The following is a 72,089-nucleotide window of genomic DNA, read 5'->3' on the forward strand; positions in this document are numbered from 1 at the left end:
TGTTAAAACATCTTTTTTTCAGATTGCATTCGTCGTCCATTTTGTCCGCGTGAATCACGTAGGCATTGATAATATCAACGTCTGGAAAGGCGAGTAAAAACATATATCACGTATTAAGCTTTATCTAAATAAAATTTTAATGACATGCTAGATTGTATTATATTAAAATAAACTGCGTTCCATTTTTCGGGGTTTGAGGCTATCATCAAATATACTGAACAACTAAAAGACAACTGAAAAAGTGACAATTCTAATGTCATCTTACATTCGTGTACATTGTAAGTTAAAACTTTCAATTAAATAATTAAAATTAAATTGAAAGACATTTGAAAATTGCAATTTTATCTCTTTTCATTCTTTTTCTCTTACTGGGCTCATCCAATGGGTTATGGTGTTGTCAGTAACAAAATTGACCAGGTATCGTCTAATTATTAAGGTGTGATTTATTGATATGGACTAAAAGTTAGACAAACTATTTGATGGAGTTCTAAACATGAACGTCTTTATAAATATTGATATTGATCTTTTAAGTAAACTATATTGACTGCTTGAACATTTCGTGGTAAAACATTAAAACTACGACCAACATTTACTTACAGTATTTAATGAAAAAACATCATTCATCATTTGAATGCTGATAGAAGATCAGCTACCAAAGACAGGTTAGTTGCGTTAGGAATTTTCATGAGAGTATTACAATAAATAGGTTGTAGTCCAAAAAACCTAAACATAATAGAAACGTCTGTTGCTTACTTCTATCAAAATAATTTGTTGTGTTTCTTGAAAAAATATATTTTGTCATCAAACACTGACACAGTAGATTGTGCCATCAAACAATGTCATAGTAGATGGCGCCATCAATCACTGGCATAGTAGATTTTGCCACCAAGCATTGACAAAAAAGAATGAACTATCAATTACTGACAAAGTAGAATTTTCCATCAGATACTGACAAAGTAGAATTTGCCATCAAATACTGACATAGTAGATTGTGCCATCAAACATTGACATAGTAGAAATATGCCATCAAACACTGACATAGTAGATTGTGCCATCAAACATTGACATAATAGATTGTCCCATTAATTACTGACATACAAGATTGTGTTATCAATCACTTACTAGTAGATCATGCAATCGAACACTGACATAGTTGATTGTGCCATCAAACACTGACATAGTAAAATGTGCCATCGAACATTGACTAGTAGATTGTGCGATTAATCACTGACATAGTAGACTGTGCTATCAATCACTGACATAGTGGATTGTTCCAACAAACACTGATATATTAGATCGTGCCAACAAGCACTGACATAGTAGATTGTAACATCAAACACTGAGATAGTAAATTGTGCAAGCAAACACTGACATAGTAGATTGTTCCATACATCACTGACAGCATAAATTGTGCCATCAAACACTGACTAGTAGATTGTGCCATCAATCACTGACACAGTAGATTGTGCCATCAATCACTGACATATTAGATTGTGCCATCTAACACCACCAGACACTGACAATGTAGACAACACCATCAATCACTGATTGTAGTTTGCGCAATCAAAGACTGACATTGTGAATGTGCCATCAATCACTGATATAATAGACAGTGCCATCAAAGACTGACATTGTAGATGTGCCACCAATCACTGACATAGTATGTTGTGCCTTCAAACATTGACATAGTAAATTGCCCCATATATCACTGACATTGTAGATGGGCCATCAATCACTGACATAGTAGACTGTGTCATCAAAGACTGATATTGTAGATATGCAACCAATCACTGACATAGTAGGTTGTGCCATTAAACATTGACATAGTAGATTGCTCCATATATCACTGACAGCGTAAATCGTGCCATCAATCACCGACACAGTAGATTGTGCACACACCAACAGACACTGACATTGTAGACTAAACCATCAATTACTGACTAGTTGATTATGCCAACAAAGACTGACATTGTAGATGTGTCATCAGTCACTGACATGGTAAATTGTGAAATCAATCACTGACATAGCATATTGTGCAATCAAACAATGACATAGTAGACTGTGCTATAATACAATGACAAAGTAGATTCATCAACCACGGCTTAGTAGATTATGCCATCAATCACTGACATAGTAGATTGTGCTTTCAAACACTGACATAATAGAATGTGCCATCAGACTCTAACATAATATAAAGTGCTTTAAAAGAATGACATAGTAGAATGTGCCAGCGAACACTGACATAGTAGAATGTGCTATAAACAATGACATAGTAGATCGGGCCATCAAAAACTGACTATACGATTGTGACATCAATCCATGACATTATACTGTTTACCCAGAAAATTTTATGTCATCCGAGGCGTTTGCCGAGGTGAACATTAACGCTTCGAGGGTTAACATTATATGCTACCACCCTCCATGGCATCTGATATTTATTTTATTATACCTAAAAACTACAATTGTCTGTAAATATACATGGAGTAAACAAGAACATAATTATCAACTATGATAATGAAGTGATTATTTTTTCCGGCGATATTATTAAGTCATATGATAAATCGTTTCGGTTTATAGAAATTTCTATTTTCTTTTGCATCTTCCTACATGGATTTTCAATTTTAGAAATTCACTGGTACATTCATAAAGAAATTCAATAACAAGTAACTTCATTCATCTTTTCCATGTGTTGGTAAGTTCACAATCAGTTTGTTTACAAGTATGTCTTCGGTTCAAAATTTTATTTTCTCCAAAAAGTCGACTCGATCTATTTGAATTTCCAAGTTTCTATTTTTATACCCACGCGACGGTAATATCACCTGGTGAAAATCGTCATGTCAGGGTAATAGTACGGATTGGCTAATGCCGTGTTTATGAGAATTAAACATGGGCAGGCCACGTGAGGTATAAAAAAGCAGAATGTGCCATCAAACACTGACATACAAGAATTTGCCATCAAACACTGAACATGTGTTATAAAACAACGACATAGTAGTAGAGCCATCAAGCACTAACAAATAGTTGGTGCCACTAAACATTGACATATCAGATTGTGCCATCAATCATTGAAATAGTAGATTGTGCCATCAAACATTTACATAGTAAATTGTGCCATCAAACATTGAAATTGTAGATTGTGCCATCAAACATTTACATAGTAGATTGTGCCATCAAACATTGAAATATTAGATTGTGCCACCAAACATTGACATAGAAGATTGTGACATCAATCACTGATAGAGTAAAATGTGCCATCAAACATTGAGATGGACGATTGTGCCATCAAACACTGACATAGTAGATTGTAACACTGACATAGAAGATTGTGACATCAATCATTAAAATAGTAAATTGTGCCATCAAACATTTACATAGTAGATTGTCCATCAAACATTGAAATAGTAGATTGTGCCACCAAACACTGACATAGTAGATTGTGCCATCAAACATTGACATAGTATATTGTGGCACAAAATATTGACATAGCAGATTGTGACATCAATCACTGATAGAGTAAGATGTGTCATCAAACATTGACAGAGTAGATTGTGATATCAAACATTGACAGAGTAGATTGTGACATCAATCACTGAAATAGTAGACTGTACCATCAAACATGTACATAGTAGATATTGCCATCAAACACTGATATAGCAGATTGTGTCATTTATTACCGATATAGTAGATTGTGCCATTAGTCACTGATACATTTGATTATGCCATTAAACACTGATACAGTATATATTGCCATCAATCACTGATAAAGTAGATTGTGCCATCAATCACTGACATAGCAGATTGTGCCACCAATGACTGACATAGTAGAATGTGCCATCAAACACTGATATACTATATTATGCCACCAAATACAGATATAGTAGGTTGTGCCATCAATCCGTGATATAGTAGATTGTGCCATGAATCACTGATAAAGTAGATTGTGCCATTAATCCTTGATATAGTAGATTGTCGCATCAATCCCTGATATAGTAGATTGTGCAATGAATCACTGATATAGTAGATTGTGCCATTAATCCGTGATATAGTAGATTGTGGCATCAGACATTAACAAAGTGGGTTGTGCCATCTATCACTGACAAAGTAGATTGTGCCATCAAAAATTGTCATTGCAGATTGTGCCATAAAACATTGAATAGTGGATTTTGCCATAAATCACTGATAAAGTAGATTGTGCCATTAGTCATTGACATTGTAGATTGTACCATCACACACAAAAAAAGTAGATTGTGCCATCAAACATTGAAAAAGTAGAGGGTTCCATCAATCACTGATAAAGTAGATTGTGCAATTAGTCACTGATAAAGTAGATTGTGCTATAAAACACTAATATAGTAGATTTTGCCATATAACACTTATATAGTAGATTGTGCCATCAATCACATATATAATAGATTGTGCCATCAATAACTGATATAGGAGATTGTGCGATAAATCACTGATATAGAAGTGGGTTCCATCAGTCACTGATGAAGTAGATTGTGCAATTAGTCACTGATGAAGTAGATTGGGCCATAAAACACTAATATAGTAGATTTTGCCATATAACACTGATGTAATAGATTGTGCCATTAATAACTGATATAGGAGATTGTGCGATCAATCACTGATAAAGTATACTGTGCAATCAAACACTGATATTGTAGAATGATCTATCAATAAATTACATTGTAGATTGTGCAATCAATCCCTCATAAAGTTGATTGTGCAATCAATCCGTAATATAGTAGATTGTGCAATCAATCCCTGATAAAGTTGATTGTACAATCAATCCGTGATATAGTAGATTGTGGAATAAATCCCCTATAAAGTAGATTATGCAATCAATCACTGATATAGTAGATAGTGCCATCAATCCGTGATATAGTAGAGTGTGCCATCAATCCTGATATAGTAGATTTTGCCGTTAATCACTGATATAGTAGATTGTGCCATCAATCCGTAATATAGTAGATTAACATGGCATCAAACATTAACATAGTAGGTTGTGACGTCAATCACTGATATATTAGATTGCGCTATCAAACAATGATATAGTTGATTGTTCCATCAATCACTGACATAGCATTTTATTCTATCAAACAATTACATAATAGATTGTGCTATAAAACCATGACCTAGTATATAGTGCCATAAAACAATGACATAGTTGATTGTTCCATCAATCACTGACATAACATATTGTTCCATCAAACACTGACATTGATTGTGCTATAAAACCATGACATAGTTGATTGTGCCATCACAGTTGAATGTATAATAAATTAATGACGTAGAAGATTGTGTAATAAAAGAAATACTTGATAGATTGTGTAATAAAACAACAACACAGTAGAATGTGTAATTCAACAATGGCATAGTAGATTGTTTAAAAACAATGACATAGAATAATGTATAATGAAACACTAATTGAGTAGATTGTGCTATAAAACACAGACATAGTAGATCATGTAAAAAAACAATGACATAGTAAAATGTGTAATGAAACAATGACATAGTAGATTGTGTGTCTATTTGGCTTATCCTTGCAAGTTGTAATATCCACACATCGATATAAAACAGACTTACTTATTTTAATCTCATTTAGCCTTAATATTTTTAGATATTACTCGAGAACAAAATAAATATTGTTTAGGCATCATACAATGGCTTCATGCCTTTTTAGACACTGTTGTTTGTGTAATTATCATTTTACTCGACAACTCTGTGATATTTTATTTCAGCATGTCCAGAACTTAATATTGACAATGGACATATCACATACAATGAAAATACCGCGAACATATCATGTTATGAAGGGTATGAAAATACGGGGCAAACCTTCGCAACCTGCAATAATGGGATTTGGAATGTCAGTATCAAAATCTGTAGTAAATTTGATCTATTATAAACTTTTCTCATTTAATTTTAGTGAAACAAAAAGCGATAACGTGTAAGAATTATAAACAATGTATTTATAACCAAACAGAATGTCAAGCAGCAAATAATGGTCCAAATCACATACTTCATGTACACTCGTATTGTTAACATGTTTATGCATTAGAGTAGCACTAGCCATGCAAGTTTCTTGAGCAATGCTTTCGTATCGAAACAAAGCAATTTCTTGTTAGTGGTCCGTTGTTTTTGACAACCAGGATATATATGCAAAATATATATGCATTTTTCTTTTTTAAGATGATTTATTTTAAGTTTTTATTATTATTAGATTATTATTTTACATGCTCATTTACACAATTTGAGAGTATGGTTATGACAATGTGTGATAAATGTTTTATAGGGGATATTTATGTGTTGAAAAACTTCAAATACATGCTTTACCAAGTTTGTTTAACCAAAACATACGGTAGCATAGATGAAACATGTGGCCACGACATACAAATGCGTTCGCATGACTTAGTGTGTCGTGGCAACGACTTACTTACTCGTTCCGAAAACTTAGAATGTCGTGGCCACGGCAAGTTTAAATATTGTTATTTGTGACCATGTCATTCTGAGAAAACATATCACATAACACCTCTATTATCACTATAAACACGTGTGTAATTTCGGTAACATACTTTTATTTGAAATATTTGCACTATTCTCTATATCTATCTAGTGAACATTGTGCATTTAGGTTGTCGCGTGCTGTACTCCAAGAAAAGTTAAGATGATTAACATATTTTTGATAATGTACGCCCTATATTTATGCAACGAAAATGTAAAGTTCTGTTATTTCTCAGATGCCCGATTGATTTCAGTTTGATATAGATCAATGTCCCTACCTGTGTCAGTAAAACTTATGATCATAGGGGAAGATCCAGAATCTGACATTAGAGGGGCGTACGAGGAGCATACCGTACTCCTACATGGAAATAGTAACAATTTGTGGTCCGAAATGATGAATTTGGAGCGTATGAAGTACAATGCGATATACTTTTGTTTTAGTAGCTTCAGTTTACCGATTGTTTCACATTTTTCCGTGAGGATTGAAACAGTATATATTATTCATTTTATCAAACGCCTGGAAGAGTCGATACACAAGCAATGACACCTACCCGCATTCCTTGAAAATCATTTTTGAACCGTTTGTACAAGTAACCGAAACATTAAAGCGAAATACTGATTGTGATCCATCAATTCTATAGATTCATTTCACCCAATCATATGAGCTACAGTAGTATTGTAAATAACGTTTAATGATCTAACCCCATGACTTCAAGAACTCACCCGATTCGAACATTGTTTTGAAGATCGATAGAAATTAGGGTGCAATATGACGAAAAATGTTTCATGGAAAACTTACGTCAACTTGACCTCCAATGAGTTTCCGTCCATTGCCACGTTCAGCTGCAATCCAGGTTATAAATTGCATGGAGACAATTCAACACAATGCCAAAGTAACGGTACTTGGTCCTACACTTTGAAATCATGTCAACTTGAGGACTGTGGGAACATCACCTCACCAATTAACGGTAACGTCAATTTGACCTCCACAAAGTTCTAGTCCGTGGCCACGTTTACCTGCAATCTAGGTTATGATTTGCATGGAGAAAATTCAACGCAATGTCAGAGTAATGGCACGTGGTCCAATACCCTAACTTCTTGTCAACCTAAGGGCTGTGGAAATATTTCGGCACCAATTAACGGTCACGTGAACTTGACCTCTACAAAGTTTCAGTCCGTCGCTACCTTTAGTTGCGATTCCGGATATCAACTATTTGGTGAGAACCGGACAACGTGCATGCATAATGGAATTCGGAAAACTGTCACTGTTGTGTGCAAACAAAGACCTGGTAAGTTATAACTTGCGGCTTGCTTTTTTATATAGTATTTAATCAGGATATCCATTTTCCTAACTCAAGAGTAACAATATCTTACAGTAAAGATTAAAAAATCCTATTCGTCTACATGTCTAAATTTAAGATCAAATCGATGTTATTCTATGGTATACTAAGAAATATATAGATTTTGGACAATGGGCGGCCAGAGACCGGATTTACTGAAATAACTGGAAATATTTCATCTTGTGTAAGTTTCCAAAAGTTTTATTAAACATTGGAGCCATTTCAATTTTTGGTTTTCATATAAACACAATTCGGATGTTCTGATTATGGAACGGCAAAAAGTTGCCACTTATATATACTTTTACGGCAGTCGTTGATATTGAAATTAAGCTGAATATAAAATCTTATATTCTGATTGAAATTCTTTTGGTTGGTAAAAGTGGCATTTATTAATATGATCCTGCATATGTACCGTTTTAGAGTTCTGATGCACTTACCTTTATTTATTTAAGGTTTGTTCTTTTCGGTCAATAACAAATTAAGCAATCATTTCACAATAAAATCCATGCATGTTTGAACGTGTATCTTTACCATTGTCAGTTAATTAAAATTGTGAATTGCTGAAAAAATCCCAAAAAGGTCAAAGACATAGTAAGGTTATTATTCAGATGTAAATATCAATATTTCCCATAATTTCAGTCTTTGATCCGTGTGAAAATTCGTGTATTAAAATATCGATCTCATTTCCGCATTTATTAGTTTTACACATTTCATGGCGTAGAATTGTTTATATTTTATTCCAGTACTCAAAACTATTCGTGTTTACTTGTTTGCAAGTCTAGGCCGTTTGTTTACTTATTCCGTTCTTATTGGATGAGTGAGAACATTGGTGCCATTTGTACATTTGTACTATTGCTACATATAGAAACAGTTATATCATGTATGTGCCTTTACGATTAAATTTGCTGTTCAAAAGTGTATTGCTACTTCATATCACGTATGTCTTCTTATGTAGAAATTATGAAAACGTCAGTGACCATAGTAGCGTAAATGAAATGTACTCCTGCTTATCTTCATGTCATATAGCCTGTAACATTTGTTGACACGTGACCTAAAAGTAAGCATTTGTCTTCCGATTTACACAATATGTCACTCCTAACAACCATTTTCTTATTATGAATTATAGGATATTAAGAATATTTTTACTGAAGTCGCATGAAACTCGCCATTTACAAATGCTTGAGAGTACGAACCGAAATGCAAAGAGGCTAATCAAATGAGCATATTTACCAAACACTGCCTACAAACATATAACATTTAAGTCTTTCAATGGTAACTCTATTCATTGCCTGCGTTTGATTCGACTTTAAAATATATTAGAAGCAAAATGTTTCAAACGTTTTAATTAAGATGTTTTCAAATTTAACTTTATTTCATGCAAAACCTTTCCATAATACACAACTTTTTATGCATTTCGTTTACAATATGTTTGATACTGCTAGAACATAAATCTCTTGTTTTGGTTACGAAAAACCATTACTCTTTTCAAATTTGGACAGACTGCTTGTTGTATCTATACACTTTTACATGTTTTAAATTAATGATTTTGTATTCTTTTAGACAATGTCAATTTGAACGTTGCTATCGACGCGATAGATGGAACGTGTTGATTAATATGTCGGCCCTGAAAATATTTTACCCAACAGTTAAACCAACTGATATTTTCTTCGGTGATTCGTCATGTGAAGGAGAAAGTGTCGACAACAAGTTGTGGTTTAGACAGGGTTTCAATGACTGTAGTACGGTGGAAAAGGTGAGGCATTTACAATTTATAACTGCTACACGTGTTACACATGGACAGATGTATAAAATTAGACATAAAATGTGTTTGGTTTTGTATTTGTTGTATTTGATGGTGTTTGTATGTTAGGCCGTGAACCGTTTGCCACTAACCAAAGTCGTCCTCAACTCTTTGGCTACTGGGTTTGCCGATGTAGTTTCATATGTATTTTTGTTTGAGTTTGAAACGTGGAAGACTTCTAAGAGGCACCAAACTAATTTTACTATTGCTCGTTAATTATCACTATTAAATGCATTTATTTTGCTCGGTGGATCGAACATGCCATTTTACTTTTTTCAATTTCGGAATACTTCTTTAAATACATTGAGTCGTCTGCATTACAACGAGTACGCGAAATATCAAACATTGATGAAAATATGTCCGCGGGATCTTAAAATGTGTGTCAAGATGCGTAAAACTGTACAATTTTATGCTTTTAGAATGCAATCTGAGTCCAGGTTAAGTTGGAGTTCCTTACACAGACTTTCAGGTTGAGCTATTTGTGCGCGTATTTATGCATTTAAGACTAATCGAAAGTGTTTTCATCAAACACGGTTTTTCTTAAAGAAACTTTGAACTATCTGCATCTCTCCATATAAAAATATTCAAGACCACATGTTAGAAACTAATGGAAGATAACTTAAGGTAAAAATGAAACAAGTGTCCTGAACAACTAACTCTATATGTGTAAAACGTTGTTATGTTAGGGTTGCCGCCATGAAACGGTTAGCGAAGAATGTGGTTTAACTGGGGGGGATAGCTAGTGTTTAGTACCCTACCTCACACTTTTCACAGCATTCAGCAATTGTATGCTCCTTAATTTCAGACGGAACCTAATAATATAGTGTACACAAACGACTTGATTTATGCCATATTTGATACAAACAATCCGTTTGTAATAAGACAACACGTGTTTACCATAAATGTTGAGTGCGATGTACAGCGGACGGAAGCAGCCTCATCGCATGTACATCATGAAACAATTCACCAGCATGTCAACTTCACCATACACAACAATATCAGCATGGCGTTTTACAAAGATGTAAACTTCAGGGAGATTATTTCTGGTAACCCACTACATGCCCATGTTGGAGACCAGGTCTATGCTAAGGTGTACACCACTGTACCGGATTGGAACATTAAACTGCGTTTGCACACTTGCTACTTAAACCTCCACAGACCTCAGATTCGTCTATGAACTTCTTCCTCATAAAGGATTGGTGAGTAACTATGTCCTATGAACCAATGGCACGCCTAAATGATCGAAACATTAGTACTTAAACTTTACTTCACAAAATTTTATCCTTTAGCTTATCGTGATTCTGTTCTAAAATATCTCACGTTATTATTCATTCTTCATTAAAAAAATAATTCGCTATGTCTTTGCCAAATTCAAAAACGTTGACTTGTTAAATTAGTTATTAAATTTTTGACGTCGTAGCAAACTATTTGGTGATTTTATAAATTGATTTTCTGTTACAGATACTGCCAGAATATTTTCTAAAGTAATTGACATTTTGGTATTTTGATCATTGTTTTAACAATAAAAGGCTGTTCCATATACAATGGGGTTATATGCAAATGTTTTGGAGATTAAACATATATACATTCGTAGAATGCTTTCAAACTTTGTGACTGAAAGCTATACTGTATGTTTGGTAAATATTTAAGATAATAAACCAATATGCATCAAACTCTCTGAAAATCAAGATTTTATTACTGAAGTGAGAAGTAGAGTTTGATATGATCTTTTTTCGTAACCTTTTGTTTTTCAACGTTTCAGTTTAGAAGTGATGAAATTTGGCACACTTATTAAAAAAAACTGTCAATTTCTGTGATATGTAAAACTATAACTATTACCTCTATCAAATGTTTAATTTGACAGTGTCGACGTATTTTTAATGACCCTCGTATGTGTCTTTAATTACAGATGTGAGACGGACACCAACACACACACAACATCTCCCAATCAGCCCAAGAAACGACATTCGTATTCCAGGACTTTGAATATTCAACTAACCGCGAGGGACTTGACATTCTTTGCAATGCTACATTTTGCGAAACTACTGACTATTCGCCCAAGTGTACTCAAAGATGTCATTCCAACCCAATTGTTATTGGGTGATCTTTTAGAGATGACCTTTTCCACTGAACATTATGAAAAGAAACACAACTGCTGTATCTATATAAAAATAAAAATTGTTTCATCAAGTTTAATATTGTGAACATTAGACTTTTCAAATATATTGAAAGTAATAGGATGTAAAAATAACATGTGATTGTACATGCATGCCTTAGTACGCTATGTGTACTGTTAAAAATAAATGTTATTCCGACACTGTATTTCAGTCTTTATTCACTATATGTTTTTCTGTGCTTAAAGGTCGCAGTTTGGTGGAGAACATATGACATCATAGCATGAAGTAAACATGTCAATTATTTTGTTTAAAAGACGGTGTAACATTTCGTAACACAATGTGAACCAATACAAAAAGCCCTTAAAACTAAGATTGGTGAGAAAATGGTTTAAATAACGGTGTAACATTTCAAAACACAATGTAAACCAATAAAAAAAACCTTAAAATTAAGATTGGGGAGAAAAGTGCCAGTGTTTGCTCATCTTCAGTAGAAATTGAGCGCGAATAGAATTAGCAATAGAAATTATATTGTATATTAACTACTTTAATTGATGACTGATGTTTGTCACGCCGCTAGGTTTTGTGCAATAATATCTTTGTCGACGAGAATACCTAACACACTTATCGTGGTTCTTACTGTCAATGAGCGGGACGAGCCGCGTTGCGATATCCCTTAAATCTTGACATCCTGATGTTTGTAAAGGGTATACAAATTAATCACTGACCAACACGCCACCGGAATGAAAATAAAGTATTCAGCTACTACTATCGTTTAGTGTTCAAGTGTCTTAAACGTTCATACTTAAAGCTGCACTCTCACAATTTGAACGTTTTTATTTGTTTATTTGTAGTATTGGAACAAGCTAATTTTAGCGAACATGCATGTAAATCAGTCATAAAAGACAGTTGACAAAATATTAGATCGCGAGTGTTATATTTCAGTTCAAAAATTGATGTTTTAAGCAATTTTCTAAAACCGTTAGTAAACCCTTCAGCCATAAAACATTAATTTTCAAACAAAAATATGAAAATCTGCGATCTGATCTTTTGTCAGCAATCTTTTAGTACTGGTTTGCAAAAATATTGCTCATTCCAAGACAAAAAATAAAAAAATGTTGTACAAACGGTAAATCTGTGAGAGTGCTGCTTTAAAATTTGTGTCATATTTACACTCAAGTCTATAATTCACTTAGTTTATACATCCAGTTAGCTGCAGTTTTAAAATATAAACTATTTATTATATGTTTCGGCGTGTTCAACAATTCAATTAGATAACTATCGACAACATCCTGATCAAAACAATGTTATGCTGTTTTGCATTGTTAATTTAATTCATCTTCCAGGTCAGTTCCAGTCTCTTTTCAAATAACTTTGATATTAAAACATACTTATCAAGTTAGAGATCAATTTAAAGTTTAATTAAGAGTACTGAAGAAAAGTCAAATTTAAGGTGTTTTTTTTCATAATGCATAATGATTTGGGAAGGCCAAATGATTCAGCTTTTTAGATTTTATTATCATTTATAGAGTATGTTCATCGTCATGCAATTGCAATGCATAATGCTGGTGTGTTTGGTGTGGTACAGAAATGAACAAAGCATTTTTAATAAGAGCTGTCTCGGATATCGAATTGCATTCAAACACAAATATTCTTGTCCAATATAAAACGTATGTTTATGGTCTGCTAATAAGAGACAGGGTACAAAATTGGTCCTTGAAATAAAAGCTCTGGTTATTGTAAAGCCGATCGAACCGCTTCCTATCAAAACAGTCAAAATAATACCATTCTATTTAAGGTCACAATATAATAAAGTCACTTACTATCAATTGTGTTTGCCTATTACTATCATTCTCATTTATCCAAGGTTTGACAACGATAACTCGTAACTTTATTATGCGCATAGTGTTATCGTTCTGTGTCTATAAGTATGTGTCTTGAACCATAAATATAGTATATTTAGGAGCCTAAGTGAGTTAGTTATGCTATGCTGAAAATTCCGTCGCATTCATTTAAGGGCTTGCTGAGATATTCGACATGTTGAACATTTTCTTCGTCTACAGTTTGATGTTCATGAAATTATTACAATTTTGCACTGATCACAATGTAAGGATTACTAACAACCCCTCGTGTCCCAGCAGTTCTGCCAGGGTCTAGACACCCAACTCATGGGCTTACCAAAAGAGGACTATGTGCACGACATATTGAAGCTCTGTTACCATGATTACTATCGAATGACGAATATAGGTGCCATTTATCGGAAAGGTCAATTAAGGACTGTCCGTAAACGCTTTCAAGCTTCAAGATAATTTAAATGTACCTCAGATTGTTACACGATCAGTGCTTTTATAGTTGGCGAACTGTCTAGGGATACACAGGAAGTAATTGTCACATAGCAACAAATGGAACTATCGCTATCAAACGGAAATGGCCAATTAATCAAAAGACCTTACGTGGCATCTATGTTTGCCAACTCACAGCTGGTGGTATTGAATACATCGAGACCATAAGGGTCGTGCAAAACTAGATCACTAGCCTATTAACAAACTAATGAATAGAATATTGAGGTGCATATCAGCAAGGTTCGAAAATTCTACAACTACATCCGATATCAAGAAACTACAGAATGTGAAACAACACATAGTGTATCGATAGATACAATAAAATAGATACTGCTTGAAAAAGAACAGGCACAAATGAATACGAATAATTAGTCCACAATGAGGCGAAACTATGCCAAATAGTAAAGCAAACACTTGAAAAGACGAAAGTTAGTGTTATGGTACCCGATCCAGGTAATAACAAAGGGCAAAGAACAACGCCGTTGCCACAACGAAAAACTGCCCATGTATCAAGCCACCCAAGATGAGGTGCTTACTAACTTTAAAGGCCCGGAAACAAGCCTCCAAAAACGGAGATAAACACCCAAATGTTTTAGCTGCGAAGCACGTCTACGTGCGATTTACCGCTTACCGAACCTGCAACTAATGTACACGGGACAACGCAACAGATCGTTTTGTATCGGCAAGGAAAAGAAAAATAATGTATCTTTCTATGTCCGAAAAAAATGACAGGGACATAACGGAATCCGATATGTTTACCCAATTTAAAGACACTGATGTTTATGTATCATACATACGTCTGTTTTGCGCGAAACGAGGGTCTGTGCAAAAACTCTACATCTCCTATAAGTTGGAACCCATTATTGATGAAAATCACGTTTGGCCTGATTGCATAGCTTATTTGAGATGGGTTTCAAAAGAAGAGCATGCGGACAGGATAAGGAATACTAGATTAAAAAGGACCACAGTATCAAAGAAATGAAGCATTTAAGAGATATAACGATACGAGTGCTATTTCCGACGATTACAGCCCGGCCAGGCGAAAACGGTATTGTCGATTCTTACACTAATCATAGCGTAAGAAACTGAGACGCGTGCTATTTACGCCATATGCAATATAGTTACGGGCACGTACGACAGTATAGGACCGATCATTGACTACCTTGACATGGCGGATACATACGGAACCTTCTACTAGGAACGGACAACATAGATGATAAGAGAGCTTAGTTGGAACTGTCATGGAATCATGCTATCGTCATCGTCATATCCACTGTATTAAGTATTAGATAGCGGATGAGTGGATAACCGCGTTTATTAGTGAACGAACAATGTTACCAAGACCAAGCGGCTTCTGTAAAATAATTTACCCTAGATACGACTGTATTGTTAATGTGGAAGCCAGTGTCGCCAGTATGGTCAAAACGTTGTGGTATAGCTGGCACGGCAAGTTTGTATAAGAAATCACTTGTTTCTTGTATTTCTGTAATTTATACATTTCAAAATCTGGTGTCATGAGATAGAATGTATAGATAAAGAGACGCTATTCATATTCTGTATCAATATGCCTGCAAATATTGATAAATTGTAATACAATCGGATAACATTCATATGGATACGAAAGAAATGCATTAGTGCCTTAGTAACATATCAATAAATGACGGGGACCCAGCCATCCTGAATGACTTAATAAGAAATACATTGAGAAATGCAGAATGGCAGTAACCGCACAGCAACCTGTAAATAAATGAGCTTTAACCTACTGGAACCGTGATATTAAAGAAGCCAATACAGACGCCAGAGTGTTCAGGGACGCACATGGCGACACAACTATACATCCTTCCGCAACTACAAGTCAACAAAACGAGACTCCCGAGTAACACAGAGAAACAAAGAGAGAAAGTGAAAATAAGGTGATTGATGCTCAAAACACATCGGCAGAGTTAGACTATAAATTATTCCAGAAACTGTTATGTAGTAAACATGGAAAAGTGCCAAAATATTCAAAGAACATATTTTTATCACATAGACTGATGAAAAGGTTATTCACGATTTTTTGAAACTATTTTGTGACTAAGGCACATGACGGACATTTGAAAAGTGTTAATAAGAAATTGGAAGAGCTAAAATCTTATTTAAGCAAATGTGATCTAAATACGGAGTGTCCGTCAGTGGATTTCACCGAGGAATATGTACAGAAATCGACTGTTTCAATATTATGCAAGAAGCGAAATGTACGGCCAGAACGTATTTTATACGATGATAATTTTCTCAAGCAGTCCAGTTAAGCAAACCATTTAGGAATTAGGCAGGATTCGAATTAATGATGTAAAGTGCGTATTGAGGAACGCTGCCAAAAGGCCAAAAACACCCTCTTTGCTATATCTGCACAAGGCTTACTACCTTATGGTTTGAATCCAATTGTGTCTTTAAATTTGAACAGGCCCATAGCCTTGTATGGCATCGAACGATGGAATAATATTATTAACTATAATAGTTTACTATCTGTAAGCTTCAGCATTTTATTGTAAAAAAGATGTTCATTAAAAAAGAATTTCATATGAGGACAAGATCTGATATGTGTGAATCCACGCGAGGCGTGTTCAACCTGTTCTCAAATGTTATTATTAGAAAAATATTTTTTACCTTTCAAAATAGACGATTCGTCGGCAGCTCGACTTATTTGGCGTTTGGCGTATGATTATTGGCGAGAACGCACGGGGCGTTCGTGAAGGGTATTTCAGGTAGTGGGCGGCGCAATGTCGTCACTCGAGGCTTTTTTATTGGCAGCGCAAACATGTTAATTAAATATGTTTGGTCGAGATCAACCATCCGTTTAAACTGTATGATATTATAATTGACAACGATGTGTTCGTTACATACAGAAGGCTGTTTTATTCAGGATTTACAGATTGTGTTTTAGTAGACTGTTAATTTCTTGTTATTTGTTATATCTAGTTTCGTTTCAGATGATTTGTGATACCGCGTTTGTTTGTGGCGCTGCTTTCTTAACCGTATATGTTGTTTAAAGTAATGTTTTTGGGGAACAGTTTCCTGACATTTTCATATTTGACAAAGCGGCACCAATGTGATGCGACTCACATCTGACACAGTTCAACTAGAATACTTCTTTTCAATTGATCTGTATAATTTCTGCCAATAACAAGCGATGTTCCTAATATGTGTTGTTGTTTTTGCAATGTAAATAAGCCTGTGGTGTCGGATAATTTTGTTAAAATATAGAAATACAAGTCCAGTCTGTGGTGTCCGGTATTATTGTTGAAATGCACAGTTGTAAAGAAGTCAAGCTTATGTTGTCTGGGAAAAATGGACTACTTTGATTAGGAAAATCTGTTTAACTCGCGTTACAAGTGAGTTAAATTAAGATTGATATATAAACTGCTATCTCCAGACATTAATCATACAGGCTGAAATCTGTTCATAAAACGTTACATCCAATTCACCTAGGACAAAAATGGTTTTACGTTAAGGTTTATACAAGACATCTGCGAAATATTATTCACATTTCGAGTACAATCTTTCATAAAAGATGTGCTAATAGATAAAAAAAACTACCATATAAGCATCTGTGGAAAGGTCTTGTAAACGTATTGTTAACACGAGAAAGTCCTACCTGGTGTATAGGAGAACACTAACGGATGATGGCTTTCGTTTCTTTCGAAAGCTGCATCCGAAAAAGCACCTGCCGTCATTTATAAAGTGTTCGATTATGATAGGGATAAGAGCATCGAGTTTTGCGTCGCAAAACCATGGAGTAGGTTTTATAAATAAATGCAGCTTACCAGTGCACAATCTGTTCTCTAACTTGAGTGCATGGTGACTTATTCCATATCATCTGTCAACGCCTTTTCAACAACAGATAAACTTTTACCAGATACCAGGATACCAGAATCATCAGCATATAAAAGCAATTTATTTTTGACCACAGCTGACATATCATTTACATAAATTAAGAAGAGAAGGGGTCCAAGGATTGAGCCCTGAGGAACCCCACATGTTATTTTGGAATTGGAAGAATAAGTACCAGAGACATCTACAAGCTGCTGTCTATCTGATAAATATGATTTGAACCAATTTAGGACGTCAATACTAAGACCTGATCCTTGCAGTTTCATTAAAAGAATGGAATGGTCGACTGTGTCAAACGCTTTCTGCAAATCGAGCAGCACCTTACCATTAACATTACCTTTATCGTTTTCATACCTGATAAAGTATGTAAGGTGAACTAGACAAGTATCAGTAGAGAAGCCACTCCTGAAACCTGATTGTAATTTATACAACAGATCTTTATCCTTAAAATAAGCTTCAACCTGGTCATAAACCACCTTTTCAAGGATTTTAGATACAACATTTAAAATGGACACAGGCCGGTAATTACCAACAGACAATTTGTCGTTCTTTTTATAGAGGGGAACAACTCTTGCAGATTTAAGATCATCAGGGACTTGACCTTGGATAAGGGATAAGTTTATGATATGAGCTAATGGACCAGCAATAACTGGGGATCCATCTCTGATAAAACGAGAAGGTATACCATCTAAACCAGTAGCTTTTTTGACACCTTATGAAGTTAAGTATTTAAGAACTTTACTTTCAGAAACAATGGAAAAAGAAAAACTGTTTGCAAAAACACCCTTATTTGCATAATAAGTATTAACAAAATTCTTACTAAATTTATGCACACTTTCTGGCAACTTTTCAACAAGTTTACATGCGAATTACTATGAAAATAATCGGGGGTTTAATCTCAATTAGACGTAGAATCGCAAATTCCCATTTATTTAACAACACTTACAGACTCACTTCCTTATTTTACTGTAAAACAAAAAAGGCAAAGTTAAAGTTGTCCAAGCAGACGGCATCGAGTTGTTTGCTTTTTATCATCACAGTTAATGCTGAATATGGAATTCGTATATTAATATGACAATTTTCTTACCGACCGAAATACCAGAAGCCGCAATTACAGATCATTGCTCAGTACTTTTCCATTTTATGGTATTGCTTCCATGGGGATTCTATCAGGCAAACAACGTGTGAGTGGCGACAGACAGATAAGTCGTTGCTGGAAAGAAACTTAACGCTTCCATCCTTATAGTCATCGAAGCTTTGCAATCTGTAAAAGAGACTCGCTCATGGTTCGTAAAATGCACTTTTTATTACGAAACAAAGTGTGGCAATTCATAAGGAGTGTTAAAATTAAGACACCTACTGCTAGAACCCTCCAGCAAATGTTAATATTTTCTTAAATATCGTCTTTGAAGACCACATTTTTATAGCGTTACTAACGTATTTCAGCGTTGTTTAATGATTGGTTGATTGACATTATCACGTGATGCTTTCTATGTTTTGTAAACTGTCAAAATATCTATCTCTGATTTATAAAACCTTGATGCCTAGTGGTAAAGGCATCGATTAACCATTTTTATTGACTATACCGGCGTGGTTTCGCATCCAACTAAAGCCAAAATATCATTTAATAAATTAATTGTATTTTCCTAGAATTTCGATATCATAGAGTTAAATAATGATAATATATGTGTTTTCAGATGCAGTACCGGGATTCCTTTTTTTGGTCCAAAAACATAAGCGTGTCTCTATAAGATCAGTATTAAGTAGTGTGCAGAATCCAACACAACACGTGCCTATTTAAATGTAGGTGCTAATTTCAACCTAGCCAGTGCCCATTTCAAGGTAGGTGCCAACTATTTTTAATAGGATGTTATGAAAGCACATATCCGGTTTGAAGATACATTGGTGATAGTTATGGTTTCTCAAATCAATTGATACATAATTTAAACAGTACGGACTTGATGACATGTTTACCGACCGAGTTGCAGGCTGCAATCACTTAAGACCAGTTGCCGCTACTCATATAGTGGTATGGTTGAATTCAACTGATGTTATAGCCAGTCTCACACGTGTCTTGACGTCAGATGAACAGTTTGTTTTAGTAAGGTCACATTGCCAATACCAGGAGCTTCTCTGCAATATTTATACTAGATCACAAATACCCGCGATTTCTATAAATCTGAAAGAAGTAGACGAATACTTATTACAAATGTAGTAATTATTATTTTAACATAAAGTTTTATTGTTTCACTACGTTCACTACGGAATTTATTCAAATCTTTAAAATTATGAATGTACTTCTGTTTGCGAATGTTACAGTGCTTAGTGCCAAAGCTGATACCATATTAGCGGTCGGTTTGACCACGATATATGTTGACAAATCCTAAAACTTTGAGAATATGCAATTTAGACATCGACACCAATCATACACCAACATAATCCAATAAAAAAAGCATGCCACATTAAAACAATAGCTAATAAATGAAGTTAAATAGCATCTTGAAAAAAAACACACACAAAAAAACATCGACTAAAATACTAGTACAGTGTAGCTCAAAATAATTTACGAGCAGGGAAGATTCGCCAGATTTATTGTCAGATTTCTAGTTTATATCGATAAAGCTTGTGATTCTAAATGTAACATAATTGAACTGTGTATATGCATGTACTGGAACACTCTGGAACACCAATATGCAGTTACAACCCTTACAATAATATTTTCTTCAAATTCTGTTATTAAAACAATTACTCTCAGTTTTGTTAGTCTCTACAACACAACGGTAACTTTGTATTTCATTTCTCAAAACCGTTTTAAAAGGCACCGGTAAGCATCTCCTTTCCTACGGACTGAATTGCACGACGTTTGACTCTTTATTTGGCTTTGTCCACTGATTAAATACCCGGGGATCGCACTTTGTAGAAGCAACAGATTGAAATCTTTTTCCGTTCGAGATGACCAGCCACAGGATTACATAAGGCGCTGTTTCACAATCTGTGGACAAGAAGTAACGATATATTTACAGTCATTCATTTGCTCGAGGATGCATTTTGACGGAAAACGGTTATTGGTTAATTCCATAGAAAGCATGTATGAAAAGGACTTAATGATATTCTTACCGACCGCGCTGCAGGTTGCCATCAAGGAGGACTAGTTTTTCATACAATGTATGGTGTTGCTACCACTAATGATCATGTGCGTACCCGTGACCATGGCTTATATGAAGGGTTCCTCTGTAATCTGTGTACGGGATCACGAATACCAAGTTTTATCATTCTGAAACAAGTCTTTGGACATATATTTATTCAGTAATTTTTATTTTAAATCAAAATTAAACATGCAATTTCACTTTTAAGTTTACCATGATAAAAATGTTAATCATAATAACTATAAAAGTAATCGTATACTAATATACTGTCTGCTAAATATACCCTGTTCCTTCTACTGTCAGCGATGTCCGCTTAAAACTGCGCTTCTGCTGGCGAGTGTTGAATACTTCATATTAAAACTCCTGCATTGTGTAAACGCGACTTGAGAAGATGTGCAAAGAAAAGACAACTTCGTCTTCACCTACTCATACTACTGCACATACGGACGGTATTTGTTCATTGTAAGTTGATCAACACCATATAATGAACAAACGCAAGATAGAAACAAGTTTAACCAAAGTATAAATTAAGTTTAAATATGGTGTTCAAGAGTGTATACTCTAACGGATTTCTTTTTTTCAAACCAAAGATATACTTGGAATTCAAAATAAATAAAGAATACCTTTAAGGTTTGCTACAATTGATACATAAGACGCTTCAATATCGATTAATAAATACATTATGACCTACCGACAGGCTTGCATGTTGCCTGTGTGCGGGACCAGTTTCCGCTACTCATGCACTGTATTGTCCTGTTTCCTATGATGTTATATCCGGGGTCACAAGTGTAGGAGGCGACAGAATGATAGGTTGTTGTCTGCACGGTCACGTTGCCGTGGTCAATTGTCGATGGAACGTTGCAATCTGTTCATAGTGAATTAGATTGTAGTAAATGTTGCCAATACAAAATGAAATTTACTATTAAAGGTATTCAAACAATATGAATGCGCAAAATAACAGAAGCAGTCTATGCGTTGTGACGTTAAAAAGAATATTTGTTGATTCAGTGAAAAATTGCATTTCGTTTCTCGAGTGTGATAAAAACAAACTGTAGAAGTAAAATAGAATACGATCTTACACTGAAATCAACATTTCTTCTTCATTGGTATTTCAATCTTTATCTTATCATATAAGGTTTTCTGAATATTTGTTTATATTTTGGTTGATCAAAGGAAGTAACTACGACTTCAATAGTTGTTTTTAAAGTTGTTAAGGAACATCCACGCAAAGCTGTAAAAGCACCTAAATAGGTTCGAATGGAAAGGTTTCTTTTACCGAGTAGATTACACGACGCCTGTATAGAAGACCAAGTTCCGTTTTGCAAACATTGTGTGGTGTCTTTTCCAACGATATTATAACCGGGATCGCAGGTATATGTGGCAACAGATAGGTACGTTGAAGCATTCGAATCGACGTGTCCATGTAGGATAATTGGCGGAGCTTTACAATCTGTTTCGAGAATAGGGTTTACCAAAATACTGTTCAATTTTGGTTAAAGAAATTGAAATGACATTATAGCTTATAATGAGATTATAACATAACAACTGATTAATTGATTGTTAAACATTGCTTCCTCACCACCAGGATAACACGACGCATTCACCGTAGACCATTTTCCGTTTCTCATACAATGTATGGTGTTGTTTCCATTTAGGTTATATCCGGATTCACAAGTGTATGTGGCAACAGACATGTAGGTTGTAGCAGACATTGATACATTGGCATGGGTAACTGGATCTGGAGTTCCGCAATCTATTCAAACACACTTAAGCTTTATAAACATTTCAATATGTAACAGTATTCAAAATTTTACTGACGTATATGATGCATGTTTAAACATAGTCAACATACCGACCGGATTACACGATGCCTGCACTGGCGACCAGTTCCCATTACTCAAACATTCAATGGTTTTATTTCCATGTATCTTATATCCCGAATTGCAACTGTATGACGCCACATATTGAAACGATGGGCGTTGCAAGCGTAGCAAACGAGCACTTTTTAATCATTAAAATATTACTTGAGGTTATTTAACTGTCCTAGAAAATAACCCCATTAGATGCACACAAAGAGCGCGTATGGATTGAGTTGCAGTATGCGGAACTTTAAAGACCCGCGGAATTAAAAATTCGTAATGATTATGCCCTGTACTAAATGATTACTTATCTGCAAATTGATTGACTGAAATGGAGGTTGTTTTCTAAGGAAAAGTAGTTACTCAAGAGCTCACGTGATAATGAGTGAGGTTTGGTGCTGTTTTGAAATCTGTGAATACGGCATTAAATATAAATAATGCTTTAATCACATGCAGTGAATTCATTACCACCAAACGTCACCTGACATTTTACGCACCAACTGGTATGCAAGTTGCATGTACTGAAGACCATTTCCCGCTACTCAAACATTGGATTGTGTTATTTCCACTGATATTATATCCTTGATCACAGGTGTAATTTGTTGCAGAAGGAAATGTCGTCGCCTGAGAATGCATGTGCCCATGAGCAATAGAGGGTGCTGCATGGCAATCTGTAAATACATAATTAAAAATTCTGAATGCTGAAGAATTCCATTCAATGAATACGTACGGAGTAATATGTGGATACTTGGCTTACCGACCGGACGGCACGTTGCAAGTACTCGAGACCAGTTCCCGCTACTCAAGCATTGTATAGTATTGTTTTCATGGATATTATATCCAGAATCACAGGTGTATGTAGAAAAAGACAGGAATGTAGTACTCTGAGACATGACGGTTCCGTGTGCCAATGCAGGCGGTGCTCTGCAATCTAAAAATACATGAAAATTAAATTTCTTAAACTTCTACATTGGCCTGCTCAGTTATATCAATGATGTGTTAAAAACGTTAGATAAATATAAAACCATGAAATCAACCTCACCCACTGGACTGCAGCGGGTATGTCCTTGAGACCATTGTCCATTACTCAAACACTGTATGGTATTATTTCCACTCAGGTTATACCCAGGGCTACACGTATATGTTGCTACAGATTGATATGTCGTTGATGTTGAGGTCTTAATACCATGAGTAATTGCAGGCACAGTTCCACAATCTATAATGATATAACATAATGTATAACCACTTAAACGTTACACAACTTCGTCTTCACCTACTCATGCTACTGCACATACGGACGGTATTTGTTCATTGTAAGTTGATCAACACCTTAAAATGAACACACACAAGATAGAAACAAGTTTAACCAAAGTATAAATTAAGTTTAAATATGGTGTTCAAGAGTGTATACTCTAACGGATTTCTTTTTTTCAAACCAAAGATATACTTGGAATTCAAAATAAATAAAGAATACCTTTAAGGTTTGCTACAATTGATACATAAGACGCTTCAATATCGATTAATAAATACATTATGACCTACCGACAGGCTTGCATGTTGCCTGTGTGCGGGACCAGTTTCCGCTACTCATGCACTGTATTGTCCTGTTTCCTATGATGTTATATCCGGGGTCACAAGTGTAGGAGGCGACAGAATGATAGGTTGTTGTCTGCACGGTCACGTTGCCGTGGTCAATTGTCGATGGAACGTTGCAATCTGTTCATAGTGAATTAGATTGTAGTAAATGTTGCCAATACAAAATGAAATTTACTATTAAAGGTATTCAAACAATATGAATGCGCAAAATAACAGAAGCAGTCTATGCGTTGTGACGTTAAAAAGAATATTTGTTGATTCAGTGAAAGATTGCATTTCGTTTCTCGAGTGTGATAAAAACAAATTGTAGATGTAAAATAGAATACGATCTTACACTGAAATCAACATTTCTTCTTCATTGGTATTTCAATCTTTATCTTATCATATAAGGTTTTCTGAATATTTGGTTATATTTTGGTTGATCAAAGGAAGTAACTACGACTTCAATAGTTGTTTTTAAAGTTGTAAAGGAACATCCACGCAAAGCTGTAAAAGCACCTAAATAGGTTCGAATGGAAAGGTTTCTTTTACCGAGTAGATTACACGACGCCTGTATAGAAGACCAAGTTCCGTTTTGCAAACATTGTGTGGTGTCTTTTCCAACGATATTATAACCGGGATCGCAGGTATATGTGGCAACAGATAGGTACGTTGAAGCATTCGAATCGACGTGTCCATGTAGGATAATTGGCGGAGCTTTACAATCTGTTTCGAGAATAGGGTTTACCAAAATACTGTTCAATTTTGGTTAAAGAAATTGAAATGACATTATAGCTTATAATGAGATTATAACATAACAACTGATTAATTGATTGTTAAACATTGCTTCCTCACCACCAGGATGACACGACGCATTGACCGTAGACCATTTTCCGTTTCTCTTACAATGTATGGTGTTGTTTCCATATAGGTTATATCCGGATTCACAAGTGTATGTGGCAACAGACATGTAGGTTGTAGCAGACATTGATACATTGGCATGGGTAACTGGATCTGGAGTTCCGCAATCTATTCAAACACACTTAAGCTTTATAAACATTTCAATTTGTAACAGTATTCAAAATTTTACTGACGTATATGATGCATGTTTAAACATAGTCAACATACCGACCGGATTACACGATGCCTGCACTGGCGACCAGTTCCCATTACTCAAACAATCAATGGTTTTATTTCCATGTATCTTATATCCCGAATTGCAACTGTATGACGCCACATATTGAAACGATGGGCGTTGCAAGCGTAGCAAACGAGCACTTTTTAATCATTAAAATATTACTTGAGGTTATTTAACTGTCCTAGAAAATAACCCCATTAGATGCACACAAAGAGCGCGTATGGATTGAGTTGCAGTATGCGGAACTTTAAAGACCCGCGGAATTAAAATTCGTAATGATTATGCCCTGTACTAAATGATTACTTATCTGCAAATTGATTGTCTGAAAATGGAGGTTGTTTTCTAAGGAAAAGAAGTTACTCAAGAGCTCACGTGTCAATGAGTGAGGTTTGGTGCTGTTTTGAAATCTGTGAATACGGCATTAAATATAAATAATGCTTTAATCACATGCAGTGAATTCATTACCACCAAACGTCACCTGACATTTTACGCACCAACTGGTATGCAAGTTGCATGTACTGAAGACCATTTCCCGCTACTCAAACATTGGATTGTGTTATTTCCCCTGATATTATATCCTTGATCACAGGTGTAATTTGTTGCAGAAGGAAATGTCGTCGCCTGAGAATGCATGTGCCCATGAGCAATAGAGGGTGCTGCATGGCAATCTGTAAATACATAATTAAAAATTCTGAATGCTGAAGAATTCCATTCAATGAATACGTACGGAGTAATACAATTGATTATTTTAAATTTAAACGAGCCTTTGTGAATTTATATCAACTTTAACAAAACGGATTTAAAATACATGTACTTCGAGTAAAAAGATTTCGAATGTCACGTACTCTAATTTTAAGTACTAATTTGATGATTAAAAGCGTTTAATACATACGACGTCGCTATATAAGTCGTACAGTTTACACTGCTATTTATAGTGCTACGTCGAATGTAAAAACGATAGATTAATATGATAAAATATAAATATACATATATATCAAACTTAAGAATAACATTTTACATTTATGCAATAAAACACTAACAACATAATATTTTAATCGGTAATTAAGAAGAGAATTACCGACTGCTGTACACGACCCATGTACTGGAGACCATATCCCGCTATTCAAGCACTGTATTGTACTATTTCCGATAAGACTATACCCTTGATCACATTTATATGCTGTTGAAGAAGGAAACGTTGTTGCATTAGAGGTCACGTGACCATGACTGATATTCGGCGCTGCATGGCAATCTGTTAATAAAAATCAAATCAATACATACTCAGCATATTACACGAAGCAAAACATATCGCTTTTTAAATTAATAAAACGAGCATGCGTGAAGAATACATCAGAATAAGTTAGCGGAGTAAATGAATTACTAATTCAATGATATCGAATGTAACATTCTAATCTTATCAACACCACTAATTTGAGGATTTATAGCAGTAATTATATAATACCTCGCGGTTTAAGTAAATTAATTACAAATTTCGAGGCTTTTTCATTAAAACGTTACATCAAAAAGTTATAACATCATTAATAAATTGAATTATAAGCACTTTAGAATAACTTTATTTTATGACTGCAATCTTTGTTTTATGCAAATATATAACTGTAACGCCAATTAAAAATGTTTATTACCGACTGGTTTACACAATGCTTGAACTGTTGACCATGTCCCACTACTCATGCACTGTATTGTGCTATTTCCACTGAGGCTATACCCAGAATCACAAGTGTACGTTGTTGAAAAAGGGAACGTAGTTGCATTAGAGATCACGTGTCCATGAGTGAGAGCCGGCGCTTCGTGGCAGTCTGTAAATATCGAAGAGGATAAGATAATACTCAGTATATGGAACAATCGGACGCAGCAAAACTTGATACAAGCGTGTAACTAGGGTGTTACCCCGTTTTTGCTATCTTTTATTCAAGGGCTTTTTAGTTATCCGAGTTGCAATATTGTGGTACGTAGTACTTATCAACATTCAATTGGGTTGTACGCATCCCTTTAACCTACATTTTATACTTAATGTCGTTTTACGATGTATGTATTATAGTCCATTTCCCGCTGATGTTCATTTTATCGTATAGCATACTTTAGATGTTTGTCAAATGATTTAATGACTATTGATGATATGTGTTCAAGCATGTGTTAAATATAATATTGGCTAATTAAACTGAATTATTATGGCTAAACTGAGCTTCTGTCGGCAAGCAACTGTGACTGTTTTGTGCGTGTTTCATTCAATTGGTAACCAAAATCAGACGTGTTTGCCCAACTGACCGATATGTTGTTGCATAATAGATCATTCGTCCATTATAAATTATGATTGGAGAGCTTTTGCAATCTATCGGAATATATTTAAGGCAAATCTACGGAGCTCTTCTACAATCTGTCGGAATATACGTGAAGCATAAACATCTTTATAATATGCACATTTAATCACGACACGATTTGTAAGGTATGTTTATACCGACGGGGCTGCACGAGGTTTGTCCTTGAGACCAATGCCCACTGCTCAAACAATGTATGGTTTGGTTTCCCGTCAGATTATATCCAGAGTTACAGGTGTAGGTTGCCACAGATAGATATGTTGTTGATGTTGAGGTTCCTTGACCATTAGTAACGACAGGCACTGTCTTGCAATCTATAATGATATAACGTAAGGTATGAACTCCTATTCGCTACACAAAGATACGGTATACATACTTTTATATCGTTCATGTTTAGACCACATGTGTTATTGTACGATTACTTCTGCCATCCGTAGAAATTAAACGTCAATAAGAGCCATGTCGAAATACATCAGTTGTCTTTAATAGGGGATTTGCGTTAGAGATCGCTTGTCCATTATTAATGGTCGGAGATCTCCTACAATCTGTGGGAAAAGACGTAAATCATAAACATCCTTATAATATACAAACATAAATCACGCCAATGAATATAAATGTTTTGTAAGCTGTAAACATACCGACTGGGTCGCAAGTTATACGTCGTTGAGACCATTGTCCACTGCTCAAACACTTTATGGTGTTGTTTCCCGTCAGTTTATATCCAGAGGTACAAGTGTAGGTGGCTACGGATTGATAAGTTGTCTGTGTTGAAGTCCCACGACCATGAGCAATGGCAGGCACAGTCCTGCAATCTTTAACGATATCAAAATTAAAGGTAACAAACAGATATATACAGATTTAAGAATATAACAGAACAGGGAAATCTAAACTAAAAAAATAACAGTGAACCTGTGTATAGTCAGTGTTAAACCTGTGACCTGCAAACTGATTACATACTAATAAGGAAGTTGTTTCCCTTAAGACAATTTTGCATTTATCAAACACAATACGAAATTAATTTCCGTTATTTGTGCACTGTATGGTATTTAATTGTGTCAGGGTTTTGCGCTTATTGTACACATTACAGTATATGCTCGTTTTGCGCTTATTGTACACATTACGTTATATGCTCATTGCACATTGTACGGTAATTAATCGTGTCAGGGTTTCCGTTGATTGCACACTGTACGGCAATCGAGCGTGTCAGGATTTCCGTTAATTGCACACTGTACGGCATTTGAGCGTGTCAGGGTTTCCGTTTATTGCACACTGTACGATATTTGAGAGTGTCAGGATTTCCGTTAATTGCACACTGTACGGCATTTGAGCGTGTCAGGATTTCCGTTAATTGCACATTGTACGGTATTTGAGTGTGTCAGGATTTCCGTTAATTGCACACTGTACGGCATTTGAGCGTGTCAGGGTTTCCGTTAATTGCGCACTGTACGATATTTGAGCGTGTCAGGATTTCCGTTTATTGCACATTGTATGGTATTTGTGCATGGCAGGGTTTCCTTTAATTGCAAAGGAAATTAAAAGACAGTTAATTTTAGATTTACAAAAATGGCTAATTTGTATGCAAGCGTAACTTCATTTAAGACATGACCTCTTTGAAATTGTACCGAAGCCCTGAGTGCGATGACTTTTATTGAGAGTGTGTCTTTAAGCGGGATCCTAGCTGTATTTCGGATACTGGGCTTTTCCATAAGATTCTTTTGCATTATTTTGAATTCAAATATGCCTTTGTTTAATAGAGTTTTTTTATTGTAAAGTGTATTTACACTTTTCTGGTATCGGAGTTTGTACTTTTAAGTTTCAAACAGAAACCTATAGATACAGTCAGTTGAGACACAGGAGGTTGGAAGGCAGTACGCAGGTACCTGCAATTTGGCATTGAAGGGTACATATTCCAAACACGTTTTATATACTTGTACTTAATTTCACTGCATAATGAATATAGTTATTGTGTGCCAGCTCCAGCTCCAGCTACTCAAACACTGTTTTGTGCTAAATCAATTTAATTGGTAACCAGAATCAAACGTGTATGTGGCCACTGAATGATATGTTTTGCCTTATAGGTCACTCTGATTAATGGTTGAAGCTCTTCTACAATTCTAGATAGAAGAAAGATATGATCATATTTTAAATACTGAGTTTAACATCTTGCGCACGCCAATGAACAGTAAATTGTGTACATACCGACTAGGTTGCAAGTTGTATTTCCTTGAGACCATTGTCCACTGCTCAAACATTGTATGGTTTTGTTTCCAGTCAGGTTGTATCCCGAATCGCAAGTGTATGTCGCTACAGATTGATATGTCGTTGTTGTTGAGCTCCCACGACCATGAACTACGACAGGCACAGTGCTGCAATCTACAACGATATCATGTAAGGTATGGAAACTTACACGTTATAACCCGAAACATATATATTTAAAACTATAGCATAGCAAAGGCAGTCTGCAGCTACAAAATTAACAGTGGACCTGTGTATAGTAAATGTTTAATATGTGATCTGCAAATTGCTTATTTACCATCTAATATGTACGTAGAGTAGTTCCTTTGAAACAGTTTTCCAGTGATCAAATACTACATGAAACCAACAAACACGTAAGCAATTAGACAAATAAGTACCAAGTATACATGTACAATACGAAATGTGAATGGTGTATGAATATAGATAATTCACGCGACTCTGTGTGACGTCACTTATAAAATGACGAAAACAAAAGTTAACGTCCGCCTAATTTAAAACAAGTTAACGGCTGAACTGGTAAATGTGAGTTGTAGTCATGGAACTAATAACTTAAAGGGCACTCAATCACTGTCACTATCGATGACACAGATTATGAATCCGTCTACGTTTGTTTTTCTTTGGCGATCTGTCGCAGTGGTTGATAGTGATGTTACAGTTGAGTAGCCGGCTTAAATGGCAATATATGTGTTTTGTTTGTTTGGATTGTCTGATAGAATGTCTGACATTAAACAATTGAATTATATTATACGTAAACCAGGTCAATCTGTAGATAGAAATTTTGGAATAAAGGATATTACCAAAATTGTACGATCGAAAAAGTAGCCCCGGTCTAGTGTGTAATACGGGACAGAAAGCTGTAGTGTGTAATACGGGATGTTTAGTCCGATTATTTGTATTTTTCATATAAAAAATGCTGTATGTTTGAAAAAATATTCTTAGGTTAATAATAAGTTATATTATCACAAGACCAAATAGCAATCTATAATGTTAACGTGAATACTTATTCTCAAAATAAATTATATTTAGACAAATGGCAAGTGGCCTGTGCACGAGGTAAATTTCCATATTTGTAACTTTTTCGGTATTTGATTGCGTCAGGGCTTTGTGCTAATTGAACACTGTACAGTATTTGTTTGTGGCAGGGTTAACGAAGAGATAGATGTGGATGTGGCTGTATAAGAATGTGCTGTAAAACATACTTTCCGGATGTGGCATGTCTTGGGGTAGTAAAGAGTTGACCAAAGAAGAATTTGATCCTAAAGTATTAACTTTTTTCGGAAAAGCCTGTCGACATTATTCCTTTGTTTTTGTGTCAAATGTCCAAGACAACCTAATCAATAATGTCTTGAGGGTTCTTGAATATATATTTTCAAATGAGAAAGATATTCAATTAAATAATGAAAAATAGTGGATTATATTTCTTAAAAAAGGTCCAAGCACCACAAAGCCTCAATCAATTTTTAGTACATAGTTCTGACAGTTTTGGCACAAAACATATTCATTTGTTTTAATATATTTCCGGAAAAATGTAAATGCTTCCTGACTGGAAATCGGATAAAATTTGTTTAGTAAAATTTGTTCAACTCCTTAATACAGCTTCATATGTTGCAACGGATATATAGATGATGTTTCCTAAATATTGAACCTTAAAACTAAATATAAAATCTTTACACAACTTTGTGACGCGCATTTCCAGCATGTCCAGAGAACTTTTGGCTATATATGGGCAAATATCCCAAACAAAATGTAAAATTATGATATACAAAGGCTTTCATGCTAGTTTTGCATATTTCATTGTAACTGATAACATCAATAGCCACGTGTCCAATATTTACATTTGCCGTTTTCGAGGTGAAATGAAATCACTGAACAAACAGTTTTTGTCTGTTTATTATTTGCCTTAAAAGGATATATTTGACAGTTAATTGTAGTTTTTTTGGGAATGGACAAATTATATGGGAACGTAACGTCATGTTGGACATTGTGTACCAAACTGTATGCGCTTTGATGTTTCGAAAGGGAGAGCTTGTCTTTAAGCGGGGTCTTAGTTGGATTTCGGATACTGGGCTTGTCACTTGGTTTAATTTGCATGATCTTACTTTTAAACATTGTTTTGAAAGAGATTTTATTGTGAAGTGGGTTTCCGCACTCTGGTATTTGAATACTTCCTTTTGACGCTTTTTGTTCCGATACTGAAACCCTGTACTATGTTGGTTAAAATCAATTGGTACCCAAAATGATACGTGTATGTTGCCACTGACTGATATGTTGTTGCTTTATCGGTCACTCATCCATTATTAATGGTCGGAGCTCTTCTACAGTCTGATGGAATAGATGTGAGGCATATTCATCTTTATAGTATACATATATCTATTACTCTTATGTATGTGAATGGTTTGTTAATTGTTTGCATACCGACTTGATTGCAAGTTGAATTTCCATGAGACCATTGTCCACTGCTCAAACAATGTATAGTTCTGTTTCCCGTCAGGTTATATCCAGAGTTACATGTGTAGGTTGCCACAGAGAGATATGTCGTTGCTGTTGAGGTACCATGGCCATTAGTTATGACGGGCACTTTCATGCAATCTATAACGATATAATGTTGATTCACTTTAATGATACAAAAAGGTACACGAAGCTTTAAAGATATAGCAGAACAGAGGCAAATGCAGCAATTAAATTTATAATGAACTACTCTAGAGAAAGTATAATATCTGTGACTTGTTCATTGCTTATTTACCTACTGATGTGCACGTAGTGTTTCCTTAAGACTATATTTCACTGTCCAAACACAGTAGGATGTTTCCTAAGAATGCATTACCGGAATAACTCGTCTTAATTCGAAACAGTTTTAGTTAACGTAAATACGTATTCTATAAATTAATGTTTTTCGACTGAATGACATGTTATCAGTATAATTTCCGTTATTTGCACAATATACGGTTATTGATCGTTTCAGGATATACCGAGAGTGTATGCGGATGTAATTGTATATGGACGTCTCGTCGTTTGTGGGTAATGCATGAGCTGTCTCATAATATGTTGGAATGAAAGTTAGGCAGCCTTTTTAATTTTTAACTTTAGTCCATACCAAATTAATATTTTATTCCTCAGAATTTTGCCAAAAAAATGGACCGAGCGAGCAATTCTTTTTTACAATGGTATCATTTTCCAAACAATATTTATGCAAAAAGCTACAGAAACAAGCTCAGTAGCAAAAAGCTTACACATAAACCACCCGAAGTAAGCGAAGAGCGAAAATATTTTTTCTTATAAGCAATATAAAGACAAAAGATTATTATATATTATTGCTCTTTGACCCTTCTGAATACAATTATTTGACTTAATCTTTATTGGACAATGAAAAAACTGTTTGGACACGTACTATTAACTCATAGTTTATTGAGTAACCACAATTATATATAGACCTTTTATGATGTATTTTAAGAATTACTATCAATAAGTAAATACTCTGCTTTAAGGAAAAGGTTTGGAACAATGTATCTACCCGAATCTCTTTAAAATCATTTGCAACTGTATCTCAACATTTACAATGACTGATTTTGGATATTTAAAAAATAAATGGTTAGCATATTTTTATAGGCAGTATTTCAAATAATCTTACAATCTATATGATATCAAGTAAAACGAGAAAAGAGAATTACATTCCTTACCAACTTTACTACAGCTTGTGATTTTGACATTCCATTTCAATTGATTGCAGGTCGCGGTAGTGTGCCCCGTGTTTTCATACCCTTTATAGCATGTTACACGGACGGTATTGCCGCTGTAACTGATATTACCATTGTCTACCAGCAGTTCTGGACATGCTGGAAAATAAAGGTCACATAGTTGTGTAATATCTAAAATGTATAATCAGATGTTCAAAGGGTAAATTTGTTAAAGAGCTTTAAATGGTCATAACAGTAAGTAAATGAACTATGTGCATGCAAACATGAAAAAAGAAAGATCATCAAGGTGACTGATTTCTTAATTGGAAGCGAAATTTATTTTATGAAACTAATTATGTACATCAATAATTTACCAAAACGATCTTATCTCCCACCCATCAAGATTAAGTGATATACATGCACTCATAAACGCAAGCACAAACGCCGCACACACTTAATACAAATTTTAATAGAGTAACCGAACGCAAATCCTACCAGTCGCCGAGAATGCTCTTAAAACCGACCCCCAAATATAACAACCTTTACCAGAATTTGATATCGCCATGCAACTGACAGTTTGAAAATCAAACGAATGTATATATATTGTATGGGATGTATAAACAATTTGAAACATTTAAAAAATGATACATGAAGTGAAACAACCTCTCCATTTACAGTTTGTATGACAAGACATCTTTGAGAGTAAGGAATTCAATGCTATTAAATCGTTTAATGAAATAAAGAATATTTAATAGTTTAAAATGGTAGGAGTGAGCGTAGCACCTGTTTCAAATTTTTTAGTACTAAATGTTTGCCTATCTGCAATACCATTGGCTGAAAATGTGGGCTGTATTCTAAACTGTATTAAAAGAAGGAAGACAATGATTAATTTCCGAATTTATCATTAAGAATTTCGACTTTCGCGAGTGTTTAAAGGTCCGCCAACTGCCACTAATCAGAAACACAACACCTGCATCAGATTTTGCGTTGACAATGTGTCAGCCAATGGGGTTTTATTCTAAGTCAGTAAAATGAACAGAATTAAAATCGTATTGCTTAAAAAGGGCTCGTTCGCTACGCTCACTCCGCCCATTCAAGATTTTAACTCATGTAATCTAACTACAACTTAATGTCACTTTCATTGCATAAGGCTTAGCCTAGACACTTTCCACCATACCCTTATGTTCTATTGGTGTTAAAGTAGGAATGTCACTCGAAATAACCAATGATAATTATTATTTTTGCATTTAGATCAGCGACGCTTGCGTGCATTTATTCGCATTAGTTAATAAAAATATCTTTCAATAAGTTTACCTTTTTCTATTTGGATATTGTCTATTCCAACATGGTTCACTCGAACAAAATGTACTACAAACGCGACCTGTAAAATTGATACAAATCAATTTAAGACAGCAAAAAATCTGGGGCCCATAACAATAAAGACAATAGTCGATTTTAGTCGTAAATTGACATTATCTTTATTTAATCTTTATTTTTTATTTGAATTAAAGTAAGAATTGAAATGAACTCAACGTTGATTACATAAATCAAGCTTTTTTTCATTTGTGATGTGAATAGATCCGTTACTGAAACGGGACTCTCGACATTTAACAGAATAACCAAATCTTGATTCTAATAGTAATCGATAGAAAAAAATTAAAAATAATTACTTTGTATACCGTTTCATCTTCTGGAAATTCTATGTATGTGTTCAGAGAACACCCGCTTTATGAATAATCATTTTTGTAACCAAATGTTGTTCTCTTTTAACACGAGTTTTTAGTAATATAAAACGAACCCACTTACTTGAAATGTTTCATTACTGCTCACTGCAACAGACACATTTTTCCAATCCTGCATTGCACGCTCATTGACTGTCCAGAGAGTTGTATTTGTAGACTGTGGTGAGATGTTTTTTAAATCTATAATAGTGCTTCCTGTTGACGACTGATACTCAAACGAGACGCAGTACTTCCCTGGAGGAAGCTGTTGGGATATCATGTTTGAGACTTGCTTGTTGTTTATGTCTGCTGTATCCGAGTTCGCAAAAGCGTAGTAGCCGTCATCTAAAAAAGTGGTAAACAAAATCATTGTTTGCGTAAGTGAGAGGAAAAGATATTTTGAGGAAAGTAAAACAGAAAACATGCAAATAAACCTACGCTATTTGTCCCGAAATTGCATAAACTTTGTAAATGGTACTAATAAATAATCAAAGTACCACGGGTAGCGGATTTGGAAACTAGGTGTTATACAACACGCTCATACACGCACACACACACGCACACACACCCGATTACCGTACATAAAATGAATTTGTTGTTCGCAAATATGTGGGCCAACGGCAGTCGAGGATTTACCCTATTTTCTGAAGTTTTATATTAAGTGGAGCAGATATGACGGTGAATATATACACTTATTATCGTAGAGAGTATTTTGTCGATCTACATGAATTGGTCAAGTCAGTCCATGTTTCAAAGATCGCTCTGACCTCTGCGCATGAGCGGAGAAAATATGATTGGCAGTTAATGGTGCCGTTTTTGAGGCAGTTAAAGTTTACGTCATGAACATGAGTTTGAATTGTATTCAGCTATCGAATCGTATTGACATATATGAAGGCAAAATTGAAATATGAATGTCACAATATTCGAATAGAAATCTCATTTAGATTCCCTTTAAAATGAGTTTTATAATATACAACCAATCAAACAGATTCAGCACCAAAATGTCCATTTTTTATTGATCATTATGAATCAATAAAATCCCAGTAAAGTGCTGTCATTTGCAAACATACCTTGTTAATTCTAATAATCTGAATACATATATACTTTTTATTGATTTTTGAACGAAAAGTATTATAAACGTTCATATTTCGGTGATTTTCCATTTTTGTACAAACATTAGTCAATTTTACTTGCTTTATCATATATTCACAGTCCCGATAATTTACCATTGGCCGACACTCATTTAATGAAACCAACGCCGGTGCGGTTTAACTTGCACCAGAATACCGTGTGACTACACAAAGAGTGGGGCAAGTGGGGCAATGTAGGGAACACCAAACGTCATTTTTGTATTTACTATTTTTGAAATAAAAAATTCTCTACAGAAAAAAGTGCGAGCTTTCACTTGCTGAGGACTCGCTGAGCTCGCTCCATTATCTGTAGATCGCGGAAATGAACTCTAGCATATACATAGTGTTGTTTGTTGCGCTATTGCTTTTTATGGACGGTGTGTAATCGTTTAGGCTGGTGCGCCTGACGTCCATTCCTACCACTGTATACTTCCTGCCTAAGTATATTCTGCGTTAAACAGATAAATAAGTGGATAAATAAGTGGCTACATACTCAAAGGTAAGTAACTCTGAAAACGTTGATCTAAAAAGACACTTTTTATCTTTTCATCTATGTCAATACTTGTCCTAAGGCCACAGCTTATGTATCAATTTCGGACTTTATTCAAGTCAGTCACAAATAAATAAGATTTAGATATATTCTTAAGTCAAATGACCAATTAACCCGCAAGATACCACCATATACGGCGAGAAAGCTCAACTTGTGTACTAACGATGAAATTGTTTTTGAAATCACAAACCGTTGTGCCTCAAACGCTTTAACATGGAAGGTAACTTATGATCTGAGATCATCAAGTGGTATAACCATGCTTTAATTAACTGTTATGTGTTTATGAAATTAAATCAAGTCCAATAAAGCAAAGTGTGATTTGAAGTTCTATTTCATACCATGTAAAACACTGTAATAGTTATTCAGATTACTTTGATAGAGCAGTAGGCTTAAGGCAAGAGGAGATAATGTCCCCAATAATGTTTTCTCTATTCGTTGAAGACTTATTAAATTATATTTACAAAATAGAAATGATTGTGGGTAAGCTTTGCAGGATATATGTTTAATTTTATTACTATTTGCCGATGATATGGTCGTACTTGGTGAAACCCCAGAAGATTTACAAATGTCACTAGATAGATTACATAATTACTGTACTACTTGGGGTTTAGAGGTAAACATTGCTAAGACAAAAATTGTGGTATTTCGCAAAAGGGGTGGTACAAAACGAAATGAGACTTGGATATATGGAAATGAAAACGTGGAGATTGTTAACGATTTTAACTATTTAGGCGTTACGTTGAATTATACTGGTTATTTTAATCTTAATACCCAAACACTGTACGGTAAAGGTTTAAAAGCAATGAACACGTTGTTGTCTAATTTAAACAGGCATGAATGTAAACCAAGGCTAGCACTTCAGTTATTTGATGCCTTTGTTTCATCTATTATTACATATTGTTGTGAAATATGGGGATTTACAAAATCTGCACAGTTGGAGAGGATACATTTGAACTATACTTGGGGTTAGACAAACAACATCTAACGCTGCTATATATGGTGAATTTGGTAGATACCCGTTACATATTAATAGATATATACGGATTTTAAAATACTGGTTTAAACTTAAGAAAAGTGATAATATAGTTATTCAATCGGTCATTGAAGATGCTATGTTAGATATTGATAATGATAAATCAAACTGGTTTAGTAATGTGAAGAACCTTCTTACACGATATGGATTTTATTATGTATAGTGTGATGATTCACAGATAAACGAAAACCATTTTGTTTGTATTTTTAAACAACGTCTTATAGACGAATATTTACAGCAATGTCAACGAAATGTCAACGAAAATGGTATTTTAACCTTGTATAGAGAACTAAAACCCTCATTTGAATTTGAATATTATTTAGAAAATATCGCGTCAAGAAGACTGAGAATTGCTATTACAAAATTACGTATTTGTTCCCATAATCTAAGAATACATACTGGTAGATATGATAAACTTGAAAGAAACTTGTGTCATTGTCAATTATGTGATTCTAATGAATTAGAAGATGAGTATCACTTTATGTTTAAGTGTTCATTATATGTTATGTTAAGACAAAATTATATTAAACGTTATTACAGAGTTAGACCTAGTATGTTTAAACTTGTTCAGCTATTAAGTACACAATATAAATCTGAAGCATTTATGTTAGGTAAAAATATATCGGAAGCATTTAAGATTCGTAATACTTTATTAATGAATATTTAAACCATATCATTAATTGTTCATCGTAATAAGTGTTTATTTTTTATTTTTTACATTATCATTTAGAATATTTAAATCACGTTTTACCTTTAAGTTATGATATTCAATTCTATTGTCGTCGTGTATTCAATTATATATTGAAAATGAACATGTATACATATACAAAGTCAAATAAAAACCTTGTACTAACTTTGATGATTGCAATAACACTTTTTCAGTTCATCCTTTGTATGTAAATAATACTAGTCGCTATCAGCTTAGTTTAGTTGTAATGCTGATATGTTTATATGAAAACGTGTTATAGAATATGTTCTGTTCTGTATACTTTTTAGTTTGATAGATTTGTGATTTAAAATTCCAGTTCATCCTTAAAAAAAGTTGATTATAATATTTATTTAATATTTCACACTACACTGTATAATTGTAATTGTAATATATTTATTATGTATATGAAACACAAAAAAAACTGTATAGTTTACGTGTAATAAATTCTGTTCTGTTCTGTTCTGTTCATAAAGATTGTAGAGCTCTAGGTATATGATAATCCCCACAATCAAATTTGTTACGTATTTGCACTCGAAATCACTTTTACTTGCCTCACTTTAGATTGACAAAATGTCACCAAAACGCATTATCTTTCATTAAATTATGCAGAGAGTACTTTAGTCCACGATGACTCCCATGCCCTTCCATAGATATTTATGGACCTTTTCAAAATACTTTTTTTCTCACTTTTTAACGCTGAAAACGGTTTTAAATTCCACTCTTTGATCTACCAATATGCAGTTTGGTACTTTAGGTACCCCGGGTTGACCCTTTAAGTTCAGAAACCATTTAATAAACTTCCGATATGTCTTATAGGTTAAATGACCAATGCCAGTGTACTATGAAAAACAATGCGGTATATTGTAAATAATAAAAAGTATATAAAAAAATCAAGCATGTTCAGTCTTTTTTATAATCACAAACCCTTTAGCTTTAAAACCTATAATTAATGAAGCTAGCCAACGGTCCGATATTGTATTATCATGTTTTGTTTCACTGTCGTGTGTTAATTAAAAGAAAAAGGCATATCACAATGACAAGTGCAATCCTGAATAGGTGTTTTTTCCCTTCATTTGGGCTAGTTTCAAATGTTTACCTCAGAAAACAAATACAAAACTTATGCAATTATGTATTTTATGTAGCACTTTTGTCATTTGCTTAAAATTTGAATACAACAACCAGACAAATAAATAAATGTGCAGATGTGCATACACTCTTTGCATTTGGAAGTATGTAAAATAATAGTATAAAAAACAATACTGATTTTAATAATGTGAAGAAAGTAATACGTTATATTATCAAACACTTTTCAGCAAACCTAAATAATTTAGATGAACAAAGCTTTCAGCGTTTTAAAATCGATTTTTTTAAACGAAAATAAATTAATTTATTGTTTCTTTACTTCTTTTCATAAAATATATGAGAACCTAGCGAAATAATGATTTTGTTTAAAATATTTAGCAAGAATTGTATCGAAAAAGGGAGGCTTTTTATCAGTCAGATAAAGTTTACTTAATAAAAATGTCCTCTGACCTTATTGTTGACCTTTATCAATCTTAATAAAATTGCCTAGCCTCTAATCTTACACCTTATTAATCACAATTATGATAAATAATTTATTTGGCTACGGTATTTTCTGTCCTGTTATAAAATAGTTTTACTTGAAGTTTTTGTGTAATTAAAATAAAATCATTCTTACGAAATAAGTAGCTGAATTCTCTCAACGTTTAATTTTCCAGTAGTTGACTCCGTTCAATGATTGGTAAATGTTGAGTCAAGTGAAGTTGAGCACTTAACGGTTTTATTTTCTTTTAAAATTTATATCCATGTCGTTATTGCCTATGTTCAAGTTACGAACTAAATATCCTTTGAAAGCTTTTTACCTGATCCATTTGATATTTTTTCGCGTCCATGATATAAAAAAGGCCCAAGGTATGTCTCCCAGCCCTGCTCTAATGTGTATCCGCACGTGTCATTGTTGTCAAAAGTGCACGTGCCAACGTTGTATGGCTGAAATACGGCATCGGAACAGCAAAGTGAACCTGGAATGTAAAACAATGTAAATAAATAAAAAACACTGTTTGATTTACACTTCAAATGTTGACTAATGCTGGGATAAAATATGTGTGGGTTTTAGATATTGCATGTTTTATTTTTCAAAATAAATTAAGCCTTGGTCACATTTTTGAGTAATGCATTATATTGTAAAAATCGTTCATGTTCATTTGTTACTCATACCAGTAAAGTCACATACACCATATCGCAGAAACCATTTCGCAATTTGAACGTTCAAACTATGGTATAACGATATATTCTGCAGAGGTCTCAGTTAATCCGATATCATTCACGAGAGGCATTAGTATTTATTTCTGTGAAAATCTTTGAAAGAGAACAAAAATGGAGAGTAGTATGCATGGTTGCAACCCAATTATTGTTTATTATTATTTTCATAGCAATACTATTTCGTTATATAAGCGAGTATGTTTGCCTATAAAATGGAACTGAAGTGATTAAGAGCTTGAATGGATAACTTTTAGCAACCTGTTTAATTGGTGCAGCTCTTCACATTAAATTTCAACTAGGTTTGAAATCTCAGACATAAGAAAAAAACTGATAATTAATATTTTAACATAAAACTTTTACATTACACAAACATTTCACTTACACAGTGAGGATGGACTAACAACTTTTAAGTTAATATTTATATAATAATTTTCATGATGAAAGCCAGATTTTTAAAGATATATTATGGTATGCAAAAAAGCAAAAATGTATACCTTAATAAAGACCATGAAACAATATTTACAATGTTATGACGACGTTCAAATGCTTTAGAAACAAATTTGCACAAATTAAGCAGTTCGGAATAATTCGTACCTTGCATAAGATCAATAGATTTCATCATACTAGGCCTAACGATATTTTCTTCTCAAATACATTCTACGTAAATCATCATATTCATCACAAACACAAACAAAATGAAACTCATCTTCAATTTCACCATTATTACATATGGTGAAATTAAACTACACTGCTTTGTGATATGTAAAAGCTAGATATGGCTTTATGTTGTTATCTGGTGTCATTGAATAAGACATGTTTGTGACGTTTTGTGCTGTTCTTCCATGTTAATGTTTGTGATATTTTCGTTTTTATGTTAAATGTCTTTGGCGTTTACCCAGTGCCATTAAACCGGGTTTATGTTAAACCTTTTGCTACTGACCTTTTTCTGTATTTTTTTTGCATAAATATGGCTTGTTGGTTTAGAATATCACGCAAACAGCGTTTTCTGCTAAAATGATACTAGCGGTGCCATTGTTTCGTACGATAAATTAAAAAACAAAAGAAAAGGCACAATTTTCTTCAAAAAGCAATAATTCAAAAGTAAAAATGAAACGCAAAACTACACACACAATATAAGACATTGCCGCATGCAAAAAACTGATGAACCAATAACGATCAAGCATACCTGTGGTAAGACTGAAGAAAAATATAGTCCACAGAAGCATCTTTTTCGGATATTAAGATATTTAGCGAAACAAAATCAGATTCTAATGTGTATTTAATCAATGTAGTTACATAGCGATATGAAATGATATAGAAATAAAGGAACACATGAACGGATGGCTTTAATATTGTTTAAATGCGCTAAGGACTTTTAAACTTCTTTTTAATTTGTTGAAATGACCGCTATTGACTTTGTGTTTCCTTGTATCTATGCCTGGAATGTAGGACAATTATTTGAGAGAGATTCTCAGCATACTTTAATGGTCATAGCTGTCTACCTTCGACTGAGATTGTTCATTTGCAGCAACAAAACACGCAATATCCTCTATCATCAATCCCGTGGCAAGCCTAGCTTAGTAAATCGAAATGTTATTTACTAATTAATATGTTTTATGAATCGCCATATAAAAACAGCTGAAGCATTAGTTTGTGGAACAAATAAGTTGCAATGAACAGAAGTGAGGCCAAAGGGAAAAACACCAACTCGCGCTTCATACGTACGAATGGGCCTTTAACATAAGAAAGGGTTGTTATGAACAATAATCAATTGCTTTTCATTATCTTGTGCTATATCATCCAGTATCAGCCATGTCTGATAAAACCAATGGTATCAGTAGCCTGTCCCTGGTGTCCATGCGGTATCGCGACGTTTTCAATTAAGAAATACTTGAACACTTTTCAAATTAAACCAGTTAGGAAAGTCATAAAAAGTGCAAGTGCACGAGTTAGTTGCTAACATGCTTAAATGATATTTAAATAGAAATGAGCATTTTATTTTTATTTTAATTCTTCTAAATGGTCAATGAAAACAATGCCATTCATGTACTTCCCTGTTCATATATATTTACAATTGCTTGTAAACAATTTATCTAAATTACTGCAGCAACACTGGTGAACTTGTGTACACTAGAGCAGATGGTCCAAGTGTGTGGTACCACAATAACACAGTCTGGAACAAACATCAATGGGAAAAGCAACATTTTAAAGCTTTGTTTAAGTAAAAACGTTAAGTGGTCGTTTTGTCACATTAACCTCAGGATTACTTATTTGTTACAGTAATTAAATCGATAAAGATATGAAATGTTTGGTAAAGTGGTCTGAATCTATACTATACTTTTGCTCATAAACAAAAAAAAAACCTAATTAATTTTCAATTAGATTTTTTTTAATCCCGACCTTAAAGCAACACTCTCACATATTGAATGTTTTGGCAACATTTTTATTGCCAAAACACTCCGTCACTCAGCCGTTTTGCACTATTTTTAATATACCTATCTCTTCTGGTAATCACCCAATGCAGTGAAGAGAAGCTAATATCTGCGCTGTTTTTAATACCGATTACCCGAATCTGTGAAATATCGGCCTATTCATTTCTTAATACAATGAGAAAGATGTGAGAACGGGATTTTTTATGAGCATATATTCAATAATCTTCGTGATGCGAATGTTTTTTACCCTTTACCCTTTACACCATTATCTTTAGATTATACGGACCCGGATTATAAGTATCTTTCATGGCCGCTCATTTAAAATAGATTCATTCCATTACCCGAGCGCAAACTTTTTTGGGGAAACGAGGTTGGGATAAACCTTTCTCCCACCTCAGATAAGTAAATCCAATAATTTAACCATGCTAGAAATTCTTATCTTGCCCACGGGCGAAGGTAAAATGCCCGTATGAAACTCCTTTTTAATTGTCGCCATATTGTAATTACCTCCCTTGTTGAAGACAGTTGTCTGTAGCATCATAGAAACCTTGTCTTGTGGCAATATTTAGAATGCTAATTAACTATTTCTCGCTTCAAATGTCACCATAAAAAAGATTTCACGCATATTTCAAGAAATAATGCTCCACTCTCCTCCGAACTATCTAAAGACCGATTTGACTAGTAACATAACCTGAATCACTGCGAGCATATCCATGACAACCACGAATTATCAAATATCCATACACATTTATTTTCACTACGTACAAAAGAGTTCCAGCAAAAAATACATTTTTACACAATTTTGTTTAACTGAGGTGGGAGAAAAAGCATCTACCATAGCCGCTCGTGTAAGATAGGTTTATCCCGACACTCGCGCAGGGTGTTTTGCGGAAACTCGGTACTCGTTTCCGCAAAACACCCTGCGCTCGGGTCGGGATGAACCTATCTTATACTCTCAGCCATGGAAGATACTTATAATCTTACACGGGCGGTCATGCTGTATGCTTCTTCTCAAACCTCAGTTAAACAAAGTAGGATTTAAATGTATTTTTCGCTGGATCACCTTTGTGCATTGTGAAAATAATTTGCGTATAGATACGTGAAAATTTGTTGTTGTCCAGACTATGTAGATAGTCAAATCGTTCATTAAATAGTTCTTAGGAGAGGGAGCACTATTTTGTAATGCAGCGTGAACTGGTGCCCTTTGAAACGAGGAATATTTTTTTGGGATTTAAATTTTAACCTGAAACCAAGGTTTCCAGTGGAACTACAGCTGACAGTCTTCAACAAGGGAGGTAATTGTCTGATGACGATAAAAAGTAGTTCCATACAGGTTATTTTTATCTTTGATTAGAAATTCTAGCAAGGCCATTTTTTTTTGGATCTGCTTAACTTGGGTGGAAGAAAACATTATCTCGGAAGTGCTTTCTACACGAGTGTACATAATACTAACAGAACGAACAAACAAAATTAGTTTAAATACACATGTCTAAAACTACGATTTGTTTTTATAGGATGAAGAACACAATCATTGAAACTACAATCCTTAGCAAACTGAACATCGTGAATGCACGAGAACACTATATTCAGAAGGTAAAAGAGAACGAACTGAATCAATAAATGGAAAATGTTTAGTTATCAAGACAATTAACAGATTTGGGAAGAAGATAAAGACTCGAGATAAACATTTTAAGATACAATTTCAATTCTATTTAATTGCTGAAAATGGACAAATGCGCTGTTATTTTAGACACTGAAAAACCACTCATTGATGCGGCGTAATAAGCAATGTAAGTTGTGATATTTACATACAAGTTCAACAATGTAAGCAGTTACCAGGGATATTAGAACGCTAAAACAGTGCAAACAATGAACATGGTTCTGATATACACTAATATGTACTTAATATACTATCATTTGAGATTGATCATCTGCATTGTTTCAAATTTTGATTTCAGATTTTCTTACTTTAAAACTAACAAACATGGTCATGTACAAAACACAATTTCAAATATTGAGACAAATACCATTTACATGTAAAGCAATATTACATATACCATAGTTCAAATGTTTGGACAAACTGGGGAGAAAAGTAATTGATTTAAACATATTCAAGAGCTACAAGTGCCATGCAGATGTTTATTCATCTCTTTTGGGTATTCAAGATAATATTTTTAATGTAATTAATATGAAATAAGGCACTGCCTTAGACGGGCTCTAGGTATGTATTAATTTACCTAATACTGAATATCATACAAGCATTTACAGTACAAATAAATGATTCCTACTTTAAACATAAGAAGGTAAACGAAACAGATTGAGTTTACTTAAAACTAATTATTACAGTTATCTGACAATTAACCTGTACTAAAGTATTTTAATATGTAAAACAGCATTGTGTATATTTTAGATTTTTAAGGTTCTGCAAATAACCTGGAAAAATGGTTTGACCACCTCAGCAGTTTGAAATGAATATAAATACCCTGTAGTTGATGTTGTTAGCACCATTCCATCATTGAATATAACGATGTATGCAGAAAGTATGAACATATTTAAAGTATGAGTCTTTAAACTGAATTATACATCTATAACAGTTAAAAAAAACAAGAGGGCCCTGAAGGCCCTGTATCGCTCATCTAGTCCAATACAGATCATCAAGAATAACAATCTGATCAAGTTCCATGAACATATGGTCATAAATGTGGCCTGTAGAGTGTTAACATGCTTTTCCTATTACTTGACCTGGTGACCTAGTTTTTGATTGCACATGACCAAGATCGAACTTGGCCTAGAGCTAATCAATATAAACATTCTGACCAACTTTCAGGAAGATACAGTCGTAAATGAGACCTCAGGCCTCAATTTCCCGAAACTTCTTAAGTCCCTTATAACCGGATTAAGCTAAACTCACTATTTTTGGTTTTCAATAGTTTGGATACTATTTATTTCTTTAAGAGTTTTTATTTTTTAGATAGGAATTATCTATATGTTAGTTAAATTAAACCATTTTTCATTTATCAAAATTCCATTCAAGTATGTATTTTGAGTAATTGAAATATTAAAAGCTACTTAAGCCTGTTAAGCTTAAGAAGTTTCGAGAAATTGGGGCCTAGAGTATTAACAAGCTTTTCCTTCAATTTGACCAGGTGACCGAGTTTTGACCACACTTCACCCAGATTCGAACTTGACCTAGAGATTATCAATATTAACATTCTGACCAAGTTTCCTGAAGATACAATCATAAATGTGACTTCTATAGTGTTAACAAGCTTTTCCTTTAATTTGACCGGGTGACCTAGTTTTTAACCCCAGCTGACCCAATATCGAACTCGTCCAAGATTTTATTGAGAGTAACATTCTGACCAAGTTTCATTAAGATATTGACCAAACTGTGACCTCTAGAGTGTTAACAGTCAAATTGTTGACGGACGACAACGGACGACTACGACGGATGAGAGACACAGGGCGATCACAATAGCTCACCTTGAGCACTTTGTGCTCAGGTCAGCTAAAAACAAGCACATAGATTATTCAACAAAACATAAGTTCTTGTTATTGATATATATTTATGTTGTAAACTTGTAATATATGCACAATAAAGCAACTTGACTGTTCACAACATTATCAGAACAAAAATGTACTATAATTATGCTTACATTAGCTCATTCATAAGCTCATTCAGTTTAAAACTACAAAAAGTATATACTTTGCCAATACACTTAATTGTTCAGAACATATTGGGCTTTGTTTTAATTTTAACAATGTCACTGTATTTTAGACATAGTAAATTGCCCCCCCCCCCCCCCCCAGCAAGAGTTTATTAGCAGCCTTCTGACAAGATGACTGTAATAAACTATGATGTATTGATCTATTGATAGGGGAATACTCTCAAAGAAAATGACACATTTCTCTGCATTTGATACATATGCAATTCTTGTCTCTTATTTCAATTGTTCATGGTGATTACAGTACTGAAGTCATTGATCCAAGATACATAAGGCACTCTGGTATAGGGTACTGAAGTGATCGTCCCATATGCCAACTCTGGTATCCTGGATGAAATGTTACTGGTGAATACAGTACTGAAGTGATCAAATCCTGATGCCACTCTGGTATCCTGGATAAAACGTTACTGGTGAATCCAGCTTACTGAAGAGATCAATCCCAGATGTCACTCTGGTATCCTGGATAAAACCTTACTGGTGAATACGGTACTATAGTGATGAATTCCGATCTGAAACAGATTAACACCTATTTTAAACTCAGAATATAATAAACAAGGGTCAATTTGTTTACATTGACGCAGATGAAGAGACTATCACACTAACAAATGAAGTCACCGTTGTTAAAAATATGTAAATATGGCCTAAGACCACAGTTATTCTAACTATATGTTTCATATAGACACTAACCTTGAGCTTACAATGTATCTCTTCAAAACAGTATTTTCATATAATATTTTTGCAAAAACAGACTTCAAAACTCCTATAGTTCAATTTCAGGCTGTATGCAACACATACTGAAAGTTTGGCAATGATATATTAAACACTTTTAGAATGAGTATAAGCACCAGTGGTGTTTTCATAAAAAGCAGAAATAGCCATTTCCATCAATTGGTTAATCTGACCAAGTAAAGTTTATATATATATATAATGGTTAATCTGACGAAGTAAAGTTTATATATATATATATATATATATATATATATACATATGAAAACACCACTGGACAGCACCATAAAAATGGCCTGCTTACTCTATTAAGATTTTTTCAAAGCAAAATAAGATTTTTCCACTTTATCAGCTTAGCGTTTATATAAAAAATGACATAGAGCCAAACTGATATGCTTCCAGGGACAAATGGCGCAGCAAAGGAAATGGTAAAAAAACACCAAAACTGAAAGATCCATGACAACTGCTAGTGTTTTCATGTATGAGATGGCTACATGATGTAGAAAATGCAGTGATAGCATAATTATGCTAAGTTTAAAAAAAAAAATTGCTTAAAGTATCTGTTTTGAAGGCTAGATTTGCCTTAAAATTAAGATTACAGTTCTTAACCAGTGTCTATAAGTTGCTTATTTACACCTGATTAGTATAAAGCTCACTCTTTGGAATCATTTACACACAAACAAGTACTACAAAGTTACCTTCATTCATCTTCATTCTGAAATATTAGATTCAGAGCTGCAACTCCTGGATCTAGATTGCAGGACCACTGCCATGGGCGAAAAGCCGCAGCAAACTGGAGCTTATTGGCACATCATATTCTGCAAGCAAGACACAAAATCAATGTTTGACACAGAATAAGACTATCTTCTTCTACTGTAAAAGTATGAAAAATGCCTGTACACACTCATTTGAGACATACATAACCTTTTATGTAGGAAGTATGCTCCAGTCAATTGTAAACACCACTCAAGCCCGGGGAATAGCGGGGACTTTGACTCAGTCCAGCCAACCCAGGGTAATGTCCCCGCCCTGCAGGGAAGAAATGATGTTAAAATACCCACCAAATGCCCCCCGCACTGCTATATTTTGCACCAAGACAAAACCACCGCATTCACCCGGCACTGTAGTGACACCTGAATGGTAAAAACACAACCCTTTTCCCCGGCTATCCCCGGTTTAGGGTCAAGGTTACAGCTGACTGGTGCATTAATGCGATACATGTGCAGAAAAGTTCATTAATTCCAAAAAATTTATAACAAAAAAAAATTAAATATATAGTCTTTTGGACGACTTGCAATAACTTTTTTAACAACTCAAAGGTTAATCTTTACTAATCGAGTACCCAGATGCATTTTGAAAGCCTTTAAACAAGACTTTCTTAGAAATCTTTCTTACTTGCAGACAATATTCCTTTCTAACAAATCCTTGCCAAGAACGGGTATGGAATTCCATCACTAGACCACGTTTTGATCAGCATTGGTTCTTGTCCTTGAAAATACCTCTGTGACTTCAGCAACCAGGATGGCTATATTAAATAAACAATAAATTAGTGTTTTAATTTATTAAAGCTGCACTCTCACAGATTGAACGTTTTGATCAAATTTTATGAAACAATTGTACCGAGATTCGCTACCGAAAATAATATTTTTGGTGCCAATCTGGTGTACCCTTTAAGGCATTTTGAGTGTATTTAGGTTTTTTCTTTAATGCATAAAGGGAAAAGGTACTTATCTCAATCCTCCTGCTCACTTTATATTGCTTTTGCCATCAGAGTTGAGATGCAATTTTTTTCAATGTATTAACTTCAAGTAAATGAATATATTCATGAATGATTAACAGTATGAATGAATGAAAAGTAGCAATATTTCTTTAGATAGGGATCTCATTGTGTTGCTGTTTAAGTAGATGTTTTTCATGTTCATAAGCTAAAAATCATATGCACACTAACTGAAACATAATTCTGCATCATGTGTAGTAAGTTGTGATACTTGTTTGCAATTAATGCAATGTTTGCTTAAAAGAGCAAACAAAATGTGCGAATAGATGCACAATACAGTCCAAAGACCAATGAAGGTCAGCAGTTTTATTAGAAAATGATATTATCTCAAAGCCGCAACAAAAACGGCATGAAAGAAATTCAATTCGGAAAGAAACAGTTCATCAATGAGCTATTGAAATAAACACTGATCATGATGTCATAACAAGCGAATGTTAATATCAAAGAGCAAGAAACATACTGGCAATTTATTTCAGGGAAACCTTGACAAAAGTCTGGTTTATTTCCAAACTTATTGCCTCCAGTAATACATAACATGGCAATACCTGCATTGCTGAAAATCTGTCCACAGCAGTAATGTCTAAAACCAGGTGGCATGGATGCATTCTGAAATACAAAAAAAAGTCTGTAATTTGTGCTAATCTTACATATCCCATTTACAAGTGATTTACACTGAAATCTAAACTATAGTAACACAACTTCTTTATGACCAAACATATTGCTATTGAGCATTAGTACACTGTATGTACATGACTTTTTTTATTTTGTATGTCATTTTTTTTGCCCCAATTTATGGAAATATTTTATAACAGGTTCAAGCTTTTTTAAGTCCGTTACGCTTAAGATTTATCGAGAAGCTGGGGTCTTATGCACCAGTCAATTGTAACCACGGCCCCCCAGGTCCGGGGGTATACAGGGGATAGACGGGGAAATGGGCCGTGTGTTTACCTTTCAGGTGGCCCTCAGTGCCGGGTGAATGCGGTGGTTTTGTCTTCGCTTTAAATATAACGGGTAATGGGCCTTACCTAGGGTCCCTGGGGTGCAGGGGCATTTGGCAGGGATCTTACCATCTGTTCGTCCCCACAAGGCGGGGATTTTAGCCAGGGTTGGCTGGACCAAATGTCAAAGTCCCCCACTATTCCCCAGACCTGGGGGGGGGGGGTTGTTACAATTGACTGGTGCATTATCGCATGCAGATTTGAGTGAATCGCAGAGAGTTTTTACAGTATTTACTGTCAACAACACAAACTTCTTTAGGCATCTCATTTAGACTTTATTACTTATTAACAAGCAGAAATTATGACACAATGGCAATTTTATAACAAACTTGACCATGAAATTGAGTGTGAGCAAGCCAGTACAGTTTGACTTACCATTTGGGTGAAAAATTACTAAACGGCGATGTAAATTGAAAAAATGGAGTTGCACCTAATTTTTAAGGTGCAGGTCTAAGAAAAGGCATGACGCTCTAAATATAGAGGTGCAGTTGTATATTATAGATGTGTACCTCCATCTTAAATATAGAGGTGAAGTTGTATTTATGTAAGAGGTGCACCTCTATTTTAAAGTTTTAAAATATATATGGAACAGAACGTATGAATAAAGAATTGCACAGCTTGATAACATACAGGTGTACCTGTAAAGTAAGTGTATTTTAGTATCATTGATGATTCTCTCACAAAGCCATGTTGTTTCATTGTAAGGGTATGGCAACTCTCACTCAGTCATGGAGGTTGTTTGGCAGGATGGTTCGCCTTCTCCACACCCTGGACTGACTATTTAGTTACAATATTTCACACGATCTGTGGCCCACAGCAAAACCATCAACCCGCATTTGCGGATTTGTCTTTCAATCACAATCTTGCACTCTCATGGTGTCCGCCTTCATCTCAACATATTCAGTCACAATCTCTAATCTCCCATAGTTGTGCTTGGCACGAGGGTCACTCGGCACTATTTATTTGCAATCTTTCACACAATCTGTGGATCAAAGCAAAACCATTCATCTTTACAGTCACAACAGCTCACAAAGCCATGGTGTTGGACCGCAACCGTCCATTTATCTTTTCAGTCATAATCTCCGCCATGGTTTTTTTTGGCAGGAGGGGAAACCCCTCCCGCACCCTCCCCTTCCAACTTCTTAATTTGATAACATCTGTCACAAAAAAGTGGTGTTGCATTTCAGTTACCAGGCATTTGTACTGCAGTTGTGGCCAGTCGAGCTATCTGATTGGGGCAATTCGGTCCCTTTGGACCCTGAGAATTATAAAAAATGTGTTTGTCACTGTGTACTCTATGATACATAAAATAAACAAATAATCCACTTTTGGTCGTATATTTTTACATATTAAATATTTTAATGTTACATGCAATCTTTATCATTCACATGGTGTCGGACCGCCATGGTTTTTTTTGGCAGGAGGGGAAACCCCTCCCGCACCCTCCCCTTCCAACCTCTTAATTTGATAACATCTGTCACAAAAAAGTGGTGTTGCATTTCAGTTACCTGGCATTTGTACTGCAGTTGTGGCCAGTCGAGCTATCTGATTGGGGCAATTCGGTCCCTTTGGACCCTGAGAATTATAAAAAATGTGTTTGTCACTGTGTACTCTATGATACATATAATAAACAAATAATCCACTTTTGGTCGTATATTTTTACATATTAAATATTTTAATGTTACATGCAATCTTTATCATTCACATGGTGTCGGACCGCAACCGTCCATTGATCTTTTCAGTCATAATCTTGCGCTCCGCCATGGTTCCACTTGGCAGGAGGGTATACCCCTCCCGCAGTGCTTCGCTGGTTTTCGAAAGGAACCGAGCTCTAATGGATATCTAGATACTGTACAAAATTTCATCGAGATACAATCAAAACTGAAGACTGTATCGTGTTCACAAGCAATTGCTTACAGACGCACGGACGCACGGATGCACATACTACGTACACATTACCATCGCATAAGCTCTTCTGGCCTTTGGCCAGTAGAGCTAAAAATGAAAATCGCCAGCCAATTCCACTGTAGTTTGTACAGTATAACTTATATCATTCTGCCAATTTACACTGTGTTTTCAAATGTGGTAGGTGATCCTGCACATATGTTGGCGTCCTTGGCAGAATAACTTTTTTATAAGACAGACACTTCATTAATCATTATATAACCAGTAAGTCTCCCCGCCAAACTTCTTAATTTACAAAAAAGTGGTGTTGCATGGCACAGGAGTTCACCTGTCACACAAATTCCTGTATATCTTTTTAGTTTCAATCTCTCAACCAGCGTGTTGGTAATTGAAAGGTGTTCCCATCCTTTCATCTCAGTCAAAACATCTCACTGACCCATTGTTGAGGTTCACAGATGGTACACCCCATCCATCTTTTCAGTGACAATATCTCGCTCAGCCATAGCGATTTCTGAACTGGTCAACCGCATGTCATAAGTTTATGAAATTGATATCTTCATTGTATGATTTACTGAAAAGTGGTTTTACATTTTTACAAAATAATCATACATATAATGTACTGTACCTGGCTGACGTGACAAGCTCTGCTATGTGTACCGGTATAATCCATGGTCGTAATTAAATCGGTATTCCAACAGGAATTAATTCTTCGCAATTTCTATCCGATCAACAACTGTCAAACATCTAAATAGTATTGATATTGTAAAGCCTAAAATGACAACTACTAACTGTCAAGTGTGACCTTTGTATAGAATGGTAAACAATGCGTATGAATATCTTTAATAAACAAGTGAAAACAAAGTATATATCTCAGACAATCTATAGAAATATGTTTTATTTGTGTTTTTGAGTTTACCAAAAGTATTCATAGTAATTGCTTATAAGCATATTTTGAATTATTTTAATAACTAGAAGGCCCTATTTCGCCGCATCTCATAGTTTAATTTTCATTCTTCCGTATCGTCACGCTCTGATGACGTTGGTGTCCGGCATGCACGCGCTCAATATAGTTTATGAACAGAAAATATACTGGTTCCATCACCTTTACGACTTTTTTTCAGGCTGATAGTATGTGCAACTGTTGAACGAAAGTAGTGCTATGTGTGACCGTAATAGGGCTCTGCCGAGCTTCGCTCGGTTTAGAGCCCGTGCTATGTTTTAATTTAGCAAATAAATTGTTCGGGGTATGCCCATTTAATCTTACCTGTTTGAAATGGTTGACTCTTAGCCCATCCATATAAGTTATTTCAATCACGGTGCAGTATGCACATTTCATCTTCATTCTGCATTTATTGTTTGCTTGTAAATATCTGCGGGTGTTTAGCGTATGCCGCCACGTAATCCGTTTTCAATTATTAAATGCGTGTCAAAAACGGTAATTATATCTAGATCAAATTTTGATATTTAGGACACGCATCCCAAACAACTAAATTAATGACATATAAATAACTTGTAGTGCTTAATACAAGTCTTTGAAATGCATCCGCCAACCACAGAACATGTGTTTACCCTGGCGTTTACCCTGTGTCATTAAACGGGGTTTATGTTTAAACGTTTGGCTACTGAGCTTGTTTCGGTAGTGTTTTACGTAAGTCTTTAAGGAAAGGTCATATTAATCTCCATTGTTATAACCAAATCATTTATATACGTTTCTTGCATGATTGTTGTCTTCGTTAGATATAATATATGCATCTGTTGGTTTGGTTTAAAAAAAACTTTTGGAGGAAAGGAAGTATTATTTAACCTCTCAAAGTTATTTTGAATGCATTGTGATGTAAAACTTGTTTCCAAAAGTATTATTTGCAAGATATTGATTAAGAAATTCTTTACAGTCAATAAATATTAAATTACCTACCATATATACATTTCGATATTTTTGGAATTACATTAGCTGTTGTTTTTCCTTTTTCTCTCCCAACTTTTATATTCATTTTTATTTATCCATTTTTTTTTGTTTTAAACTAGTGTTTCCTTTTCTTTTTTTAATTTCCTTATTTTGTTTTCAGTTTTCTTTAATTTTACCAAACTCCATTGATAATCTTGTGACTATCATATTCGCGCATGTAATAGAACACTATTGGAAACGTTATTATTCACTAGATGACCTGCTGCATAAATTGTGTGTTAATCCCATGTATTCCATCTGGTTATTGGCAAATCTACTAACAAATAGTCCATTAATTGCTTGTGATTACTTCTAAACATAAAATGTATTATTTCCTGGAGTTGAAAATTTAATCTTTTGCACACCATTAATAGATGAACAAATATCTGTATGATTATTGAGTATTCTTTCTGTTGTATATGGCTGAATGCAGTATTTACCAAAAAATCCTCTCTTTTTTTCTTTTTTTATTCAAATTTATATTACAGTAATATGTTGTATCTTTATGTTTTGTTATTAAATTCATTAACGTGTTAATATCGTTTGCCAATACATGACATGTTTCATTTCATTTTAATAACAAGAGGTTACATATTTCTAGTGACACAATATCATTGTTTTTCAAGTTCTTATATTGAAACTTGAACTTATTTAATATTTGCTTTTTCGTCAATATTCCTTTGGATTGAATTGTTTGTGTGTATGAATAAAGTTGCTTAAAATTTCTGTGTTGGGCTTTCAATAATGCCCCTTTTCCTTTATATGAGTTTTATTTAGCGAACACGTAATTCCTTCGGGAACAACATCAGCAATTGCTTCAGCTAATGGTATGGCAGTTACTTATATTACCACAAAGATATAGCTCTTTCTATATGCTGCGACTTATTTAATTAATTAAGTTAAGAAGCTGTCCTGCATTTTCTATTTAAAATCTGTCAAAACATTATTTATATTTTAAAATGTTTCCTTTCCTTAATTAGTATTATTCATTGTATATATAAACAAACTTGTTGGTAGTTAGTAATCCCCGATTTCATCAATCTTGGATGGTCAGTGGTCAATATAGTCACTGACCATTCAAGTGACACACTTATTCAAAATCAATACATACACATGAAAAACAACTATAAATTTTGAGTGATAAACCTTTAACTTCTTACTAAATAATGCATTTATGGAAATTTTAATTATTGCTAACAAGGTTGAAGCCGTGTATTAAAAAGCTGAAAACGCAAAAAATATTAAATAATTGGTGAGTGCTAAACGATTAACAGAAAAGAACAGAACAGAATGTTTATTATCTTATGCATATACAGCATATCGATGATTCAATAGAAAGTTTAGGCATAACGTCAAGAAATGTACAAATAAATATACACGATAATGAATGCATGTACAAAATTAACGAAAACATTCAAGTCAGTGCATGATAGTAAACATACATAAAATAAGCTGAGAGCGATATGTTAACAAATACAATTGACAGGACTGTGATTTGCGTTATTAAGTTATACTATTTATCAAACTAAGACGTTTAATAAAACATTTACACAAGAAATTGGATAAACTGTTTAGAATCGTCTTATTTTTAGTTGACAGTAACTCCACAAATTTAAACATGCTTGGTCGAATCCTATATCTTGGGGGGAATAAACCTTAGTCTAAGCTCATTGTAAGCTTCACACTCGATAACGAAATGGTATTCATCCTCGATCACACCTTTGTCACACAATGTACACAGTCTATTTCTTCTTTCAATTCCTCTATGGCGCCCATGTTCAATTTCTAAACAGTGGGATGATAGTCTTAATTTTGTTAATGCATGTCTATGCTTCTTGTTTTCTATAACTGATAAATGTGGAGAGAACTCAAATACAAGTTTAACTTCCTTATATAATGCGAGAGTTGGTGAGTTATTTACAGCTAATCTCCAAGAAGTAATGTATTGATCCAACAGTCTTTGCTTTAACAAAACCATAAATACGTTTACATTCACAGATTGCGGATAATACCGAACATCATTAAAGCCGTTTTAACACAGTAAATGTTTCACTTTAAAAACCCAATTTTCAACGCCATGTTCACACTGCCTACGGGCTTCATTATACAAAGAGCTAAGAATGCAATTCCCGTTATAATTTGTAACAAGCTTAAACCAGTACTTAATAATTTTGCATTGCCTAGTAATAATTAGCGGGTAGCGTCCGGTCTCTCCATAGACCGCTGCGTTCACTGTTGACATCTTGACACCAAGAACTCGTTTGAGGAACTTCCTGTAACAGTGATCTACTATCGTTTAATAAGGTAGTAATACCGTGTTTTCAGCACCTTTTCATATTAAATTCGGAGTCTTCCATAAGAACCATTGTTTTTGGACATTTATTTATCCTTATATATATATATATATTAAACAATTTTATTGATTGTGGTAAATTTTAATTTGGAGTAAGAGTGCATCTTAAAATAGCATGGCAGTAGTATGTAGGAGTGGGTTATCCTGAATTTTGATTTTACTTTAGGGACCTGCTTTTAAGCGGGTTTCAAAATAAATAAACTGTTCTGAGAACCCCTTATTAGTTATTACATACAACTGTTACAGACGCTTACTATTGTCGTTTATTGTAAGTGTCTTAAGTGTTCATAAATTACATATTTGTTGGCTTTATGATTACACTCAAGTGAATAATTCATTTATTTACAGCCCATTAACGGCAGTGTTGATGTTATAAAATGTAAAATATTTTTAAAACACTTTGAAAACATCAGCGTGTTAAGTTATAAAACGAGAAATAAACTGAATAAACTACTGACAAAATGAAAATAAGAAAATCAAATATTTACAATTATTGCGGATTGCCAGCATGAATCGATTCTTGCCTGTTTTGTATTCGTGTTTCGGTAAAATTCATAATAGTTTTTCATTTAAGTAATGCTATCAAGAAATGTTCAAGAGGATTCATATTACAAATAATTTAATTCTTTGATACGTAAAATATATAAAGGACCTTTGTTGATTTTAGTGTAATATAGTATTTTGTTTAACGAGTGTCAAGGAAAAACATATCTTCGCGATTGGCGTTTTGCTGAGGTGACGAGTGAAATATGATCTCACTTTTTTCCGTTTGCTTTTTATGTTTATTTTCTTAGTTGTATTGGTATTCTAACTTAGTTTTAAAAATTGCCCTCTTTTAAAAAGAGTGTATTCCCGCAAGACACCTCTCACGCATTTTTTTTAAAAGCTGATGACAGAGCTGTCAATTTTATTTCAGGCTCCTGAAGAAAGAGTTTATGATATAACATTGTAATTATGAACGAGCAGTTGTTTTCGTCTTTAAAAATGTTGGAACATTCAGCTTCAAACTCAAGAAATCGTTTGAATAAACAGGATTAAAATTAACTATTTAACAATATATTATGTTTATTTCTAACACTATCTTTAAACCTATAAAACCTTTTTAATATCAAATTATTTTATTTGGCATCATTTGATGGTTCAAAAGTGATGCGTTTAGTTTAGATCAAGGGTAGTTAACTGGATAATTTCGATCAAGGGAATGCAACTTGATTTTAATTGTCCTTCATTAAGTTGATAACTTTACTCCCTAGTTTGCTTGTTAATATCAAAATGATATTTCCGCTGTTAAACCGAGAGGTTGCTTTATGATATGTTATCGTTTGAGTCTAATTATTCAATTATCAGTCATATCTGTAATATCAGCTGTATACACAATTTTGAACAAATAAACTTTAGGGATGTCAGTGAGAAGTTTGTGAAATATTGTATTAAAGTTTCAGCACAAATTCACGTTGGATAACTATGGCCCAATTAATTGCTAAATATATTATAAGCATATATCTTCTATGGGACATTGCTACTGGGTTTCATCTTCCAGGTAAAATCCAGTCTATTATCAGAACTTTGATATAAATATATAACTATCAAGATGTCAATTTCAATCTACGAAACTGTTAAACCGTGTTCAGGGAAAATACAGACCAAGATCTTCTGATGACATTCAATTTATTGTTCCAAGAACCAGAACCAGAATTGCTGACCACTTGCTGTGGTTGGGCCAAAATGGTGGAATGCTCTTCCTAGAGACATAAAACACATTAAAAGTGAACCTACTTTTAGAAAGGAACTGAAAACTTATTTGTTTGGACTGTTTTATAATTAAGAGCCTACCAGATTTTATGTGTAAATGACTGTATATAGCCTTGTGTAAAATACCGCATGAACTGTGCGAAGCGCAATCGAATATTGAACAATACTTTTTGCGCTATACAAATGTATTTGTATTTGTATTTGTATAACTAAACCAACGTCAAATGTAAGGCTATTTGGATAAATCAGTATGAATTGGAAGGCCAAACATGATATCGGAGGATCAATATTATATAACGTTCACATTACTCCTTTATGTGATTGAATGTTCATCTACTGACCAGATAAGGTCATAATGCGACAACGTTTCGATACAACAGTTTAACGAACATTTCACGTGCTTATGTTATTTATTTACTGTATATAACCTTAAAGCGCAATGAACGAGACAAGCATGTGGACATCAATTGTCAGGAATTGTAGCAATAGTGCCTTTGGTTACAAATGCTTCATTTACTCAGTTTTAATGAAATCTGTTGTCGTTAAATATGATCATCTCTCAACACACCTTTAAGAATTGTATGTATGAAAATAATCGTACAAGAAAAGAAACAGGTTCATCTAAAGTTATTAGTGAAACACGCATGTAGCTCTGTTTACGTTTTACAAACTCGACAGTTAGTAGTAATATGACCATTACGTAATTAATTACATGAAGCATTAGTGTAATAAAACATTCGGCTTGTTACAGTTCAAGAGGAAGACCCATGCAGCAGTTCATCGGGACGCGAATTCCAGCCTTACCCAGTGGGCAGCTGTACGTTTGTTAACAATGGCACGTGCGGATATATTCTGGAACAAGGCTGGGAAACATACAAGGGCCCTTTCCTGTATCATGGACGCGAACGAATATCAAGTGGATCAGGTATTGATTTTAAGAATGCAGACAACGTTTGTTTTCTTGTACCCAAACATGCCGTTTCAATTGGCTTTGATTAAATATCTCTTCTGGTACTCTCATTAGGGCAATAAGGGCTATGGTAGCCTGGTTGTTACCTCATCAGATATCAGCCTTTATCAATAGTGTTTTCCAATTATATCTACGTGGCCACAAACTCCCCCGCTAAAAAGCCATAATCATAAATCATATTACGTCTCATGTTTTGTTAAACTGAACACATATTTTCTTTCGATCATTAAAGGGACTAGACACCAGATCATACAACTGCAAGAAATAAAAAATGTCAAAACTAACATTAAATTGATATCGTTGTGTTATTCGAATTTATTCTTGCTAATTAATGTATCAAGTTTTGCGTGTTTCTCAAATTTGACATTTTACTGGGTCTGTATACCACGTAAATCCCAGTTGATTTGAAAATAGCGACGGTATATGTATATGTATTATCACGTTACTTTCACATGCTAACTGTACACTCTATATACTGGGATATCATAATTCGATATTTTTAAACGGGAAAATATATTCTTTTAATCATGTAAAGTGATATATTGTCGGCCTCATATTAGAACATCCTAGGCTTGTTTTGAGGAAATACTGTATTTGTTGATTTTGGAACCACCTGGTGTCTAGTTCCTTTAAATTCAAATGAATTGAAAAGATTATGGCATTAAAATAATTTTTTTTATTTGGTATCAAGTATACTGTGCAGATTTTAGAAAGTACAAATATTTATATGGAAAACAATAAACACATAAAACACTCATTTAAAAAGACAAAACATATTTATGAAAATAAATAATTTGGCACATTTAATATTCCCTTGAAAGTCATCATAAACCATGAATAAGAGCATAAGGAAATATACCAAATTATAATAAATACATATAATCTAAATTAAATAAAAGTATGTTGAAATACTTGAATATAATGTTTTGTTAAACAACTAAGCATTTTGACGCTGGAAAAAATACGAACTTATTTTGTGAATTGAAGACGTTAATCAGCATAACGTGATAAAAAAATTCTTAATGTATCGGAAGCAATTAGTTAAAGTAGAGCAAGAAAAACGAGCATACTTGTTTTTGCGGAACACTTGACATTATAACGGATAGTGATACGGATACCTTTTGATTGACGATTCCAGCTGTTTATTTTCTTTCAGATGACGGCTACTACGCTTTCGCAAACTCGGATATAGCAGACATATATAATAAGCAGACACCAAGTATGATATCCCAGCAGCTACCTCCTGGGAAATACTGTGTCTCGTTTGCGTATCAATTGGCAACTGGGAGCACTACAATAGATTTAAAAACCATTTCACAAGAGTCTACAATTACAACCTTCTGGACAGTCTTTGAGCGTGGAATGCACGATTGGAAAACTATTTCTGTTTCAGTGAGCAGTAATGAAACATTTCAAGTAAGTATACGTGTTATAATAGTTGTAACAAATGGATACAATGAGAGTCATGGTTTACAAGCGTTGGCAAAATCCGAAACAGATAAAATATATACTTTTCTAGCGCAACAAATAAAAGTAATGACATGCACATTTGTGTAAAATTTTATGTATTCCCTTGACCGCCTTTGACAAGTGGCCAGGCGGAAGAAGTTAATTGGGGCCTCATTTTTAATTTTTGAAACTTAAAACATCGAACATTGTCTATTAATTAAAGTTGATGCCAATTGTGATCAAACGAATGTCAGTAAGTTTATTGCAGGCACATGATAGAATGACTTTTAGCTTGAGGTTGGTAATATCGCGTATCTTTGTACATTTAAAGAAAATATAAACAAATTGCCTTCTTCTATCTTGGGTGATTTTTACAGCAAATACAACAATTGGAATATACGTCAAATGGCGGGGCAAACATATGACAATAGGACATGTTGCCGGGCGAAAATACACCATGTAGCGCGTTGAAACTACGCCTCATCATTATTTTATCATAAGTTTAACCACACTACTCAGCGTATTTAAGCGGCGAAAATATAAAATGGCAGAAATCAGGCACCATACTAATCTGTAAACTTTGATGTACAGCATAACTTGCTCTGGTTTATTCCTTTAATGACCAACCTGGTGAAAGAATAGTTAAAATGTGAGTAAGTTATAATTAGCTTAAACTTATTTATTTTACAACGATTGTGTACAAGTGCAAGTCATAACTACATTAAATTAATCACTCTCGTTTCACGAAGTTACGCGAGATCGTAGATTTGTATTGTTATGAAGATCTGAGTACCCGGAGCATATCCACTTTTCCGGTTGTTGTGAAAACAAACCAAGCCCACATGCACCTGGTCCGGGAATCGAACCCGAGTCCTCTAGATGAGAAGCCAGTGCGCTTTGCGAAAACCGGACAACATAAACAATTTGTTATGTTATGGAAATTTTGATAAAAGTTATTCGTTTGAAGACTTCCGGCTTCAATTGCAATTGTTATTTTAGTACAATGAAGTATTTTGTAATGCAGGAAAGTCTTGAAAGCGTGTCTCATGTTACTTCCTTTTAGTTGTATGTACACAGTGGTGATATCAATTATAACATTGCAATTAATTGTGACAATATCTTATTTCAGATCGCATTCGTTGTCCATTTTGTCCACGTGAATCACGTAGGCATAGATAATATCAACGTTTGGAAAGGCGAGTAAAAACAGATATCACATATTAAGCATCTAAATAATATGTAAATCACATGCTAGATTTTATTATATCAAAATAGACTGCATTCCATTTTTCGGGGTTGAAGCTATCATTAAATACACTAAACAACTAAAAACAACTGCCAAAAGGGACATTTCTAATGTGATCTTACATTCGTGTACAATTTAAGTAAAGACTATCAATTAAATCATTAGAATTCAATTATCATATAATAAAAGACATTCGAAAACTGCAATTCTATCTATTTTACTTTTACTGAGCTCTTTCCACAGGTAATGATGTTCTCACCAACTTAATTGACCAAGTCTCAATAATAAGGTGTGGACTATTGATATCAACTAAAAATGAGTCAAACTATTTGATTCTGTTGTAAACATCAGCGTCTTTATAAATATTGTTATTTATTTTAAGTAACCTAAATGTGAGCGTAACTGCCTGAACACTTCTGTGTAAAACATGAAAATACGACCAACATTTACTTACAGTTGTGTATGTTTAAAATGCATCACTCATAATTTGAATGGTGATAGATGAACAACAACCAATGAAAGGTTAGTTGTGTTAGGAATTTTCAAAAAGGTATAATCATAGAAAGGTTGTAACCTAAAAAACTAAACAGTAATGTAAAACATAAGTCTGCTGCATACTTTTATAAAAAGTAATTTGATGTGTTTCTTGGCAAAGTAGATTTTGCCATCAAACACTGACACAGTAGATTGTGCCATCAATCACTGACATAGTAGATTGTGCCATCAAATACTAACATAGTAGATTGTGCCATCAAACACTGATATAGTGGATTGTGCCATCAAACACTGAAAACTCAAATTGAGCCATCAAAGACTGACATTGTAGAAATCTGCTATCAAACACTGACATAGCAGTCTGTGCTATCAAACACTGACATAGAAAATTTATCCATCAAACACAGATACACTAGATTATACCACCAAACACTGACAAGTAGATTATGCCATCAAACATTGACATTGTAAATTGTGCCATCAAATAATGACAAAGTAAATTAAGCAATCAAACACTGACATAGTAGAAATGTCCCCTCAAACACTGACATAGTAGAAATGTGCCCTCAAACAGTGATATAGTAGATTGTGCCATCAAACATTGACATAGAAGATTGTCCCATTAATCACTGATATACTAGATTGTGCCATTAAACACGGATAAAGTAGATTATGGTATCAAACACTCACTAGAAGATTATGCCTTCAAGCATTGACATAGTTGATTGTGCCATCATTCACTGACATAGTAATTTGTGCAATCAAACAATGACTTAGTAGATTGTACCATTAAACACTGAGATAGTAAATTATGCCATCAAACACTGACTAGTAGATTAAGCAATCAATCACTGACATAGTAATTTGTGCAATCAAGCATTGACATAGTAGATTGTGCAATCAAACACTGACTTGTAGATTGTAACATCAATCACTGACAAAGTAATTTGTGCCATCAACCACTGACATAGTAAATTGTACCATTAAACACTGAGGTGTCAAAAAACTGACTAGTAGATTGTGCGATCAAACACTGACATAGTAATTTGTACAATCAATCACTGACATAGTGGATTGTGCAACCAATCACTGACATAGTGGTTTATGGCATCAATAACTGATGCACTGAAATAGAACAATGACATAGTAGAATGTGTAATAAAACAATGACATAGTAAAGTGTGTAATGAAAAAATGATTTAATAGATTGTGGCATAAAACAATGACATAGTTGAATGTGTAATAAAACAATGACATAGTAGAATGTGTAATAAAACAGTGAAATAGTAGAATGTGACATAAAACAATGACATAATAAAGTGGGTAATGAAACAATGCATTCATGGATTGTGTTATAAAACAATGACATGGTTGAATGTGTAATAAAACAATGACATAGTAGAATGTGTAATAAAACAATGACATCGTAGATTGTGTAATACAACAATGACATCGTAGATTATGTGTATATTTGGCTTATCCTCGCAAGTTGTAATATTCCCATATTGAGTTAAAACAAACTTACTTATTTTAATCTCATTCAGCTTTGATATTTTTGAGATATTACACGAGAACAAAAGTAAATATTGTTTGAGCATCATACAATGGCTTCATGCCTTTTTAGACACAGTTGTTTGTTTAATTTAATTAAACTCTGTGATATTTTATTTCAGCATGTCCAGAACTAAGTACTGACAATGGACATATCACATACAGCGTAAATACCGCGAACATATCATGCTATGAAGGGTATGAGAACACGGGGCAAACCTTCGCAACCTGCAATAATGGGATTTGGAATGTCAGTATCTCAAACTGTAGTAAAGTTGGTAAGAACTATTATATACTTTTCTGATTTAATTTCAGTGAAACAAATAGCGATAACGTGTAAGAATTATAAACAATGTATTTATAACCAAACAGAATGTCAAGCAACTAACAATGGCCCAAATCACATACTTTATGTTCACTCGTCGACTTTGTGATTTAAAATAATAACTATTGTGAAATTTGTTATCTTTTTTATGCATAAAAGTAGCACAAGCCATGCATGTCTCATTAGAAATGCTTAATTGCTTTCGTATCGAAACAAAGCAATAAATATATATGTTCTCTTAAACAAGAAGAGCTCTTTTCGACAATTATTGAAAATGAAAGTTATAGCCTATCTTGTGTTTGGTCCGTTTTTATTGACAACCAGAATATGTATGTATTGTTTATTTTAAGGTAATTTATTATTAATTATTATAAGATTATTAATTTTACATTCTTATTTACACGATATGAGTGTATGGTTACGCTAAGGCTATGCTTTATGTTTTATGGGCGATTTTCAAGTGTTGAAAGAACTGCAAATACATGCATTGCCACGACTAAGTGTACCGTGGCTACGACTTACTTTCTCGTTACCACCACTTAGAATGTCGTGGCCACGGCAAGTGTAAATATCGTTATTCATGACCATGCCATTCTGCGAAATACATAACACATCTTAAAACATGTCACCTCTATGTCACCATAAAAGCGTGTTTTATTGCCGGTATCATTCTTTAATTTGAATTATTTCCACTATTTTCTATATTTATGTATTGACATTGTGCATTTAGCTTGTCGCGTTATGTAATCCAAGAAAAGTTAAGGTAATTCCCATATTTTTTATTATGTACGCAGTATTTTTCAATGAAAATGTAAAGTTCTGTTATTTCTCAGATGCCCGCTATTTCCAAAAATGATTGATTTCAGTTTGGTCTAGATCAATATCCCTTCCCGTGTAAGTACACAAAGAGGCGGATCAAGGATTTGGCGTTAGACGGGCGTACGAGGGGCGTTACCTTTTGACCTGCGAAAACCGAAATTTATTTGGTTTAAAGTATTGGCAAGGGTGTGTGGGGTACTTCTACATGAGAAATTTGTGTCCGAAGTGCTGATGAATTATGGGTGTATAAAGTACAATGTGATATACATTTGTTTTAAAAGCTATATTTAACCGATTTTCCCCATTTTCCGTAAGAATTGAAACAACATTTGTTTTATGTTATTTAACGCCTAGTAGAGTCTATACACAAGCAATGACACCTACCCGCATTCTTTGAAAACTATTTTTAAACCGTTTGTACAAATAACAGAAACATTAGAACGAAAAACTGATTGTAAACCATCAATTCAATAAATTCATTTCACCCAATTATATAAGCTAGAATTAATGATAACAAGAACTCGTAAATATGGGGCGTATAAGCCATGTCAAGATATCAAATATGTAAATAACGTTTAATGCTCTGAACCCAAGACCTTGAGAACTCACCTGATTCGAACATTGTTTTGAAGATCGATAGAAATTATGGTGCAATATGACGAAAAATGTTTGTTGAAAAACATAATTTGTTTTAAACAGCAGATTTTTTTCCGGTTTCATATAGGCGGACAGACAGCGTTTTCATCTCAAAATAATATACATGGCTTATTCAGAGTAATAACTAATTCATAAATTAATAATCGGCAGTTTAATGCAAAGTCGTCAGACTATCTAGAAAAGGTTATATTGGGTATTTACGAAAGATACCAGATAACATCGTAGAACAGATTTATCGTAAATTAGTGAAACGAGGGGAACCCTTTTTTGATTACACATTCCATTGTATGAACTTATGTTGATAAAAATATCTTTGAAATCAGGGATTAAAAGAGTATCAAAACAAAACGAGTGCGCCCATTTCTTCAATCGCAAATGTTTTTCAATATGTGGAATATAGCTTATGGATTAAGCACAACACTAGTAGATGGACTGTTCATTAGTGGGAGGCGGTCACTATAGGAACGCGTCTAAATGTAAACCGAGTTAAAGCGTCATTTACATAATGCCGTCAATTTTTTCTTCAGACTGTGGAAATATCACAGCTCCAGCGAATGGTTCAGTGCGATTACAATCTACAAGTTTTGAGTCCGTTGCTACTTTAAGCTGCAATCCAGGTTATATCATGTATGGACCAAATACAACACGATGTAAGAGTACAGGTATGTGGTCACACAACGAAACATTATGTGACCCGACTGATTGTGGAAATATCACCGGACCAATTAACGGTAACGTCAACTTGACTTCCACAAAGTTTCGGTCAGTGGCCATGTTTATCTGCAATCCAGGTTATAATTTGCGTGGACAGAATTCAACGCAATGCCAGAGTAACGGCACGTGGTCCAATGCCCTAACTTCGTGTCAACTTGAGGACTGTGGAAACATCGCCACACCAATTAACGGTAACGTCAACGTGACCTCCAGAAAGTTTCAGTCCGTTGCCACGTTTAGCTGCAATCCAGGTTATAATTTGCACGGAGATAATTCAACACGATGCCAAAGTAACGGTACGTGGTCCAAAACCCAAACATCCTGTCAACCTATGAACTGTGGAAACATCACCGCACTTATTAACGGTAACGTCAACTTGACCTCCACTGAGTTTCCGTCCATTGCCACGTTCAGCTGCAATCCAGGTTACAATTTGCACGGAGAAAATTCAATACAATGTCAGAGTAATGGCAAGTGGTCCAATACCCTAACTTCTTGTCAACCTAAGGGCTGTGGAAATATTTCGGCACCTATTAACGGTCACGTGCACTTGACCTCTACAAAGTTTCAGTCCGTCGCTACCTTTAGTTGCGAGTCCGGGTATCAACTATTTGGTGAGAACAAGACAATGTGTATGCATAATGGAATTTGGAAAACTATCACTGTTGTGTGTAAACAAAGACCTGGTGAGTTATAACTTGCGGCGTGCTTTTTTGTATAGTATGTATTTAAGATATCCATTTTCTTAACTCAAGAGTAACGATATCTTACAGTAAAGATTAACATTTCTTATTCCTCTACATGTTCGAATTTAAGATCAAAATTATGTTATTCTGTAGTACTCGTATACTAAGTAATGAATAGAATTTGGACAATTGGCGGCCAGAGACCCGATTTACTAAAATAACTGGAATATATCATTTTGTGTAAGTTTCCAAAAGTTTTATAAAACATTGGAGCCATTTCAATTTTTGGTTTTCGTTTATATACTTATATACTGCCTTTTCGTGCCATATGGCCTGTAATATTTTGTGACATGTGACCTAAACTTATGCATTAGTCTTTCGATTTACATGTTATGTCACTTCAATCAACCATTTTCTATCAACTTCTTATGAATTATAGCAATTTAAGTAAAGTTCTACTAAAGTCATGAACCTCGCCATTTAAAAATGCTTGAAAGTACAAACCCAAATGCAAGGAAGCTAATTAAATGAGCATATATACCAAACACTGCCTACAAACATATAACATTTACGTCTTTCAATGGCAACTCTATTCATTGCCTGCGTTTGCTTCGACTTGAATATATCTTAGAATAAAAATGTTTCAAACGTTTTAATATTCATTCAATCAAGATCTTATATCCTATTTCACTTTATTTCATGTAAGACCTTTCCATAATACACAAATATTCATTTCTGTTTACAATATGTTTGATACTGAGAAAATATATCTCTTTTTGTGGATACGAAGCACCATTACTTTTTTCAAACTGGGACAGACTCTTTAATGTATATATATACATTCTTTACATGTTTGAAATGATGATTTTATATACTTTTAGACACTGTCAATTTGAACGTTGCTATCGACGCGACCTGCACCAGTGTCGGATGGAACGTGTTGATTAACATGTCGGCCCTGAAAATATTTTACCCAACAGTTAAACCAACTGATATTTTCTTTGGTGATTCGTCATGTAAAGGAGAAAGTGTCGACAAGAATTTGTGGTTTAGACAGAGTTTCAATGACTGTAGTACTGTGGAAAAGGTGAGGCATTTACAATTGATCACTGCTAAACGTGTTACAGATTGCTATATATATAAAAAGAGATAGAAAATGTGTTTGGTTTCGTATTTGTTGTATTGGATGATATGTGTATGTAAGTTCTTGAATCGTGTGCCTCTAACCAAAGTCGTCCTCAACTCTTTGGCTACTGGGTTTCTCGTTGTAGTTTCGTTTGTACTGCTGTTTCGGTTTGAAACGAGGAAGACTTCTTAGAGGGACCAAACTATTTTTACTATTGCTCGTAAATTACCACTATTAAATGCGTTTATATCTTGCTCGGTGGATCGCACGTGCCATTTTACTTTTTTAATTTCGGACTACTTTTTAAAAACATTGAGTCGTCTGCATTTCAACGAGTACGCAAAATATCCGTGGGAATTTAAAACGTGTGTTCAGATGCGTAAAACTATACATTTTATGCTTTTAGAATGCAATATGAGTTCAGATTAAGTTGGAGATCCTTAAAAGTCCTTACACAGACTATCAGATTGAGCTAGTTTTGCGTGTATTTATGCATGTAAGACTAATCGAGTGTTTTTCATCAAACATGGGTTTTCTTCGAACTACCTGCATTTATTCATATAATTTTTTTTTATTTACAACCACTTATAAGAAACCAATGGAAGATAAATTAAGGTTAAAAATGAAACAAGTGTCCTGTTTTGAGATGCAAGGCTTACATGACTCTAAACAAAACAAAAACAACAAACTATAAATGTGTAGAACGATGTTATGTTAGGGTTGCCGTTATTAGCGAATAATGTGGTTTAACGGGGGGGGGGGGGTAGCTTAGTTTAGCGTGTTTAGTACCCTACCTCACACTTGTCACAGCATTCAACAATTGTATGTTACTTAATTTCAGACGGAACCTAATAATATAGTGTACACAAACGACTTGATTTATGCCATATTTGATACAAACAATCCGTTTGTAATAAGACAACACATATTTACCTTAACTGTTGAGTGCGACGTAAAGCGGACGGAAGCAGCCTCATCGCATGTACATCATGAAACAATTCACCAGCATGTCAACTTCACCATACACAACAATATCAGCATGGTGTTTTACAAAGATGCAAACTTCAGGGAGATTATTTCTGGTAACCCACTACATGCCCATGTTGGAGATCAAGTCTATGCTAAGGTGTACACCACTGTACCGGATTGGAACATTAAACTGCGTTTGCACACTTGCTACATTAAACCTCCACAGACCTCAGATTCGTCTATGGACTTCTTCCTCATTAAAGATGGGTGAGTAACTATGTCCTATGAACCAATGACACGCCTAAATTATCGAAACATCGCTTCTTGAACTTTTCTTCACAAAATATTATCATTTACTTTATCGTGATTCTTATAAAAATAATTTATTTAAAGGGTCGGCAGCGATGCAAAAGTCGATTGAGGAACTTAATTTTTTAAATGTTCGAGAAAATCATCAAGTTTTGAGGTTAAATATTCAATAAGCATAAATCATATATCCGATGCAACCTGAAAAGCTATAATAAGGAGTTGAGCATTTTTTTACGAAAGAATATTTTATCAGATTTCCAATCAAAAAGCATTTACGTTTTCCCGGAAATGTCTTAATACAAAATGAATATTTTTGTGAGTTAAATTTATCGGAGCTGCCCAATAAACAATGTCTTGTGGCTTTGAAATGGATTTCATTCACGAAATTTCATTTGTTTCTGAATAACTTTCTTATTTGACAATATATCATCACTATCTCGCAATACATTGTTGAATAGGAAGTCTTTGGCATTTTGACATAAAAACGAAGTACTAATGTCGACAGACCTTTCCGTAATAATGTGAACCCTTTTTTCCCCAAAATCTGTTAAAATCCTTTTTTGTAAACTTTGATTAACTCCTCACTAACCCAAAACATGTCGCCAAGAATAAATGTTTCACTCCCAAAAAGATCGGTCTTTAAAGCTAAACAAACATGTATTTTCAAACGTTTTAGATTTTTGCCTTCCCCGCCCAATTTTGTATCGCTGCCGGTCCTTAAAGTCTCAGAATGTTTTTAAGATTATAACATAACACAACTAATACAAAGACAAGCTTGCTCCTATTCTAAGGGATTTAAGACTTTTCGAGGAATGCGTGCCTGGTACTGTTCTTAAATATCTCAAGTTATTATTCATTCTTTATTAAAAATGAATTCACTATGTCCTTGCCAAATTTATGTAGGAGGGTTATTCAAAAATACGTCGACTTTCTTAATAAGTTATTAAATGTTTGACGTCGTAGCAAACTATTTGGTAACTTTAAAAATTGAGGCATTCTCTTACAGATACTGCCAGAAAATTAATCAAAGTCATTGACATTTTGGTAGTTTGATCATTGTTTTAACAATAAAAGGCTATGACATACAAACTGGTATACAATATATAGTATTTATGCACTGTGCTGTTTGTAGAGTTTTGTGCTGTTCTATGTTTCTTGTTTGTGATTTTGTGTTCTATGTCTTTGGCGTTTGCCCATTGCCACTAAACCGGGTTTATGTTTAAACTTTTTGCTACTGGGCATGTGTCTGTAGCTTTTTGCATAAATATTGTATGTAAATGTTTTAGAGATTAAACATTTATAGATTCGTAGAATGCTTTCAAACTTTGTGATTGAAAGATATGATGAATTTTTGGTTAGATATAAAAGATGATAAACCAATATGCACCAAACTTTCTGAGAATCAAGCTTTTATTACTGAAGTGAGAAGCAGCATTTGATGTGATCTTTTTTCGTAATCTTATTTCTGTAAACGTTTCGGTTTAAAAGTGCTGATTGAAATTTGGCACACTTATTGAAAAGATTATGTCAATATTAGTGATAAGTATAATTATAGCTATTACCTCTATCAAATGTTTGATTTGACAGTGTCTACGTAATTTTAATGACCCTCGTATGTGTTTTTAATTTGAGATGTGAGACAGACACCAACACACACATCATCTCCCAATCAGCCCACGAAACGACATTCGTATTCCAGGACTTTGAATATTCAACTAACCGCGAAGGACTTGACATTCTTTGCAATGCTACATTTTGCGAAACTACTGACTATTCACC

The 72,089-nt window shown here is 34.3% G+C and overlaps 3 protein-coding genes across 4 annotated transcripts in view; 1 reads left to right on the top strand and 2 right to left on the bottom strand.

The window, feature by feature from the left end:
* Positions 1 to 21,030: 21,030 nt before the first annotated feature.
* On the bottom strand, positions 21,031 to 22,853 carry LOC128228207 (sushi, von Willebrand factor type A, EGF and pentraxin domain-containing protein 1-like). 2 transcript variants are annotated; one of them, XR_008259901.1, is made up of 5 exons: positions 22,697 to 22,853; positions 22,394 to 22,567; positions 21,809 to 21,982; positions 21,401 to 21,480; positions 21,031 to 21,209 (listed from the first exon to the last, which is right to left on the bottom strand). XR_008259901.1 is itself a non-coding variant. In XM_052939372.1 (4 exons), the coding sequence occupies exons 1-4, from the start codon at positions 22,827 to 22,829 to the stop codon at positions 21,467 to 21,469; spliced, it is 495 nt and encodes a 164-aa protein (XP_052795332.1). In that variant the 5' UTR covers positions 22,830 to 22,853; the 3' UTR covers positions 21,031 to 21,466. The 2 variants fall into 2 exon arrangements, 1 of the variants encoding a protein (XP_052795332.1); XM_052939372.1 differs by having other exon boundaries at positions 21,031 to 21,480.
* A 1,524-nt stretch (positions 22,854 to 24,377) lies between these two features.
* On the bottom strand, positions 24,378 to 35,956 carry LOC128225649 (sushi, von Willebrand factor type A, EGF and pentraxin domain-containing protein 1-like). The gene is made up of 5 exons (XM_052935561.1): positions 35,762 to 35,956; positions 35,270 to 35,336; positions 25,407 to 25,580; positions 25,104 to 25,277; positions 24,378 to 24,692 (listed from the first exon to the last, which is right to left on the bottom strand). Exons 1-5 carry the CDS (start codon positions 35,954 to 35,956, stop codon positions 24,508 to 24,510), a joined length of 795 nt encoding a protein of 264 aa, XP_052791521.1. The 3' UTR covers positions 24,378 to 24,507.
* Positions 35,957 to 70,023: 34,067 nt separating this feature from the next.
* The window catches only part of LOC128225650 (CUB and zona pellucida-like domain-containing protein 1), a 2,112-nt gene continuing 46 nt past the window's right edge, over positions 70,024 to 72,089 (top strand). The window contains exons 1-2 of the mRNA XM_052935562.1: positions 70,024 to 70,268; positions 71,943 to 72,089. The exon at positions 71,943 to 72,089 is cut by the window's right edge and continues 46 nt beyond it. Coding sequence (XP_052791522.1) covers positions 70,072 to 70,268; positions 71,943 to 72,089 — 344 coding nt within the window. The 5' untranslated portion in view covers positions 70,024 to 70,071. The remainder of the gene's footprint in view (positions 70,269 to 71,942) is intronic.

The sequence above is a fragment of the Mya arenaria genome, chromosome 3, assembly GCF_026914265.1.
Source record: "Mya arenaria isolate MELC-2E11 chromosome 3, ASM2691426v1".
Lineage (NCBI taxonomy): Eukaryota > Metazoa > Mollusca > Bivalvia > Myida > Myidae > Mya > Mya arenaria.

Bases quoted from the DNA above. Each gene is read 5' to 3' on its own strand.
- LOC128228207 (XM_052939372.1), bottom strand. From the start codon at position 22,829: ATGTCTGCTACAACCTACATGTCTGTTGCCACATACACTTGTGAATCC. The intron at 22,568-22,696 runs GTGAGGAAGCAA...TTCTCGAAACAG, and splicing joins TGCGTCGTGTTATCCTGGTG to ATTGTAAAGCTCCGCCAATT. The intron at 21,983-22,393 runs GTAAAAGAAACC...CACTATGAACAG, and splicing joins GGCGTCGTGTAATCTACTCG to ATTGCAACGTTCCATCGACA.
- LOC128225649 (XM_052935561.1), bottom strand. From the start codon at position 35,956: ATGATATCCCAACAGCTTCCTCCAGGGAAGTACTGCGTCTCGTTTGAG. The intron at 25,581-35,269 runs GTAAACTTATTG...GTGTTTGAATAG, and splicing joins CAATATCCAAATAGAAAAAG to ATTGCGGAACTCCAGATCCA. The intron at 25,278-25,406 runs GTGAGGAAGCAA...TTCTCGAAACAG, and splicing joins TGCGTCGTGTCATCCTGGTG to ATTGTAAAGCTCCGCCAATT.